Here is a 70,887-nt window from a genome sequence, read left to right as displayed (position 1 = left end):
ATCTTTTTCTTCTTGTGTTGAAGGAATTATTGTTGGACATAATACCTTTATTTCATTTATTTATTTTTATGTGGTGCTGAAGATTGAACCCAGGGCCTCACATTATAAACTCTTAATTTATAATGTCCAAATGTATTGGACATTAAAACATTATTTTTTAAAATATTAAAATCACCTTATTCCCAAGTGACTTGGGAAACATTTGCACTTTCCCGCACCCACACCCACTCCCACCAGTCTGAAGAGTGCATCTTGTTCTCTTTAACCTTGATTCATTCTTTAAAACACTTCTGAGGTCCTTTCTTTCTTATCTGTGGGCATTTTGCTTGAACTCCAGGCTTTGGTGGTGGAGAAACGTCAAACCGTATCCTAACATTTGTAGAGTCTGTGAAGTTCTGGTATAAGCACAAATTTTAAATAAGCCCCAATGATCTTTTAGGTTGTCATAAGTATAAACCATTTGAAAGTCCCCTCCAATCCTGTTCCTGTTTTCAATCTTTTCATTGTTTTTCCATGATTTTTCCCTTGTGAGAATCATAATGAGAAGATAATGTAGAACTGACTATATAAGGCAATTAACTTTTTCTAGGTAATTGCACAAGTGTCTGAAAATTCTTGATTTTGATAAATTGATAAAATTCAATCTCTTTTGGGGGGGGGACAGAGATAGAGGTACAAATGGAGAGAAAGAAAAAAACTGAATCAAGAATTAAGAGTTTAGGGGGCTGGGGTTGTGGCTCAGTTGTAGAGCACTTGCCTAGAACGTGTGAAGCCCTGGGTTCAATCTTCAGCAACACATAAAAATAAATAAATAAAATAAAGGTATTGTGTCCAACTAAAAAATAAATATTAAAAAAATTAAGTGGCTGTATAACCAATATGATTCTGCAACCTGTACACTTGGAAAAATGAGAAATTGTACCCTATTTGATTCAAATGAATGATATGTCAAGATCATTTATTGTTATGAGCAACTAATAAAAAAAGAATTAAGAGGTTAGTAAAATATAAGATTATATTTATCATTCAGTTGCTTCTTAATATGACTTTCAGTTTTGGGAACCAAATATGAAACTATGAACATTGACATGAGCCTGTGTATAGTCTTCACATTTCAAATTTAAAAAAAATAAAATACATAATCAATTTTTTCTTCTTCAGAAGTTCAGGCTGGAAGCAATTACTTCATGGTAGACTTCATAAATTGTGAATACACTATAACTCTTGGGGTTTTGTATATGGCACTTTGGTTCATCCTCTTCAATGAAAAGGGGATTTTATCCAAATAATACATGACTGCACCATCTCAATAAGCAAGCTTGCTTCTTTGCTCCTTTAATAAAATGTCATTTTTTTGTATCCCATAGTTTCGTGGAATCAAGGTATCAGCTCTGAATTACGGTCGGTTTTCTTGTGTTACAAATAAGCCAATACATCAGGATACAGTATTCTCAGGTTTAAACTGTTGGGTTGTCAGAAAATGGCCACATGTTATTTCACAGTATATTGTATATATTCCATGACCTCTTTGTGTGTGTGCATGTACAAACAATGCCTGTGAAAATGAACAATTTCCACATGCTAGGGAAATATGTGTTTTGAAACAAATTTTTCTCAGGTAATATGAAGTATGGTGTGTCAGAAAACCTGGAAAGTGTGGGTAACATATTCTTTAGAATAAATAGAAGTTTTCAGGTGGAACAGAATGCTAGGTAGAAATAGTGGGTACTGATCCAATTGTAATGTGCACATGAGAATGTTTCCCAATGAATTTGTACTGACAAAAACTTAGAAAAGAAAGAACGAGAACATGACAGTTGATGATGTGGTTGGAAAGAGTGCAGGGTTTTCTAAAGGTAGAGCCCAGAATCTTGGGGTGCATAAAAATGGAAAATGTCACTGTGCCTTCAGCACTTGAGCCTCTTCTCAGGTCCCTATGCCTCTGGACAGGAGGAGCAAACTGAAAACAGGCCACCTGTGAGCTTATCCTTGCTATCTGAGGTTACAACTACAGCCATGACTGTCCTGACCCCAATGCCTTCCCATTACCATGGTCCTCAATGCTCCTTTGACATCTTTGTTTCTCAGAGTGTAGATAATGGGGTTTAAAAGTGGAGTGACTATGGTGTAGAAAAGAGAGACAAACTTCCCCTGGTTCTTGGAGCCACTTCTGGCTGGTTGAAGGTACATGAATATGATGGTGCCATAGAAGATGATGACGACAACCAGGTGTGACGAGCAGGTGCCAAAGGCTTTTCTGCGTCCGGCGGCTGATTTAATTCTGAGCACTGCTTTAGTTATGAAGCCATAGGAGACTAGGATGAGGGACACAGGGACAATTAGAAAGATTACACTGGCCACAAAGAGTTCTGCCTCATTGAATGTCGTGTCCACACAGGCCAGCGTGATCAGCACAGGCACCTCACAGAAAATGTGGTCCAGCTTGCGATGACCACAAAGGGGCAGTTGCAGAGTGAGGGAGCACTGAATCAGGGAGGTCACGAGACCACTGAGCCACGCTGTACTGGCCAGGGTTGCGCAGAGCTTCGGATGCATGATGGCTGTGTAGTGCAGTGGCCGGCAGACAGCAGCATAGCGATCATAAGCCATGACCGCCAGGAGGATACACTAGGATGAACCCAACCCCATGGCCACATAGAGCTGGGCCATGCACCCAGCATGGCTCACGGTCTTGTCTCTCCTGTTCATGGTAACCAGCAGCTGTGGGGCCACGCTGGTGGTGAAGCAGATGTCCACACAGGAGAGGTTGCTGAGGAAAAAGTACATTGGGGTGTGCAGTCTGGGGTCCAGACAGGACACTAGTATGATGGCAGCATTCCCCAGAAGGTTTAAGATGTAAAAGTGCAAAATGATAACAAAAAGGAGCCTCTCCAGCCGGGGCTGATCCGAAAATCCCAGGAGAAGAAATCCCTTTTCCGAGCTGCTGTTGGTGTCCTCCATTTCCCTGCAGCTTTCCTTCACAAAATGACTAATGTCCTGGAGAAAGAAGGCAACGCGGTCAGCCTTGGTGACCCAGGTTTTTTGCAGCGTGACTATGTCCCTGATGTCTCCCCTGGACCTGTCATATAGACCTGTAGCCCTCTCCTCCAAATTCGCCCATCTGCAGGAAATGCTTTGCTCCTTTTTTTCCTTCAATAAGATCTGACCCAAGCAACAAATTTAATATTTGTTTTATCTATGTTCCATTTGCATATATTCATTTCCTTTGCTTATTTTTGTGTTCTGCCTATTTTACACAATACATTTGTGCCTTAAAGTTATAAATCTATGAAGAAAGTGACCCAGTGTTCTTTTTATACAAATGTTTTATTCTATGGGCATATGAAACTTGAGCAACATTCAAAAGCTAATAATAAAAATGATATTGTCAAATAGCAAATCAAATTAAAATGCAGAATGTGTAAAATTAAAATTGTGTATATTGTTGCAGATCTGTAACATCTATGTAAAACTATGTGAAAAACAAAATCAAAATTAACAAGAAACACGGATAAAATAGAAGACTAAGAAAAAATATATACACAACCACTTTTAGCCAACTGGCATCAGAAGCACAGTTTTCATTACATGTGTTTGTCCACATAGAAAATGCGGGTTCCAGTGAGAAAATGCTCTGTGTGTGGCTGGTGATGACCTTGCCCTACCCCCTGAGCTTCTCAAAGATGCATAGCAGATACGTCGGTTGTGTGTGTCTGTATCAGGGATGAAGATGATCAATGTGACCCATGTAGGCGTCTTACACTTTAACTCTGAGTACTTCACTGCACTCGGGGAATGTGTAGAGATAGGTAGGAATGTGTGTATCAGGGAGGTAGATAATAGAAAATGATGATATGGAGAGAGATCATCATAAAACTCCATGGGATACTACCTTATTTATGAAACTAAGTGAAGATTTCTCCGAAGTCAGAAGCTATGGAATTGAAGTCTTTTTTTTTTTTTTTTCTCATGGCCATGTGGAAACAAAATGATCCAAACTCCCTGTGTGGTCAAGAAATCATATAAAAACAGTCTTTATTTGAGCTGGGAACATTTAGGGGAGAATGAAAAAAAGTTCCTAAAAACATTTTGTCCATTCATTGCTAGTGTTGCTGATACAGAGAACCATTAGAATTCAACTGCCAAAGGATGCTATTTAAAGTTGATAGAACAAGTAGTGGAATAGGAGGCATATTTAGGGAGATGGTAATAAACACTAAGAAATATTGACCAAAATTGAATGATAAGAAGAGGAGCAGAGAGGAGCATTCCAGAAGCTGCTTCCTTCCTTCCTTATGCTGGGGAGCCAACAGGCCTTGTATCCACAGGAAGACCACAGGTGAGTTGGTCTTCACAAAATGACTTTATATAAGTGTAGCTATAAGGAAAATAATGCAAATACAAATGCCTTATTAAGTTTAAAAGCATTGATAGTAGACCACATAGTGAAAGACTTTTTAAAACAGGAAGAAAATATAACACAAAATGTGAGAGACCCCAAACTTACTGGACATTTCATTAAACATCAAAGGGCTTCACATACCTGCTAAAGGCATAAGGTGACCAACATTCCCTCTCTACTTGTGACACAACATGACCAATGTCTTCCACTGATCTAGGTCTTGTCTCTGCTACTCGGTTATCTGAGAAAATTTCTATGACCGGTGAATATGAAATAGTGCTCTGTTCCTCACCCTACTTTATTCTTCTTCTATACAATATTAACAATCCCCACAGTATTTTTTTTACATTTATTTGTTCATTATCTCTGAGAACAGAAAGTAAGATTCATAAAATGAGACATTTTACCTATTTTCCCAATAGTGTCTCTTGAAAGATGACCACTGTTCCAACCTCAGAGTAGAGGCTCAAAAATATTATTCCTTAAGTATATTTGGTCATTTTTGGGGGGAGGAAAGGATTGGGTCAAGGATAATCATTAAGGACTCCAAATATTTACTGCTAGAAAGAGAGTGAAAAGAGAACACGTCAATGTTACTTTTAAAATAAAATACTACTAATATTGAAAGTATTAGTAAGGCCTAAATAAGTGGTACCATATTCACCCATGATAACTAGTTTCATGCTGACAGATTTTTCTTTTAAATGTCTTAAGAGTAATTAGTTATAAATTTTAAGAAATATGTATGATACATTTTTTCTACATCCCTAAAAATTGATCAAAGGTAATTCCTTCAAATAACATTAAGTCATGGCTAAGAATAGGGAGTAAACAGTTGTCAGTCATCTTCTACACACACACACACACACACACACACACACACAGAATGTCTTTCCTTAGCTTGAGAGAAGATAGGGAGACAAAAAATATACACTTATTGCCACTCAGTATTTATGGAATGGCAAAATACTGAGATATTTCAAATACTAAAGATATGTGAGGTTCTATCAAACTTTTGAATACATGGGCGTGTATGTTTTATTTTGTGTCTATGCTTCTGTTTTTGTAAATACAGAATTATTTCACATCATGTTGGCATTTTCTTTCTTTTTTGCATTTTCTTCTATTAGTCCTTCAGATGCAAATATTTTCAACTTTGATTTTAAAAGAATTCCTCAAACTGAACATTCTGATTACTACCCATCCCATGCTGCCAAGCCCATGTCATTTTCTCAGAGTCAGGTTTTCATAAGCAAAGTTAACCGTTCTACTTCTTACTCTTCCCCAACCCTTCATTTTCCTGTTCCAGCCTTCAAAGCTGCTATACCCTTGAGCTTCTGTTCATCATCTGGGGCTCTGTGCAGAGTGCTGATTAGTGGTGATTATGGGGCAAGAGAGGTGGGAAGGATTCTGGGCAGCTGTGGTCTTTCTGTCCATGGGTCTTAACTACAGGTTTGTGAAAGATCATTTGGACTCTAGCCAGTTAGCTTCAGAATTAGCACTGTGGTCTAAGAAGGTCAATTAAATTCAGAAGAGGAACAAGCTTTCTGATGCCAACAGCATTCTCTGCCTGTACCATAGCCTTGGGTCACATTTCACTAACTTCTTCACTGGAGCTCTGGTCCCACAGTTATGGAGTCTGCAAGGAGTTTTAGAGACCATTGCACCACACTATGCCTACAGCAGAACACTGCACTGTGCACTTAGAGGTCTGAGAAGCACACATCCATTGTTTCTAACCCGATGACTACTGTCCTTAGCCAGGCCCTGAATTTAGCTGAACAGACACCATCTGAGCATGGTGAAAGACTGCTGTGAAGCCAAAACTTTGCTACACCAAAGAAATGTCTGGAAAAAAGTCCAAGTCGTCTTTATAGTGTAATGTGGACAGGCACAAACCCCTGTGGTTTGAAGGGTATTTCTTTTGAGGCATTTAGACAACATGTAACTAATAACTCTCATCCATGAGAACTAAACCATGTCAGTTACAATATCAGTGTTTGCCAAAGACTGCTCTGTATAATAAGGGGTCATCTTATCTGATCTACTTGACATGACCCTATACAGTAAGACCATCTAGTTGAGATTTGGGAAAGCTGACAGCAATTCTATCCTTCACTAACCTACATAACCATGAACATGGACTTTCTGGATTGGATATGGGTTAGGGTTAGCAAGAAATTTCAATGACACTGCAATTTTTATTTTGCAACCAATTTGCCAGTTAATATCCATAAACACATCTAAATTGATCTTACAGAAAATGTCAACATTTACATGCAGAATTTAAGATTCATACTTTAATCTATTAAAATTCACATTAGAATACCTGATGTGGATGATGCCAGCTTCTTCTTTCTGGTTAGAAAACATTTCTGTGATTACAATGATAAATTTCAGATGATATAGACAGGGAAAAAAGTAAAATGCTAAAAAATAGAGAAGATTTAATGGAGGGAGAAAAGGAACAGACGGCTCCCTTTTCCTCCTATGCAGGAGTTCAGATATATGACCTACTTATTTTGGATAGTTGTGTATTTGGAGATCAGGAAAGTAAAATTCATAGAAAAGCATGTGCTGTGCTCACCAACTCCGACATAATGAATGTTTCTGAGAGCAGGGCCTCCCTATAGGGGGGTTAAGAGCCTACTTTTAGGGTATGTTTTATTTACATTGGTAACTCCATAGGGACCACCATCCCAAATCGCCAATTAAACTTTGAGAGGCTCAATGGAGATTTTATGGTCCTGGGAAGACTGCTTCTGGGAATAGAGCCTTATAGACCAATTGACCAATGCTCACAACAGAAATCTAAGTACAAAAAACATGTACATTTAAATTTTTAAAAATGGGAATTTTATTTTTAATATTCAATAGAAATATTTTTATTCATCAACAAAAATTTTCAGATGGGAAGTTAAAACTGAATTGATTTATTCAATCAATGAAAACAATAAGATAAATATAAAGAAAAATGTCATATGGAAACAAAAATAATTTAGAAGAGAGGGAAATATTCATGGGAATTAAAATTCATATTAGCTCAGAAATTGGGTTATTTTATCTGGAACTATGAGATTATTTTTCCAACTAGGTGCAAATGACCAGAAATCTTTTTATTAAAAACCATTTTTTTTAGTTATAGTTGGACACAATATTTTTATTTTATTTTTATGTGGTGCTGAAGATGGAACCCAGTGCCTCATACATGCTAAGTGAACGCTCTACTTCTGAGCCACAACCTAAGCCCCAGAAATCTTTTTTAAATTTAAAGTCAATGTATCTCTCTCTCTCTTTTTTTTTTTTTTTTTTTTTGGTACTGGGGTTGAACTCAGGGGCACTCGTCCACTGAGCCACATCCCCAGCTCTATTTTGTATTGTATTTAGAGACGGGTCTCACTGAGTTGCTTAGTGCCTCACAGTTACTGAGGCTGAGGCTGGGTTTGAACTTGCAATTCTCCTGTCTCAGTCTCCCAAGCCCATAGGATTACAGGCATGCACCACTGCACCCAGCTACCTTGTTGTTGTTGTTTTTAAATATTTTCTTTTAGTTGTAGTTGGACACAATACCTTTATTTTATGTATTTATTTTTATGTGGTGCTGAGGATCGAGCCCAGTGCCTGCATGTGCTAGTTGAGCGCTCGACCACTGAGCCACAACCCCAGCCCCTAAAGTCAATGTATCTTTATGGAATTTCTGTGTACCTATCACTATTATTACTTATGTCATGATTATTAGTAATAGAAATAAACAAATGCCTAGAATCTTCCTTCAAAGGTGGGTGGGAGATCAAGGAATTATTGAGCAGGAGACACCATAGATTCAGATCTTCATTTTACACTTGCATAACTTGAATTTCAGAGAATTGAAGAGCCACAGCCAACTTACAGTGATCGTGTAAGGAGAGGAAAAAGTAAGCTTTCACTTTTATACAAGACAAGGATTTCAACACCAGTTTGTTTTTCCCATATCATAGCCGAGACTTGACTGCCTGCTGCACATTGGATCATTTTTCTCTCTCAAACTCCGCTTATTCTTTGGATGAATTGTTGCTCCAAATAATAGACATTTTTTACAATTTTCAGGTTAAGGGAGAAAAAGCGCCAATGGGAAAAAAAATACATCTTTACTATTGTCCACAAATGTGCATGTAGTTTCTGCCACTGGTGTCACTCGTGTGGAAGCATCCACGTGTGATCCTGTTACAGATCTATCCCAAGCACTCCATTCTTGTCGAGGTCCGCTTCTGCTCATTTTATTATTACCTGTCATTTGTAGCATATTGTAGGACATTTCCCCATGTGGGACAATTTGCTATAGTCTGGATCTTAAATGTTCCCCAAGGCACAGTGTTAAAGGCTCCCCTCAGCTGTCGCTGATGGAAGTGTGAACCTTTCAGAGGAGCAACAAGGTGGGCAGCCTCAAAGGAGATTACCTAGTGCTGGCTTCTTCCTTGCCCTTAGCTGGTAGCCACCCCACGGTGAGCTTCTTCCTCCACCATGTGTTCCTTAAATTTCTGCCTTCCTTGCATTGATTTTGATCAATTTCGTTTGTTGTGCTTTAGTAGCTTTTTAATGGTCTTTGTGTTTTCATATTGCCATGCATTTTGGATTGGTGAAATTGAAGTACTTTTTATAAAACATCTAATATTTGTTATCATAATTTCAAATGCTTTTTCTGAGCTCAGTTTTCTTTCTTAGGTACATTAATGACATGTTTTGATTTTTTTTTTTTTTTTTTGGTACCAGGGATTGAACTCAGGGACGCTTAACCACTGAGCCACATTCCCATCCTTTTATATTTTACTTTGAGCAGCATCTCACTGAGTTGCTTACAGCCTCACTAAATTGCTAAAGCTGGCTTTGAACTCTAGATCCTCCCACCTCAGTCTCCAGAGTTGCTGGGATTACAGGCATGTACCACCATGCCTGGCTGTTTTGATGACTTTTAAAATGTCATCCAGCTCTGTATTTTTCTTTTAAATTCCATTATTCCTGAGTTTTATTTTGAATATTTTCTATTACTATACTATTACCACTAACTTTTTTAGTAAATCTGCAATGGATGATTTATTATTAATCTTATACCACATTAATTTTACTTCATGTGATTATAAATTTTATTTCTGGAGTTTTATTTGGATTATCTTATCCTTCACGTCTCAACTTAATCTTCTGAACATACAGAGTTATAATAACTCTATTATTTATGTTTCTTATTGTTCTTCTGTTTAGGTAAGTTTTAATAAGTGAGTTTCTCTTCATCTTGTGCTGAGTTTTCTGTGTGTGTGTGTGTGTCTAGTTATCCTTGACTGGATGTAAGATCTCATCAATTTCACCCTTTTAATGTAGATTATTTTGCATTCTTATTAATATACTCAAGCATTGTTCACAGTCACACTTTAGCTGCTGGAGAGACCCAGGTCTTTAGGGTCTTTAGGATTTGTGGGCATGCCTGGGACAATGTTGGTACCGAAGTGAATCACTCCTGAACTGAACACAGAGGTCAGTCTGCTGCGCTGTGGTACCACGTGCTCTCTGGATCGCCAGGTGCTGCGCTCCAGCTTCTAGGTACAGGCACAGCTGCTCAGCCCTGCAGGGGTGCAGCACTGCTTCCCAGGATGCTTTCTGAGGCCTTTATTGGCCTGGGAAGACTTCCCACATGCATGTGCAGAGCAAAGCCCTGCTGAGAACCTGGAGTCCCAGGATGCTTTCTTTGCCAAGCTCATTTATTTTATATTATTTTTTTGGGGGAAGAGCCCAAGCAGACTTAGGCTTTATTCCTTTGGCAAACTGCAGAGAGCAGGAGCCAAACACTCTGCCAGGCATCAAAGGCCCTCCTGGGCTGGGAGAATCACAAGCTCCCGTTCCACTTTACCAACTGGTTTCTGCTTCTTCCTATTCCTGTCCCCTCTCATCATGACCTTTGCTGGAGCCGAAGGTTCCTGGGCAGGCTGTAAGCACAGGTGGACCTGCTGTTGGGATCCTGGAGGATGAGGCATCCAGCCCCACGCAGATGTCAGAGATGCAGTGCAAGATGCCCCAGGCGTTCTCCACACTCAGCTTGGTTTCCCTGGCAACCTCACTGGGCTTGAACTGCTGGGCGCCCAGGACGATGTGGTGCGAGGAGTCCCTCACATGGTACACGATGCGTAACCAGGCTCCAGGCACCTGAATCCAGCCAGCAATGCACAGCAGGCCCACAACGCCAACCTGTGGCTGCTGTCCTTCAGCTCAGCAGCAGTGATGGCCCGTGCTGAGAGTCTGGCTTCTGATGCCAACCAACACCATGACTGTGCCTGGAACCCTACAGCGAGTGTCTTGATGTTGATAAAGGACACTCCCATGGGCTCCAGTCAGGACACCACCTGCTCTCACAGACAAGAGGTCAATATTGACATTTAGTGTTGTGGGGCCCAGAATACTGTGACAGAGCCTTGACAGCATTGCCACCAGGTGTGAGAAGCCATTGTGGATCCTCAAGGGGGTCTTGCACACTGTCACTACTGCAGATGACTCTGGAAGCTGGCAGACCCAGGGGAACATATCTGCCACTGGTGCCATCCTGGCCACACTGAAGAGCGGCTCCCCTATTGACAGTGCACTCCCAGTCATTGTCATCCAGGGAGTTGAGTCCAAGCACTCCTTGGTAAGAGGAAACTCTGAGCCCCTGTCTGTGAGTGCGGTGTCCAGGGAGCCCTGGCCAGGTGAAGAGGGTGCTTCCCCAGTTGCCCTGCACCATGAGCCTCGAGGCAGCCCCCATCAACCAGCACTCGTCCAGCAGTGCCTGGGAAAAAACCGCAACTTCCTGTCACTGGGAGAAGAGACATCAGGGGAGAGGGGTCTGAGGAGTTCCCAGGGGACTCAGGATTAGCAAGGTGACGTACATGACAGGAAAGAATTTCAGCATGAGCCAGACTAAGGCATAGAAGGATTATTTAGGAAGTAGAAACACATCCAAGGGACAATGTAGGTTATCTTGAGAGTGAGAAGTTCTTCCTTGTGCTGGAGATCCAAAATTTATAGAGGGGCTGTATTAGGGACTGGGCGGAGGAGCTAGCGTGGAACTGCCCAATTTCATGCCAGTTTCTCCTGTTTCAACACTTCCCTCAACACTAGGAAGGGGCCAAGATTTGTTGCTCCAGAGTTCCAACTGTGCTTTCTGCATCTCTGTGGCTCAGCACACTTCCTCTGAGACTCTTTATCCTAAATGGCTACTGTTAGGGGAGCTGGCATGGTCACCCACCAGAGACCCAGCTCTGAGTTCTGTTGATTGACAGCAAATATCTGCAAGACTGCCCTTCTGCAAGGCACAGCAGCCAGTGTTCCTTGAATGGAAGCTTGTATGTATGTCTTTTGGCCAAGGAACAAGCTAGAGTTGACCTTGGGTGCAAGTGGTGGGGTTGCAACAGAGTTTGGTGTTTGGATACCTTGGGGGAGTGGATATGGGAACAGGGTATCTTTTTTTCTTTTCCTTTTCTTAGCAGTTTATGAGTTTCAGTTTCGGTCAAGATGGAGTCCCAGGACCCAAATGGAGTTACTAATGTCTAGGGACCTAACATTCTGGCCTTTTGTCTTATAATGATAAGGGGTATGTTTTATTCTGGCTCCTTTGAGCTGAATGGGGGTGAAGAAGGGTTCAGGCCAGGACTTCAGGGAGGGGGCTCTATTTGCTCATAAAGAGCTGGTTAACAGTCTGACTAGTGAGAGCTTTTACTTGTTCTTGTACAAAAATTTTCAGGCACTTTATTAGATAAGGTCCTATTAAGAGCACTGTGAAAGGATCTATAAGAACTACTAAGAGAATTATTAGTAAAGGCCTGATGAGGGGGGCTATTCAGGGCAGAAGTGCCCAAAGAGCCCCATACCATAGGAGGAGTGTTCTCTTTTAGCTATTTGTGTGGTCGGGTTTTTTTAGTTTACCTGCTGCATCTCTAACCACACTAGACTCATGGACATAAAAACAACCTTCTTCCTGGAGAAGGACCATAGGCCTTCCTCTTTTGCCAGCATGAGATCTAGAGCCCATTGATTTTGAAGGGCCACAGCCACTAGGGAGTCTAATTGACTGTTTTTTATTGTGAATAGCATTTCTTAATCTTGCTGCTCTTGTGTTAATCTGGTGGATGTCTTTAGCCCTATGAGAAAGGAAATAATTTGGGGGCTCTTCTAGTCTAGTATATGTGTTATTGGAATGGGTAGGGTTTGGTTGTGGGACTCTACCTGTGGCTGTATTTTGGTTATATTCTCCTGCCAGGTGTTTAAGATCAAATTGCCCCCAAATCAACCTTGTTCCTATCTGCTGTTAGGAGTCAGCTGAGTTCCCACAGGGGTTACTCTTGGGGAACTTGAGAGCAGTTTCTTAACTTTTTTAGTGTCATCAGCCAGGCAGGGTCTTCTTGATGAAGTGGTTTTCCTTGGAAGCATCAGGGGTGTGTCCTTTCTTTAATGACATTCCTCTTTGCAGCAGGTTCACTTATGGGCTTCCCATTCTCCAGTGGTGTCATTGATCTCCTTGGTTGGGACGTCATGTGGCCCAGAGTTGCAAAGGTCCTTAGAGAAGCTCTCTCATTCCCTGAATTCAGGCTGACTCAGAGGGCAAGAGCCAGATATTGTCCTTCTTGGCCCTTTTATTCTAACGTTAATCTTTAGGCCTTGGTGTCAAACATCCAGCAAGCCAGTCTCACCAGTCCTAAGGTAAAAATACTGGGATTTAACTTTAATGTCCATAATCTTACCTTTTATATGATTGGGGTTTCTATTAGTACTGGAAGTTAGCCTTATATCCTATCTGTCCTTGTAGGTGATGGCTTATTTATTTTATGATTGCTCTCTATATTGGTTTTGATATATAACCACAGGTAGACAAAAAAATATACAGAACAAACAAAGGCCAAGTGTGTTAAAAATAAAAACAACTTCTATAGTTGGATAAAATAAGATCTGCTCAGAAATTTTACCTTAGGCATGCAGCATCAAAATTATGAGCTCAAAAACATAGAATTTAATAAAACAAGAGTCCTACACAAAAAACAATGGTACAGTGGTTGATTATTTTGGTAAAGCAGCATGCAAGAATGAGAAAGAGAGAAAGAGAAGGTCCTGGAGTGAAGTTGAATGAACTTTCCCCCTGGTCTCAGGACTCCTAGGGAGCCTGCCCCGCCTGCCATTTGTATTCCAATGCTAGCTTTAGTGTGATCTGGGCCAGAGGATTGCTGCACAGGGCTTTTTAACCCATTTTCCCCAGCTGGTAATCAGGCTAGGTTTGGATGAAACAGAATTAGTGGAGATGAGGAAGGTGGCTGCCAAAGGACAATTGGGCCTTGGAGTGGGTGGTATTAGCATGTCAAAGGGGGGCGGTATTGGGGTCATTTTTGTATTATAGGTCGAGAGGTTAGCCTCTATTTGTGGGCCAAGTTGTGGGTAGGTGTATGAAAATCTGAAGATAAGGTGGATGTATGTGTGTAAGGAAGTGTTTGCATTAGGCTGTAGAAGCCCAGGCACTGGGACAGCGTGGCTAGCCATTTCTAGTGGCAAGAGGCATGGCCTGCAGTGGTTTCATTCTCTTTTAGGTTTGTTTGGATCAGGAGTTTATAAGTAAGGTTGAGAGTGTGGTACAGGTAGTCAGTATGAGGTTTAGAGGCCTTACAGTCTCCAGAGGCAGGGAGGAAGAGTGGTATCATTTGGAGAACGAAGAGGATGTAGGATACGTTGGACTCAGGGAGGATGGGGAAAGCTGTCTCCCTCCAACAGAGGAACTGAGAAATTGATGTGACTCCATTTTTGAAAAACCAGCCTGTACCTCAGAGCAGAGCCTGTCCAATGGTGGTGGTGGGGACCCTTGTCCTTGGAAAACCCATTTCTAGGCACATAAGTTACCTTGCTGAGTCATTTGTCCACACTAGATGTCCTTGACTCAGCAAATGAAAGTTCCTGAAAAGACAAAAAAAAAAAAAAAAAAAAAAATGTCTGAGGCCTGATTCGGACCATAGCAACAACCAATCAGAGTGAGACAGGGAAGACACCTGAAATACCAAGTGGCCCTCCCAGTAGTTTCCATGATTGATAACAGGATTAGGCAACCCTGCAGTGTGTAGCATACACACCCTTGCAACCCCTTGCAGCCTAAACCAATCAGTTCAAATGTATCCACCACTTGAACTGACCAATCACCCTTATCCGACTTGTTCCCGGCAGTGAATGTACTAACCAATGTTAAGAGTTGTTGTTTGAGTTTCCCAAGGTGTGTAATGATTTGCTGTGTGATGTTGTATCCCCAAAACCTATAAATCCTCACTGAACCAAGGGCCAGGACTCACTCCTCAGGACTGCTGTGTTGGAACCGGTTGTGAGTCCAGGCTCGAGCTTGCAATAAAGATTCTTGTGTGATTGCATGGATTCGGCTCCTGGAAGTCTATTGGGATCCCACAAATCTGGCATTACAAAACCAGAGGTGGAGTAGCATGCAGAGGCCCAGATAATTTGTGGTGGACAATAGTTTTGGGGTGATTGTCCAATTTTAAGAGACAGTGATGGCTATCCCTCCAGCCAGTCGGAGGGTCGCAGGAATTGTGGTTAGAAGAGCTAACAAACCTGGGGGCCTGATGGTCAGGAGAGTGACGAAAAGAAAGAAAAGAGTGAAACTGTAACTTCTTCAGGGTGGAAATCAGAAAGAGTGCCTTGGAGAAAGAGGGACAGGGAAGATCCACTGGAAAAGATGGGTTGGGTGGAAATATCACAAGGAAGGAGTCCGAGCTCTTGTTTGAGGGTGTCTAAAAACCGATGGCATCTGTTAAGGGTTGGGGAACAATTACCCGTCTGTTGTGAGTTCTGGACGGTCCTCTGCGGAGACAGGTGGTAGTTGAGGATTCCACAGCTTAGATTTAGGGGTCAAATTCTTTAGTGTAGGAATCAACATCAGTAGAACAGGAACTGAAGGATTCTCAGCCTGGGAGAGGGCAGAGCGCAGGAGGGAAATGTGAACATGCACAATGCCTTCAGCTCCAGCTGCCTCCCATTATGGCAGGAGAGGGTGAAGCTTCCGGGAGGGGCCCATGAGAGTGGGTAGGAGGAGGGGGAAAGAAGGAGAAGGAGAGGTGGGAGTAGGAGACACGGTGTTGAGGTTGAGAGAAGGGAAGGGGGATGAAGGTCAGGCCTGGCAGGAAGACAGGGCCCTATTTAGTAAAGGAGCATCCCAACGAGGTGGTGAAGGGGTGGCTGGGTGAGGAGAGGAGAAGCTAGGGTGGAGATTGAGAAAGGAAGAGTGATCTTGCACGTGCTGAGGCATTCTTCTGGGTGACCCAGAGGGGCTGTGCTCTTTACACTCTCACTACCCTGCTGAGTTGTGCCCCAGGGGATTCCTTTCTGCCCTGGTGAATGTGGGCTGTCTACCAGCACTTCTCAAGCTGCACGTGCTCAGGAATGTGCCCACTGCTGTGTGGAACATGCTCACCTGTCCAAGCCCAAAGAATGACTAAGAGACTCTGAAGAAAGCAAGGCTTTTCTTTAATGAATGTCTTGCAAGCTCAGGTGCCTGACGGTCAGGAACCCCAGGTTGGGCACAACTAGTGTTTTGCCCCCTAGAGTGCCAGACCCATCCCCTGGTTCCTCATTGGCTGAGTACTATGGGGTGCACAATATTCCTCAGTCACGGAGCTTTTACTGTCTCCCATTGGGTTATTTAAAAGAATGTACCTTTAGTTGTCCCCACCTCCCTTTGTTCTCTTGTGGTGGAAAAGTCCCTTGGATGAGTGCCTTTTGGCACATACACAGTTTATCTCTGTTGGTCAGGCGGTGGTGGGGGGCGTCCCTCTCACCTCCTATTGTCAAGGGCTATTTCACACTCCCTGTCAACTGCTTGGAACTTTCCATCCTGCCCTCCCCACAGCTGCCTTTCCTACATCCCATCATTTCGTTTAAAGCTAATACTGTATTCTGAAAACGGAGCACTGGACTTGGTTTCTCACTGCTACGCATGATGACGATCTCTCCAGTCTGGACGTGCATGGCAACGCTTCCCAGGATGAAGAGGCCACAGTCCTCCTGTGCTCAGGGAGACTCTGCAGTGGGTATTAGCCCCAGGGCTAACACTTACTTTGCTGCAAGTAATAAATCACACTTTACTCTGGAACCTCCTGGTTGATGGGACAAACCCAGGGTTGGTGGGACAAACCCAGGGTTGGTGGGACAAACCCAGTGTGTTCCATCACACCTGGACGTAACGACTTACCTGTGGCAAATAAAATGCAGCATGTGATGGGATGTCACTTCCAGTGTTCAGCAATAGAGAGAATGACTTCTCCCTCAGATGCTTTGCCATGTGCTCTCAGCTGCCAGCCCTGGGTGGAAGCCTGCTACTTGTTGTGAGCACACCCTGTGTACAGTCACAGGACAAGTTCTAGGGGCCTTGAGCAACCAGAGGGTGAGCTGGGTGAAAGGCCCTCACACCACACCATTGGAACCTACATCTTGTCTGCACTCTCACTCAGGCACACCGTGCCAGGTGTCCTGACCCACAGAAACCAGGACGCATGACAAAATTAGGGTTTGCTATTTGAAATTGTGAAACTTTGGGAACATGCATTAAACAGTGATTTAGCACATCTTTTGGTACCTAGAAGTGGGCAAAGTCCCAGCAACAGGCTCAGAATAAGAGTGTGTGTGTGGAGTCGGACAGTGGGCTCTGAGGAGGGGAGGTGGAAGTGTGAAGCCCTCTGGGGTTTCGGCTGCTGTTTTTCAGTATATGAGGAGCACCTCCTTATGCAACCTGAGAAAGGGAGCAGCACTCTCAAGCACTGATGTGAAAAATATGCCCAAGGACTGGGTCATCTGAGCTAAGGATGTTTCTGTATTTTGTTAGAATCAGTGCCTATTTTTTCTTGCTAGTTTATATTAAAATGCAGGAAGAAAGATTAAATTTAAAGAGTTTAATATAACGAAGCTAAGATTTGATAATTTTGACCACAGCAGCTTCCTCTAAAATGGGGCTAAAGCTATTAAAAATAGTTCTGAGCAAAGAACATACCCAGGGCATTGCTAGAAAACCCAGTCTTTTAAGATGCCTCAGGGGAGAAAAAAGACTGCAAATCTCATCGGAAAATACATTATTAGGTTGCCTGTCTAGCAAGTAAGTAAAACCCCAGGGTTCTTCCTTAGGGTTATCCTTTGCAATTAAACAGAATAAATAAATTTTTCAAAACACGGAAGGAAGGCTGTACAAAGGGCCAAGGCAGCGTGGGAGGGAGGAGGTGTGTCAGGGACACAGGCGGGGAGCGGGTATCCGCCCTGCGCGCACTCGGGAGCGCGGTGGGGCCAGTAGCTTCCGCCCCGCACCTGCCGGCCGGCCGCCTGGAGCGCAAACCCGGATCCCGAGGGCCTCTGGGGCCGAGCCCAGGAGAGGCTGTGCTGCCACTTTCTCACCTAGGCGCTCCTGGCACGAAGCTGGCAGCCCCCAGGCAGGCACCCAAGGAGATTTTCGAGGCCGCAGACAAATCATTAATTTGCTGCAGCACTACTTTTGTGTGTCTTGTGATAAAAGCGGTGCAGCCACCACAGGGGGGACTCTGATTGGTACCCTGCTGGGGACGCTTTCTCTGTAGAGCAGCCACAGCCTTTGTCTCCTCCGTCTGGAGATGTCTCTTCCTGAACCAGTGGCTTCCAGACTCGCAGAGGCACCTTCAGAAGTGATCTGTTCAGTACGTGCAGTGTCACCTGACTCCGCTGTCACGGTCACTTTGCGGCACACCCCCTTGACCGCAGAGCCTTCTGAGTCGTCCAGGAATCCCGGGGCGCTCCGCTTGCGTTGGGATTTCTCGTGGCGGGGACTAGGAGTGTTGTGGTAAGTAACCCAGGCCTGAGGACAAGGACGAACTAGGGGGCTGGGGCGGGGGGCTCAAGGTAGAGGCTCACCTAGGACGCCGGGCCTGGGTGCCATCCTCAGCACCACAAAAGAATAAATGAATGGAATAAAGGTATTGTGTCCAACTAAAGAAATTAATACTTAAAAAAATAAACTAAGGATACTCTGTGAAAATTAATGCTTTGGGAAGGGAGACTCCTCCTCCCCTTTCCCACCAGCTGGTTTTCAGGGGACCTAATTAGCACATTCACTCTCACCTCCCAGGGATGTGACTACTTTCCTTTGAAGTGTAAACGCCCTGTGGCAGCTCTCAGCCCAAGGCTAGTAGCCTTGCTTTTTGTGTACACACTTCCCACCTGAGAACTCTTACACACAATTATATATTGTTTTTTGAAATCTTGTGCACAACCATGTATCGTTTTAGAATGGAAAAGTTATGACAGTAGAGAGCCTATGCTGTGAAAAACTGGCAAGGGATGCAGAATCTGGAGTGCTGATCTCCTCTGGGTCCACCAGCATAAAATAAAGTTTGGTTTCTCCCACTCTTTGAGTGCCATTTGCCACTCCTCTCCTGATTCCTGCAACAGGACAGCCTTGTGAGACCCACAGACCAAACATGCACTTGACTGCTGGTGGGCTTTCTTCTCTTCACAGTCCACATTCTCCAAGCAAAAGGGAAGCTCTGGATCTAGAACTGAGCCTCTAAACCTCCGTTTGCAGGAGTGAGAGGTTCTGTAGGAGAACAACTCATTCTTCTGGCCCTTCTGCTTCTTAGACTGCAGACCACCTCTGGCTAAACAGCCGTGTAAACATCAGGGCAGCTGCTGGAGGACCCTGCAGCCCCACGGGACAGCGCATCAGCCTCTGGCACACCACCCCATCCACAATCATGACCCCACACTCTCCAGAATACCCAATTTCTTCTCTCCCTTCCTTTCCCTTCCCTTCTGGTCCCTTCCCTTTCCTTTCCTTCCCTTCCCATTCGTAGCAGGGATTGAACCCAGAGGTGCTTCCCCAGTCCTTTAAAAAACTGTTTTATTTAGAGACAGGTTCTCACTAAGTTGATTAGTTTCTAAGTTGCTGAGGTTGGCTTTGAACTTGCGATCCTCCTGCTTCAGCCTCCTGAGCTGATAGATTACAGGCCTGTGCCACTGTGCCCAGCTCCAGTTCTTTTAACAAGGTTGATGATCCTACAATGTCTGGAATAGAGCCCCAGTCCAGGAAAGGGGAGTGTGTAGCCCACAGCTTCTTGTTCAAGAGCTCCTTCCGCCCACTTTAGTACATGTAGAGAGCTGATCCTCAGACTGTCAAAAACTGGGCAGACAGAGACTTTAGAGCTACTGGCTATGTGAGTAGCTTGACATTAGATGTTGATTTCAGAAACCTAAATTTAGAAGAGTGGTAAAGGAAGTGAGTCTCCACTACCTCCTTTTTGATGGCCTAGAAATTTGCAATATCCTCTAAACTGCCCTTGCCAATAAAGGTGAACAGCAACATTGTTTTTGTTTGTTTGTTTTGTTTTGTTTTGGTGATTGCAATATCATATACCTCACTCTTGTTCTATCAAGTACATTCAAAACGAAGACAGAAAATACACATTCTAACCACTTCCACATAACAGATTTGTACAGCTAGCAAGCATGTGTAGGAAGCAGTGCAGGAAAATCTGCTTTCTGTGCCTTGGCTTGCAAAAGACTCTTCTAATAGTCCACGTTAAACTGAAGAGGAAAAATTAAATTTTCTAAAGAAACTGCTATGTGTATTTAGAACATTAATGGATAAAGATTTCTTGGATGGTAGCCTTAAAACACACACACACACACACACACACACACACACACAAATATTCAAACAAACAAACAAAATAAAACAAAACAAAAAACCAGAAGGCTATAACTACTAGAGAAGATAAGCTGAAAATTACTAATGACATTCCAGAAATAGATATTCTTCAAGTGCAGTCAGTTTCCACATGAAACTCTGGACTGGGTAAATGACTGCATATTATTCCTAAGAATCACCAAGTAAAATTCATGTGAATAATATTCCATATACAACATTTTCTATATTCATTCATCTATTAATGGTACCTAGGTTAATTCCATATCTTAGCTACTATGAATAGTGCCTCAATAAACACAGGCAAGAAGGTATCCCTTTGATGTACTGTTATCATTTCTTTTGGACATGTGCCTAGAAGCAGGCGTGCTTGATCATATATGGTAAATCTATTTTTAGTTTTTTTTTTTTCTGGTACAGAACTCAGGAGCACTTAACCTCTAAGCCACATCCCCATCCCTTTTAAAAATATTTTATTTAGAGACAGGGTCTTGCTGAGGTTCTTAGGACCTTGCTAAGTTGCTGAGGCTGGCTCTGTACTCCCAATCCTCCTGCTTCAGCCTCTTAAGCTGCTGGGATTACAGGTGTTCACCAGTGCAGGCATTTTTAGTTTTTTTTTTTTTGAGGACTCTCCATACTGTTGTCCTCAATAGTTGTAGTAGTTTACATACCACCAACCATGTATGAGAGTCCCTGTTTCTCCACAACTTACCCAACATTTACTATTATCTAGGCATAAAAAAGATTAAAGTCTGGAGTGCTGATTGCAACAACATAGGTGAAATTGGAGCACATTGTATTAAATGAAATAAGCCAGACACAATAAAACAAGAACCATGTGTTGGTTCTTGTATGTGAAAGCTGAAAGAAAGAAAGAAAGAGAACATGAATATGTAATAATGATTAATATCCATAATGATTAATAGAGGTTAGAAAGGTGGGTTGGGTAAAGAGAGACTTAATCAGTGTATGTTAGATGCATAATGTTGAAATAGCACAATGAATTGATTAGTATATATTAACTCATATGAGTAATAGTTCATGTAACATATTGTCAAATACAGATTCATCAAAAGTAAAATTTAAAAAATTCAGATGAAAGAAACTGCAGGCAATTATACTTTTAGCTGAATGCTTTTAAAAAATTTCTCAAACTATTTCTTTTCCTTTTTTCTGATTTATGATTCACAATCACTTAGGAATACTAGTTATACCTCAATTATGACATTGATAAAGTCATCAATCTTTATGTTAGACTTATTTTATTTATTCTCTATTTTTATATTTATTCAGGTTTTCACAGAATTGACACTTATAGAAGGACTCTAAAGAGATTGGTGGACATTTGAAATTTTCTTTGCATTGATAAGTATAAAGAAGGCTTACGAATTAACCATTTTTTTAAAAAAAGTTTGCATTAGGCAACCTTGATGAGCTTTTGTTAAAAAGTCTCTCTTTTCTCCAATGTATGTTTTGGCACCTTTGTCTAGTATGAAGTAACTATTTATGTGGGTTTGTCTCTGTGTCTTCTATTCTGTTCCAGGGCTTTTTGCCGGTTTCAGTGGCAATACCATGCTGGTTTTCTTACATATAGTTCTGTAATATAATTTAAGGTCTGGTATTGTGATGCCTCCTGCTTCACTTTTCTCTCTAAGGATTGTTTTGGCTATTCTGGGCTTCTTATTTTTCCAAATGAATTTCATGAGTGCATTTTCTATTTCTATGAAGAATATCATTGGAATTTTAATGAGAACTGCATTAAATCTGTATAGTACTTTTAGTAGTATGGCCATCTTTTCCACTATCTTATAGTAGATAATACTGGAAAAGTACTCCATACTGTAGGCTTTCCTCTTTGCTGTACATGATAGACATATGGACCACCACAGGAACAAAGGTCAAATGCACTCCTGGTCCTTAACTTATGGCCTGATGGCCACTAGAGGAAAACATAAGCTTTTTTTTTTTTTTTTTCTGCTTTCCCACCTTTACTCATATCTGTTAAAACCTTGATATGTACTTTACCCATCACCCTGAAATAATCTTAATCAGCTCAGAGATTGAAATCCATCACTAGGTGGAGGATGCTCCCTCCATAACTCCCTCAGCACAAGCAGTGTAGGTAATGAAGTCTGCTGAGGAGACATCATAGTGCAGAATTTTCAGACCTTAATTGTGACTTGCTATGATTTTAATCTTTTCATTTCTCAAGAATGTGTTCTTTTAAAAGCTACCTTAACTGATCGTCTCACAAGGCAGGGGAATGCATCCAGAAGGCAGCATCTATATGAAAAACTACCATTTGGTCAGGTTAATACACTGAACTTGGCTTTGTCAGAGTTAAAGTACCTTCACATGAAAAGAAAACATAACTTTACTGGGCACAGTGTTTACACCAGTAATTCCAGCGGCTTAAGAGGCTGAGGCAGGAGGATCATAAGTTTGAGGTCAGTCCTGGCAATTTAAAGAGATCCTGTCTCAAAATTAAAAACAAAACAAACAAAAACCAACCAACCAACCAACCATGGATGTAGCTCAGTGGTGGAGCATCCCAGGGTTCAATCTCTAGTAAAGTAAAATAAAATAAAATACAATAAAACAAGAAAGAAAAGAAGGGGGGGGGAGAAAACCCTTGAAATGTATGTAAAGTTAGTTAACATTCTTAAAATCTTAAAACCTGAGCCTCCGTTGCTAACAGACCTTTCACATGAATAAAACTAGGTCCTGAGAGCCAGGCTGAAGCTCCTTGGGCCAGGGCTGAATCTGCTCAGCCCCCTATTTCTGAAAACCCAAGCCTCCATCCTCTGACCCGGAGGAGCACTTGGAGGACTAAGGGGAGGGAGATTCAGCATGTCATTACTCATGTGCTCCTGGGTGCCAGCAGGCTGGGCAAAGCGGAGGCTGCGCTGTGCCTAGGAGCAGAGGGACAGGTGAACACAGGACAACTGCGTGCCCTCTGCCCAGGTGTGCCCCTTCAGATGTCTATGAGCACAGGCCTCTACTTTCCACCAAGCTCTCTCTACTGTTATCCACCTAAAGACTGGGCACAATCTGCCCTCTGCATCTCCTTGCTCAACACATCCTTTGGAGCCTTCCCGTCTCTCTGCAGGAACAAGAGACTTCTTGGCCCTGACTAGTGTGTACCAACAGGCCTTCTCAGAGCCCTAAGAAAGTCTTCCCTGTAGTTTGTTCCCCCAACTGGTTTCTGTTTCTGCCATCCCCAAGTCCAAGTTTCCGTGTCCAGCAATGTACATGTGTTTACAATACATGTGTCCAGGGATTAATCAATAGTCCCCATAACAATTTTTAAAAGTGGGTGGATTCCCAGATGCTTTGAGACTGTGAGTAAGACTGTGAGCTCTCAGAGCACAGGCAGGGGCAGCCTGCAGACAATACTCTTGGGGACTGGAAGTTTGAGGAAGGCACAAGCCTTCCTACCAAGTCATATTTCCTGACTGCCCCTGGTCTCCCCCCTGCCATTCTGTCCACATTTCTCCTCTCTATGTAGCTTGAATAACGCCCTGTGTCCTCCTACTTTTCCTGGTTTTGTAAGTGGCATCATTGTGTTATGTATAGCTAGCCATGAGCTGCTGCAGTCTGGCTGGGCACAAAATCACAAGCCACCACACACCTTGTAGATTCAAACAGCAATTCTTTATTCCCGAACTCGCACCGGCTCTCTACAAACATGTTCTGGGGAAATCCACGTTCTGCCACCAGGCTCTAATCAGCAGGATACGCCCTATTCCCGGCAGGGTACACCTTAAACCTGGAACCGCCCTAAACCCAAGGAGCGAGATACTCCCTAAAACCTGATCCGCCCTAATCCAGTAGGATCCTCCTTAAACCCGGATCCACCCTGGTCCTTGAGCAGGGTCACCTTTCTCAAACATACATGCAATGTCACTTCAAATGTCCATTTCCATGAGTCCTTCCTCTAAGCAACATGGGGTACGCTGGCAAGGAAATTTCGATGCGTCATTCCTACTTGGCAATGGCTCTCAGCAATGAGCAGTGGGGTGCATGGCAAAGTTATGGGTTTGCTTTATGTTACTCTTAATGTTTTCTAAAGTTTTTTTTTTTTTTTTTAGTTTTCAGTGGACACAGCATCTTTATTTATTTATTTATTTATTTTAAAGAGAGAGTGAGAGAGGAGAGAGAGAGAGAGAATTTTTAATATTTATTTTTTAGTTCTCGGCGGACACAACATTTTTGTTGGTATGTGGTGCTGAGGATCGAACCCGGGCCGCACGCATGCCAGGCGAGTGCGCTACCGCTTGAGCCACATCCCCAGCCCATTTTCTAAAGTTTAAGTACTTTCAAGGCAGATGAGTAAGTAATTTGTTAATTTTAAAGGACTTCGAAACCTGAATATAATGGGCGGTCAGGTCTGATGCATGGGAAGCAGCAGGTGTCTGTTTAGCTGTATGTGATTTCCACCTGTGCTGTGGGCCTTCCCCCAATGTGGTATCTCAGTTTATGGTCTTAGGAAATAGCTTTGCCCTATTGAAATCAAAGATAAGTTCCACATGTCTCACTGACTAAATCACAGTGAGGGGAAATGACTTCTCAGCAGGTCTACCTTTATGTCACTTGCTTTCAGAGGAACAGGTTTAATCAGGCACAATTGTTTTTATTTACTCCAAGGGGAGAATCATAAATACCCTACAAATACCAAAGAGGAATTAAAAGAATTTGCACATGGGAGGAGTACCTTGCACTCTATTTCTGTCATGGAAAATGAAAGCTATATTGTTGTACCTGGGCCTCAGCCATTTCCCCAAACCATTCCAGGATTTGTAATACAGTTTTAAGCATTTTCTGGAGGGGGACTTCCCCAGGAATGAAGAGCACTAGGTGGACAAGAATCTGACAGGATTCTTTTCTCCTTTGGCAGAAGGGATGTTCCCTGGAACCTTGTGGGGTGAGTCTAAGATGGCTATGGCGAGGCTTCTTCATGGAGCTGTTCAGTGAGTGTGGTTTTAGTGTGTAGTCAAGGTCATATGCACCCTGATGTGCAAGGTATTCTTCATGTATGCAAATTCTTTTCATATGCACCTGCTTGCAAGCCCAAACTTGTGGGACCTGTTGGCACTGTGCCAGTGGGCAGAAGTGGGGCGGAGGTATTGCCGTCTGCTCTGAATAAAGCATGACAACTATCCCACTAGGCCTTGCATCTTCTTTCAAATGCTGGAAGCCCAAGCCTTTTGTCCAGGGCCTGAACCTCAGCTAGACAAACCTCCAGGTCTGGGGAAGTTGCATGAGTTGTGTTGTCCTGTGGAGGTGTTTGGGCTTTGGAGTCAGGGAAGTTCATCTTGATACCAGCCCATCTGCCCAGTAGATGTGGAGCTTTGGACAATTCCTTGACTGAGAACAGTTATGAAATGCTCTTCTTCAAAGAGGCATATGACCCTGAATGTAAAATCATGAGCTGTTATTCATCCTTCCCAGCATCCAACCTTGACAATGTGCTTTTATAGCTGCTTTCGCCCAGAGGGAGGATCTTTATTTCAAACCTTGGATGTGGGCTGGCCTTATTTATCGGGGTCAATAAAATTCCATGAAAGTAACAGGACACCAGCTTTGGGTCTAGGCTCAAAAGACTCTGAACGCATCTTCCTTTCCTTCAGAACCCTGCCAGCTCCATGAGAACAAAGTCCATGTTAGCCTGTTGGAGATGGAGACATCTTGGGGAGAAGTACCAAGGAGCCCAGGCAACAGCCAGCTCCCTTCAGAAGCAGTGCTGCCTGGACAGACAGCAGAATATTTGCCTGAAGAATCTTGATGAGGCTAGAAAAATGTCCCACCTGAGCCTGGCTTAAATACTAACCAGCTCAATAATGAGCATGTGTGTGTGTGTATGTGTATGTGTGTTTAGTGGTAGCTAATACATATAACCACCGAAGATCAGATGCCAGGATTCAGCAGTGTGTTAATTACAAGTAACCTAGAAAACATCCTCTATGTACTGATGGCCTTTTCCACTTATTTAAGGTTGGTTTTCTTGTTAGCTTATTGTGAGTTATACAGAAATGCATGTAGACATGTGTATGTACCATTGAGGCTGAAACTCAGTGTCCACAGCTTGGGAGGAAACAGACAACCACACCCTGAGGATTAGGGCCAAGTCCAAGTTGCAAAATTAGTATTCTTTAGTAGTCCTCCATATCTAAACTGTGAGGTCAAGGCAGTGGCAGGTCTGAAGACGTGAGGTTCCATCATTCTGGGACCCCATTTCTATGCTGTTCCATCTTTGGGAGGGATGGAGTTGTCAGGGTTCTGAGGGGAAGTGCTGCGCCTCTCCCCTGACTCAGGCAATGGCAAGGCCCTACTGAGGTGGATGGCGCAAGGCATCCATCCTCTGGAGGAGCACAGTATGTTTCTGGGAATGGGCTGGTTTGTTTTTGTATTCCTTTAATAAGTATAGTTGTGATTTCCTATATGACCATTAAGTATGAAGGAAAAAACATGACTTTCCCAATTAATGCAACTACTTCTAAAGAATAGATCTGTTTGCTCTAAATGCAATGATTCAGCTGTGGAGCGTAAATTGTTAATGTCTAATGAAAAACTCCCTGTATTCCTGTCAAGGAAGTTTTTGAGAAATTAAATTAAAATCTAGAGAAGAAAAATTAATGTTAAGAAGACAGATTAGTGCTTAGTACTGGGCAACTTGTTCTTGTTCCTGTGAACAATGGTTTGTGCTCTTACTCTTGTTTGATTAAAATTAATAACAAGTCAACCACTTGCTGTAACCATGGCAACAGTTCAGTCAGTAAGTCAAGAAAGAATAGTCAAGGTATAGGCCAATAGTTTGGGACATTTCTAACTATTATTAAAAGTTAACTAAGCAGAAACAGCTCAAAGCAAAACTCAAACTGAAAGTACAAATGCTTGCTTATGCATAAGCCAAGATACATTCTTCTATTCTAATTGTAGCTACGTAATATTTTGTTTCTTTGAATAATGATTCCTGTTTTGTAACCACAAAGTACTGTGAGCCTGCCAAAATGAAAAGTATATATGATCAACTTCACAAGTAAAGATTGGGATCAACACCCTCACTTTGGTGTCTGTGTTGTTTCTCCACCCCCCTTTTGCTGACTCCTCACCAGGTCTCCTGAGACCCCCTGTTGGAGCTGGACTCGGAAAGGGAAGATGCATTTAGGGTCTTTTGAGTCCAGACCCAAAGCTGGTTCATGGCATTTTACTGAGCCAGGTAAATAAGGCCAGCCCAGATGGACCACCAGACATCAGCTGGGAAGCAGAGGTGAGAACAGAGACCTCAGGCTTTGAGTTTCCTGCCGTCTCCTGGGGCATGGACTCTCTATATCTTGGGCCTCATAGGAGAGGCTGGCATGAAGGGGATGATCCTCACTTGTGGCAGATGGTGGGACATGGTTTAGATCCTTTTATCCACACATACCAGGGGAATCAAAAGCAAAACTCCGTCATAGGGAGGTGGAGCTTCAGAGCACATGGGATGTAACTGATTTGATCTGAGAGCAACTAGAAGACTAAAAGAGAGTAAAATTTGAAAAAGTAGTATCAAAATTAGTGGTATCCTATACTTCTAGGTGAAATATAGGGATATTGTTCATTATATGGATCACATATAAAACAATAATACTTTTACCCATTGCATCAATTTCACTTGGGTTTTGTTGCTTTGTTGTGGTTTTGTGCTACTGATTAAACCCTGGGCATTATGCTTGCTAGGAGAATACTCTAAGCTATACTCCTGGCCATTCACATGTTCTTTAAAGTATTGTTAAATGTGGCTTTTGGGAAATTTAGAATTACATAAATGATACTCATTTCCATTGAATGCTATTAGGACAAAGCATGTTCTGAGATGGCCTTGCCTTTGGGGCCTAGTCAGTAGACAATTACAACAGGGTAAAGCAGCACCTGTGAAAACAAAGCAGGGCATCTAGACCCCAGTGAGTGCAGGAGCTGCTAAAAGTGCCTGCTAGGACAGCAGAGTCTGCAGGACATCCTGGTCCTCACACACCTGTGTATTGGTGAGTAATTCATCAAGAGCAGAGGAATGCAACCCAATAATGTAGCAGGGTCCTGTGGCTTCTAATAAATAACCCAGTAACTGTAGGAAAACAGCAGGTGGGCCAGCCCTGGGAATAAACATGTGGAAACAAAGGGGGCCCATTAAGAGACTCGTGGAGATCCATGGGGCTAACTTCTGACAGGGTCAGCTGGATCAGTGTACAGGTAGGACTTATGGCCAGAGATGCCTCAATATACATCCAAGGGACATTTCTTCAGTCATGGAGGCACACTAAGGTACAGTTTGCCTGGTCTTTGACCCCAGCACCTACATTAACATAGGACTGATTTGTAGATGAATTTCCCAGATTGGGATGGGCACCATGACAGCTCCAGGAGGAACCAACTAGGGCGTGGACGTCATGGAGGTGGAGGAAGGAGGGGAAGGACGTCATGGAGGTGAAAGGACCACCTAGGGCGTGGACGTCATGGAGGTGAAGGACGTCATGGAGGTGAAGAAGGGTTACACATCTTAGTGGCCTAAGACCGCAGAGGATGGCCCGCATTTCTCCTGGAAAGCATCGTAGGGTAAGAAATGTGGAAGTGGCGTCACGTTTCCCGGTCGTTCTCTCCTCCTCGCTGGGCCTTACTTGATTCCACTTGTAACAAAAGTCTTTTGCTTGGCGGCCTCGTGTCTGACAGTCACATCTTCTTCTCTTGGACACAGAAGCTGGCTGTGGAGCCCCAGCTCTCCTCTCTGCTTGGACACGCGAACCCTCACCAAGCCTGATAGCTGCCAGAGTCCCCTGTCGCGGACTCGGGGACAGCCGGCCTGGGAGTCTGGCCTCTCTCCTGGGGGGGCGGGGAGTGAGCGCGAGACGTCTTGCTGCCCCCTGCTCGCGGCCTGAGCGCTGGGCGCCGCGATCACCCTCCAGGCCCGACAGACTCCGTCTTCGTTTTCGCAGCTCAGGGTCTCCTCAGCAGAGCAGCAGACAGGAAAAGCATGAATCGTGACATTTTAGACACACTTGTGGGCACACTGTGTGCTTCGGCATGGTATCAACGTTGTATGTACTTCGAAGTCACCTTCGTGACCAGGTAAAATGCGAAGTCTGACCGGGTCTCTTCCCAGAACAGCGAGAAGCGCCCCCTGGTAAGGGCTGGGCCAAGAACCTATCACTCTGGCCCACGTCAGCCAGCGATTGGGTCACAGTAGCTGTCACTCAAGGCTGGGGCGGTGCCCGGAGGCGGTCCTTGGGGGGCGCTGGGGTGGAATTGTCCAATCAGGAGCGCAGGCGGGGCGGAAGGCGGGCCTGTCCTCTCCCACTCCGCTCCTCCCTCTCCCGGACTCGCCTCGGCTGCCCGGCGCCGGAGGACTGCGCAGCCTGAGTGCCCTGGGAGCCCTTTGAGGGACTCCTCTAGGGGAGGACAACCTGTCACCCTGGAGGCTAAAGTGGTGAGCGTGCGGCTGGCGGGGTCCGGTCAGCGCCTGCCATGGGGACCTGGCGTGCGGTGAGCTGCGGGGCGTGCGGCCGAGTCCCGGCTGGCGGGTGGCCTTGGGCCCGCTAGGCGGCAGTGGCGCCTGGTGTCGGGTCCCCTCCCTGCTGGAGACTCCAGGAGCCTCTCAGGGAAACCCCCGCAGCTCCCCGCCCCAGCGGGCGCTGAGCGCGAGAGGGCGTCAGGTGGAGGCTGGAATCTGCCGCCGCCGCAGGGGTCAGCAGTGTCCTGGGCCCTCTTTGCTCCCCAAGAGTCACCTGTGCATCCTCCAAACACATATCATTTCACATGTACAGGAAGCAGGATCACAAACCCACTTTCCCGTCCCCCATCCTCTCTTCTCCTAGGGCTATCTTTAAAAATCCAGTTTCTCCCTGCATTTCAAGATTCCAATTTCCCTTTTAGTTGACAGCATTGTGAACTGTTTGTTCCCCACGGTGCATCCAAGGGGACACAGTATTGTAATTGTCATTTTTTTTTCACTGATTGATGACAGTTTTCAAAAGATTTGTTTTCTGTTGGTGAATGTTTTCCATAAGAGGAAAGCAGAGAACAATAACCTGGAATTGCACTATAAAAAGTCTTGTGCCTTTTTCCTTTATACTCCCCAGGCACCTGATGTCATCGTCTTTGAGACTTGAGGATGTGTTGGATGTCTCCTGAATTCAAAAAATGAAATCCACAGGCACAAAGGGTGAGAGCCAAGTAAAGGGATTTATTAGATATGAGAGTGTAGGGCTCCCACTGGGGGAGGGGTCCCAGGAGAGTTGCTGCAGCCTAGGAGTTTATGTAAGATCAGAGGGAAGTTGAGTGGCCTCAAAGACCCTAGGTTGGAGATTTTAAAGGAGAGGGTCTTTGAATCCAGTCACCCCAGTGCACTAGCTCTAGAGATGTCAGGAAGTCACACTAGTATACCTGCCTTGAGGCCAGGCTCAGTGGGCATGAGCTTCACTCTTAAGTCTCTCCTAATATGAAAGCTTTTTCTCCTGCCTGGTAGGGAACACATCTAACAGCTGGGAAGCCAGTGCTGGCTGGGACATGAGGATGCTTCAGTGACATTAGGGACACACACCACAGTACACATCTCCCAAAACCACATCACATACCTCCCCAAACCACATCACAGCACACACCACAGCACTGACCTCCCAGAACCACACCATCGTAAGAAATGCCACAAGACCTTCAGTTGTTCTAGATCCTTTCAGACACATGACAGAAGTCATTAGTGAGGGAAAGACGAGAAGTGCATTAAAAGTGGGAATGCCTTCATTTCCCTGCGACATTCAGAGGTTCAGGATGATGCACCCAGAAGATGTGTGTATTAGCTTGACCTTAAGGTGTGAAAACTCATTGATTTTCTGGGTTAAATCTTTCATCTTGTAGTGTAAGTATCTATTCATAGTTTGTTTTCTATTGTTTTGTTGAGAATTTTTGTATCTTGGCAAAGAGATTTATGTACACTGATATGTAGTATAGCATTATGTATACGTGGAGTATATATATGTGCATATACCTGTGTGTGTGTATGCTATATAGGTTACAGTACAGTTTTGTAAGTAAATAGTGTGTATTACATAAAACTATTTTATATGATAAAAATATAAAATATCATATAAAAATTTATATGATAGTGTAATTAAGCACTATGTAATTAGTATAGTACATAGTATTTTACAGCATCATATTATAGTATTAAATTCTTATTGATATGTAGTATAAGGTGTTTCCATTTCCTTCTAACCAGCCCTGTTTGAAACCACATATTTTGAGGGAACCAAGAGCACCTCACTTTGATGTTACTGCAAAGCTTTGCCTTTTGCCCACTGTTCTCTCTACATCCAATGACAAATCCCTCTCTGGGCCCGGATGGCTTCCTGTGCCCTCCTCTGCTTAACTCTGTGTGTATATAATACATTTTCATTTTTCTTATGTGTCCAGTGGGGGTGTTACGTGTTTGTCAAAGTCACCCTGGGTGCTAATTCATTTGCAGCTAGTGGTATGAATGGGAGGCTGTTAGAAACCTTTGCAGCATAAGCAGAATGGAGCGAATATGAATGAAAATAGCTGCTCAGCTTTTACTAATTGCTCTTGGTGACTGGTTCCATGGTACAGAGAAACCCACCTGCATAGCACCTGCACTTTTTGATGGGTTTGGCTTTGGTCAGCTCACAGTTACTGATTTGTACCTGGTGTTGCCATTTCTCCCCTCACATGAGTACTCACATCCCCTACACATAATGGTTCACTGGTTTTACCCGCTGAATGCCTTCCTCCCTCAAGGCAGTGAAAAGAACAGCTACCCAACAAGTGCTTCAGTCCTGATTAACAAGAGACAGGCTAAAGCTCTGTGGATTCTGCATTTAATTTGGGAACCATCACTAATTGCTTGGGATACTCCTGGGAGAGGCCCAGGGATGGTCCTTTGTGAAGTTTGAGAAAGAAGGGGATACTCACCTTGAGAAGAACTAAGTATGTCACCTAGTTTCTCGCAGTTGTTACCGTGGAGCAGGCAAGAGTAGGGCCTTGCTTGTCTCTCGTGTGATGATCCCCTTACAGCAGTAGTGTGCACCCTTCTGTTGAGGGGTACATCCATGATGCCTGATGGTCTAAGTGCTGATAGGTAATGTATGAGGCATTAACCCCTCGTGAAATCTGGGAGGAGTATCTCAACCATTCATGCAGCAGAAAACCCCTCACCAGTGTGTGAGTTGTCCTTAGCACTAATGCTTGTCAGCATGCCAAAGTCTCATGGAAGAAGGCTTGCTGGCCTTAGAAAAATCACTTACTGCAAGTGGGTATTAACCTACACAGAAATAAGTCTCATTAATTGAAGGCTGAAGTGGTGTCTTCCGGTGTGGGTTGCTGGGCTTCTGAACTCTTCACCTTAGCCACACACATGAGCACTAGCAGTGATCAGATGGAGACAGTACTGGGGAAGCCTGCAAGTTTGCATCAGTGGAAACCCAAAACGTCATAAATCCCTGTGGATAGGGAAGGGAAAAGTGTCATGTTCAGTGATAAGATCTAGGAACCCAGCACCTGATGGCTTGGCTCCCGAAGACCCAGCAGTTGTACTGCCACGGCCACTACTGCCTGTGCCTCTGTCTCAACAAGTGTCCTGGTACCTCTGTGTAGGTGGCTCTCCAGACATCTTGGACCAATGCTGTTCTCCCTGTAGTTCTCAAGAGAAAATAAAGAGGGGATGGGTATATAACTCCACAATGGATCCCTTTTTTCACGTGGGAGAGGCCCTATGTTCAATCCCCAGTACTTCAAAACAGTAAAACAACAATAAAAGAGCAAGTGTAACTGAGCATGGTGGTGCATGTCTGTAATCCCAGTGGCTTGTGAGGCTGAGGCAAGAAGATCGTGGGTTCAAAGCCAGCCTCCACAACTCACTGAGGACCTAAGCAACTCAATAAGACCCTGTCTCAAAATAAAAAAATCAAAAGGGCTGGGGATATAGCTTGGTTATTAAGTGCCCCTGGGTTCAATCCCTGGTACTAAAGAGCTCCAGCAACTGGGTGTGATGGATCATTCAGGGTCAGTGTGGCCAAAGTTTCTTAGGACTGGGAGAATGTGGGCTCTAGGGCTTGGGAGTGCTGGCCCAGGGGTGTGACAGGCTCCACTTTGTGTCTGAGTGTCAACCTTGCTGCTTGCTCATGGGGACATTGCCCCTTCCTGTTTCCTCTCTCCCACTTCATGGCTGCAGGGAGAGCAGGTGAGCCTCCATCTGTCCTGAGCCGAACTGCCTGCCCTTTTCCTTACTGCCCACCCTACTGCCCAGCTGCAGACCTGGAAATGGGCAACTACTCTCTTGAGGATGAGGACCATCCCTGAGTACACCCTCTGACAGTTCCTGGAAAACAGCAGCTAGGGGGCAGCCTCGGGCAGCGTCAGCCTGAGGCCTCCTTCCTTCACCAGCAAGGCAAGAGAACTTCTCCCCCGCAAGGATCAGCACTGGGACGAGGACCGAGCTTTCAGTGTTAAGTTCACAACTCCATCCATTTCATGAGCTTTAATCCACCAGTGACTTTGATTTGACTTGGTGTGATTGTGGCCATCACAGGTTCTTCTACTCTATTTGAATGTCAGTTGTTACCATGTCTGACACTCTAGTCACACTATACACATACACGTCCACACACCACACTCTACAGGAAGGCTAAGAAAGGGTTGCAGTGGCCAGGTTCCAAGAGGCCTTATGAAGAGCAGAGAGCAGATGCAAATACAGGATGACCTATTCAGGTGGTCAGAGAATGGCTTATCAACCCAGGAGCTGCCAAGGGGCAGCTGCCAAGCACGTGGCTTTACTGGACAGCTTCAGGGTCATCTGCGAGTGTCAGCTTATGGTGGGCCATGCCTCAGAGGAGGAACCAGGACAGGGGAGGGCTATGTGGAAATCCCCTCTGTTGGTTTGTCACTTTTCTGGTATTTAAATTAGTTTAAGATAAAGTTGATGAAACTTAGGTCGAGGTTTATGTCTGCCCATGGCCGGTGTGGTGACTGGAGGGGACTCATGGGCTCTGAAAAGTGCCTTTGTTCCTGGATGGACCATCGTGTGCATCTGGTAGTCAGTAAGCATGAGCCTTGTTCCCGCACATCCCATGCTCATTGCATTCCATAATAAAAAAAGACTGAAAACTATTAATAAGGAGACTCTCTTTCTCAGGAGTCCTGTTGTTGCTTGTCATTAATTGCTAAATTAAAATACAAAATAGCCTCCAGTAAACGTTCCCACTGTGAGAAGCACGCTCACCTGCAAGCCCAGAGGGTGGGCTAAGAGACACAGGAGCAGCAAGAAGCGAAGTTTCGCTTTAATGATGGTCTTGCAAGATGGGGGGGGTCTGCGGGTCCTGACCATGGAGCCCAGGCAGTCGATGCCCCTCATAGCAGCTTGTGGAGGAGACGGCCAGGTGAAGGCCAAGGACATGCCACCAGGGGGAGGTGCCTGGGCTTGTCCCTTCTAATACCTTCCCAAGAGTCCAGGAACACTAGAGCTGCAGGGCCATTGTCCTGTGAGTCAGGCTGTTGTCCAGGAGGCTGTCCTCCCTCAGAGCAGGGCTCCGGCAAAGTCCGCAGAGGGAAAAGGTACTCCCACTCCCAGGGACCCAACCCTCAGGTGCCCCACACCTGTGCTCAGTTACTGTGCCCAGCAGGGTGTGGACCACAGACTCCAGGAGCCACTGTCAATGCCCAGGGTGCAGCCCGGTGGACAGACGCAGCCTGGGGCAGAAGTCCTCAGAGAGCAGACTCCTGCGAGCCTACCATGGGCCTCTCTGCAGAGGGGAATGTGTTATGTCCATAAACTATGTCACAGCCACAGAAATCAGATGACAGGAGCAGTTTGTGTGGCTGTGCTGGGGGCTGGGACTCCCCCGAGGGAGGGCAGCATGGATGTCCTTCTCTAGTCCTCAGATATGGTTTTTCTTTTTTACATAGGAGATATCTCTTCGTGTTAATTTTTTATTAGTGTATTATAGTCTTACATGATAGTGGGGTTTGTTTTGACATTAGTATATGTCTGTGAAATAGGATCTGCTCATGTCAGTCCCTAGTACTTCTTCTTTCCCTCCATTCTCTCCTCTCCCTGCTTCCCTTCCTCTCTTCTCCTGGTCTTCCTTCTATTTATTTATTTTTATACTGGTGCTTTGCAGATCTATACAAATGTGGAATTCACATTTCTCATATATGAACACAGCATTACTTTTCATCCCACCATTCCTCCCTTTCCCTCCCTCCCTCCCCACCAACCCCCTTCCACTGTTCCCCTGATCTCTCCTCTGTTTCATGGGGTTCCCCTGCCCCCCCCCTTTCCCTTTAACTTGGTCTAGCTTCTGCACATGGGAGAAAACATTTGACCCTTGACTTTCTGGGTCTGACTTATTTCACTTAGTGTGATATTCTCCAATTCCATCCATTTACCAGAAGATGCCATAATTTTATTCTTTATGGCTGAATAAAACCCCATTGTGTCACAGGTCACATTTTCTTTCTCCAGTCAACTGTTGACAGGCCCCTGGGCTGTGGACATCAGTCTTCTTTCAGTTAAAAGGTGAAACTATATCATCAATCAAAAGTATTCTATGGCTCTGAAAGTTGTGGATTATTTGTTTCTGAATGAGGAAAACCAGGTCACTGATAGCATATTGGGATGCAGGTGCTTTGGACACTTTGTAAAGAAAGACAAAGATGTAAAGAAATACACCAAGAGGTAAAGGATAAATAGGAAGCTGTAGTGTCCCTAAGCCAGAAAGAACAAATGGAGCTGACCCTGGGCCAGCAGTGGAGATGCCTTGCCCTCCTAGGTCCAGGCTGTTCTGAGCCAAGGCCCTCTGCACCAGCACCCAGGGGCTCAGGCCCTCTGCTCTTCTTCTGGCTCCGCACTGGCTCATCAACAGGAACACAGTCCCCACACCCCATCTGCAGGTGTGCTGAGAGCCCCTCTCCACGACCTCCCTGAAGCCCCACTCTGACTCAGGAGGCTCTATGGGGCACCAGTGAACACTGGCATCTGAATTTAAACTCTCAATCTCAGCAGCAATTCCACCCTGGACTAGGAACTTTGTATGGGCCACCAGGAGGAATGGGAGCCATGAGCATCCAGGAAAGCACTGCTCATAGGCCAGCGCCATCTGTGGACTCAACATTTCAGGCTGACCTGAATGTCCTTCAGCTGCATAGCTGAGGACCTGAGCCCCATTCCTGTCCTCTCCTCCCTCTCCAGGCTTCTTCCGCCCAGGATGGTGGCCCAGCAGCAGCTCAGTCCAAGCTGGTGAAGCAAACTCCTCTGTCCACTCTGGTCCTGTGTCCACAAGGAGCCAACTCCCTGAGGAATTCATGAGCAGCCCCACCAATGTGCTTGTTGACAGGTACTCTGTGTCCTCCTGGCCTCCTGGGGCCCTGCTGCAGGAAGAGGCCCCTCTAATGCCAAGGTAAGATGGGAAATAGTTTCTTATTTTCAAATGAACTTATATGGAAATTTGACGTCACACATGAGAGATGACATGGAGGTTTCCTTGGGGGGTGGACTGCCTCTCTCATCATGTGACACTGGGCCAAGGGGCACACCAATGGCAGCACCATCCTATAGGATGCTATTCTACAACCAATTTTTCTAGTGAATATTTTAATTTTCATCCGTAGATTCAAAGAGTTATTCGATTACCCATTGGACTGATTTGAATGGACCCCTCCAGTGTGATATGTCACTCTACAGAGCACAATAGGACGTCACCAGATTTTGCCCATTGACCTGGGGAGGAAAAATAAGAGAGGTAGAAGGTAGAAGCAGTGAGTCAAGAATGTAAGAGAAGAGCTAGAATAAAGAGATGCAAAACAAAGAGAGCAGTTGAAGTTAGGGAAATGGAGTTCACTGATGGAGATTCGCCACAGTGTGCTCTCGCTGTCCCAGAGGTGGCAGGTGGGCCAGAGCAGAGAAGCTGTGGCCCAGGGCATCTGGTCGTTTTTTTTCCCTATAAGTTGGTCCAGCTTTATTGAAATCTGTCACAGAAGACACAATTCAAATAAGAGTCACAGTCTTGGGTTGTAAGGCCTGTAAGGCTCTGTACCACTGAGCCACATCCCCACACAAGAATACAAAATGTATTAGTTCAAACTACAGTGTAAAAACAGATTCTAAAAATGAATAACGTGTCCTGATTAAATGTCTGCAAATGGTTTCTTCCTCTGCACTTAACAACTATTATGGCTCTTTAAAAAATTCAAGCAAACAGTTTGGAATTTAATGAGAAAGCCCACATTTATTACAATGTGGAAGGTGTCCACATTCAGCTCCAACCTTCACAAACTACTGGAAAATACTTTGAAAAAATAATTCACCTGTGTTTTTTTCATATCAGGGAAAATTAAACTCACATATAATATCAGAAATCACCTCTTGCCTTATAAGTGCAAAATAGACTCCCCTGGCTTGAACCATAGTAAGCACAATTTGGGAAAAATAAAGGTAGCTGAGATAGACACTTTCCTTAAGAAGCCTTCCTCTGTTTTTGTGAAGCATTCTCTCAATCATGAAGCTGTTTTCAAAAGAATCCATTCTATTCCCAAGATTATAATTAAAACAGAAAGAACAAATCTGATGGTCCTTACAGCAAACTTCATCATGTCAAGGCAATTCCTTAACTCCTGATATTTCCTTCCATTTCCTACTAATAGTGTCTTCCCCCACCCACTAGGATATGTGAAGTTCTCTGTATTAGAAACCCTTGCTTTTAGTTTTTTATTTTTTTGTTGGCTTTATTTAAAACATCTTTTGAAAAATGTGCATAACTCTTCAAATCCTGCATTCAGTTTCCTGATATGTAAGGAATGGAAGCAGACATGTCCCTGGGACCATCTGAGGTTTATATAACTTCTGTCCAACTATTTAGGAAGGTCCATTGATTCTTTACAGATTAGAATTTAAAATAAGAAACAAATTCAGTTGTCAAACACCTGTTGATAATTGAAAACAAATCTATACCACATAGCAAAATTCCATTTATTAAACATTATCTCATGCAAACTTAAATTTTAAAAAATAATCATTCCATGCTCCAAAGTAGATCATGAACCTATTTAAGACAAACATGGTAAAACAAATTTTCCCATATTTATTTAAAAGGTGTGGCATTTTTTTAATATTTATTTTTTAGGTGTAGATGGACACAACACAATGTCTTTATGTGGTGCAGAGGATCGAACCCAAGTCCTACCCGTGCTAGGCGAGCGCTCTACCACTGAGCCACAATCCCAGCCCCAAGTGTGGCAGTTTTGACTGACAGGATAATCAACATTATAGCTCAAACCTGTTGCTAAGGAACACTTTGTGTGTTTGTGTAGGGGGGTGTTTCTAGGATTGAACCAGGGCCTTGCACACGTGAAGCAGGCATTGTACCTCTGAGTCATGTCCCCAGCCCCAGAGAACACAATTTTAGACCTAGTAACAGAAAATCATCTGGTAACTTGACACATGACCAATCCTAAGACTAGAATGAAAGCATTCTTTTGTTTTCTGCCCTTTAGTGATTTTCAGAGGAAACCAGGTAAAGGCTTCCAGCTCAGTAGAGAAGACATTGTTCAGACAGGGAGGATGTTCTTTGGCAGACTCACAGGCAGTGCGGGGAGTCTGGCACCAATGGGGCTCTCACGACTCACTGTTTTGTGCCGGTTCCCCATAGCCGCTTCTCCCAGCATCATTGTGTTCACAGGACCATTTGGAGCCTGCTCCTGATCGCCCACGTCCACGCTGCCTGCCCTCCTTCCAGCCCGCATCCCAATCTGTGCGAAGATCCGTCATCCAGACGTGTTACATTTACATACTGCATGGCATTTTTTTGCCTCTGCTCTTGAATAATATTCCACAAAACAGAATCCACATACTGTTTTTTCTTCACTTTATACAGACCCTTAATGATCTTCTTTATGTCACCACTTTTGCTAAAGAGTTCATAAATTTGTTTTTCAGTTGTGTAAAAGGAAAGATTTTCAACATATGATGTACAACTTTTCTTCAGTAATTTTCCTGTTCTTCACTGTCACCCCAGAAGGGCTGGTCCCTGCACTGGTCAGCTCCACATGGCAGTTGCTGCTCAGCAGCTTCAGGAGGCCACCTCATAGTGCAGAGGGCAGGAATCTGATCTTCAAGTTCTTCATCCATGTATATTATTTGAGCACTGACACTGTCTCAAAAACCAAGTTACAAATGGTGGACGTGAGTGAGAAGATAGGCCTGCAGTATGTGGCCAATCTTGCTTCACCACTTGAAAAGGAAGGAGTTGAACCCTATGGACTTGGTCTAGTATTTTCCTCCTGTGAAGAAGTTTTCTTCCCATTGGAGTGTATGTTTCCTTCAACTCCTGAAGTTGGGAGGTCCAAGGACCTCCTGTCTTTCTCTACTGCTCATTGTACGTGAGAGGCCATGACTATTATTTTATCACAGGCAAGTTTGGTGGCCAATCGACCAACACTAGTCCTTAAAACATTCTCTGCCTGTTTAATGTAAGGTCTTACGTTGGGGTTAGAAGTTCTCATTGATCACCTCTGTGGCCAGACAGGACTCTTCTCTGACGGTATGTCAGGATGGAAGAGCACTTTGGAGTATGGCAGAGGGCTGGTTTCTCCGTGCTGTCTGTAGAGTGACGGGTTATTACAATGCTTTGTTCCTGAGCCAAAATGGTTTTTGCATCAGTTACTCATTTCCCCTCAAAACTCTCACTCTGTGGTAAGAATTTGGTTAGAATGAGCTATTTAGTATCATGAGAAACAGGGCTTCAGGAAGTTTACTAGTCCAACCGATACCTTTAATTGGAGCTTCATTAGGTCTATGACATGGAGCTGCCATTCTCTATGATGAAAGCAGAGTTGCTCATGTCTGAAACTTCCGGTCATGATCCAAATCATTCTCTTCACATTAAGGTGGGAGAAACAGAGTTAAGAGAATAGGGCCAGGGCCGAGGAGCCCTAGAAACCAGCACATGGTGGAGTCTGAAAGTCAATTCCGACTTCTAGTTTAGCCTGGATGTTGTTGCAGGAAAACAGGGTACTTAGAGATGCTTAGCAATGAGAAACAAAGTCCTCTTCCACCCACTTGTCCTCTTTGGAAGCACAAAACAAATAAAAAATGACACCCAAGCTGCACAGCCAGGTTCTGCTTCTCTTATCCAAGGTGCAAGAGCTCCTGATTTTCTGAAACATGTCAACTCCCAGCTGACTTTTCTGCATATATTTAAATAAGTGGACACTTACAGATACATCTTGTTCTCTGTAACACAAATAATTTCCTTCACAGATGATGAAATATAAAATTGTGTCAAAATATGGAAGTTGGAAAATGGAAAGATGAAGGACTTATATAGAATGAGTCCAGGGAAGTTGAACACCAAGAAACAGAGAAAAGTTTCCCCGCTGTGCCCGAAGAGCCATGGTCAGGACAAGGTGGAGTATGAGCATGGCTGAGTGTGATGCACTAAGCTCCAGAACAGAAATAGAAAAGAGTGAGCAGTGTGCATTACCCTCCAAGGGGGAGCCAGGGGTGACTTTTAGAAGAGCTCATCACTTCATATGAGGATCTCAAATAGAAAACACATAGGCCCTCATAAAATGTAAATGTGGAAGAAAAGATATGATTTAAGGTTGTCCAGTTTGTTTTATTAAATCATATCTTTAGGATCTCAGCAATGAGGGACAGGAAATGTGGGCAGCATCCACATTCACAAACATCACATTATCACTCTTTTATAGTCATTGAATCCATTGTTCCAGGATGATTTGAGGGAAACGCTATAGTAGGAAAAATAGAGGTAAATCTCCAGGTGCTGGTGTCTTCCAAAATTTTGGCATGTACTTTTGTGTCTACAAGTTGTTTTGACAGAATTCAGCTGAAAAGTTATTGTATACAGTCAAAACTAATTTTTCCAACAAACACTGATGTCTTTATGGAACTGTTTCTATAAGTGACAAAAAAAATCACTTGTAGAAATCAGTTGACATTGAAATAATATTTGTAATAAAATGAAAACCGCATTTGACAAGTTGATTCTTTGGAAAGCCAGGGGAGCAGCAGCCCTTTTGCCAGGACAGAGCGTGGACAGGACCAAGCTCCTGTGAGTCCAGGAGAACGCACAATTGTGAAAAGCAGGTGGGTGGGGGGGCTACTGCAACCTCCACTGTTTTCCCACTCCACCCCCAACGGGTCGAATACCAGGAATTCCACACAATTGCTGGCATGTGGGTGACCTTTAAGTTTCCAGGCAGAGAATACTCAAATTCAAAGGTGATGAGGAGGTCCTCTATTCTTATTTTCAAAGCTCTAACAGCAAATGCAATATCTTTAGAAAGCGGTTACCTTTCTTGAGGCCAAACACTTCCCCAGAGCCCTCTGCAGGGCTCCTGTGACGTCCTTGTTCCTCAGGCTGTAGATGAGCGGGTTGAGCATGGGCGTGAGGATGGTGTAGAAGGCAGAGACTGCCTTGTCCTGCTCAGGGGTGTGGTAAGAGTGGGGCAGCACATAGGTGTACATGGCGGCCCCGTAGAAGAGGCTGACCACCACCATGTGAGAGGAGCAGGTGGCTACGGCCTTCCGCCTGCCCTCTGCCTCACTCATCCTGTAAACAGCAATGAGAATCCTGGTGTAAGAGGCTGAGATGACAGAGAAGGGGATGAGAAGCATCAGGATGCAGCACACATACATGGCTGTCTCATAGGCTGAGGTGTCCCTGCAGGAGAGCTTCAGAAGGGCGGGGACCTCGCAGAAAAAGTGGTTGATTGCCCGAGAGGCACAGAAGGGGAACTGCATGGTGACTGGGGTGAGCAGGAAACCGTCTGCAGACCCTCCCAGCCAGGCGGCCACCACGATCAGCAGGCAGACCTTGCGGCTCATCAGCACAGGGTAGCGCAGAGGGTGGCAGATGGCCACATAGCGGTCGTAGGACATGAGTCCTAGGAGGAAGAACTCTGCCCCTGCCAAGGTCAGGTAGAGGAAGTGCTGGGCAGTGCACCCTGCAAAGGAGATGGCCCTCTGGCTGGTGGCCTGGTCCAGCAGCATCTTGGGCACGATGGTGGAGATGTACAGGATGTCCATGAGGGAGAGCTGGCTGAGCAGGAAGTACATGGGGGTGTGCAGCCGGGGGTCCGCGCGGATGAGCAGGATCATGGTGGTGTTGCTGGCGATGGAGATCACGAAGACCAGGAGAATGAGGGAAAAGAGCAGCCAGGGGAAGTGGCTGCCACTGAACAACCCCAGGAGGACGAAGTCAGCGTACAGGGAGCTGTTGCCCCACTCCATAGCGCTGCAGGCTGCACAGAGGGTGGGACTCAAGCTGGAGAAGTACAGGTGGGCTTAGAGCATCATGGAGTGGCCACGCCCAGATCCAGGCTCAGGTTTCTGACCTCACGAATCTTGGAACAGGCTGGGCAGGTGTTTTGTCCCATTACAGCATCATCCACTCAGGAGCAGGATGCCCGCCCAGAGGCCTGGCCTTGCTAAGTTAGAGGTTCTGAGGCAGCAAGCCCATCTGCTTTTGTTTAAGGACATTCGTCCTCTGTCTCTCAAGCACTTCCTACCTGGAGAGGAGCCGTCCTGCTGGACAGGGCAGAGTGGACGTGAAAATAGTGGCCAGCCCAGCCCTACCCTGCGCCAGGCTTTGGTCCTCACACTGCAGGGTCAAAGCCCCACAAGTCAGGAGCACGTGTGCTGTCCATGGGGAGACGACCATGTGGGATCCACCTGGTTTGCAGGTTCTTGAAGGTTTGCACACTGTAAAACTCGATGCTTGACGTGTTTATCAGGTGCTCAGTGTTGGAAGGCAAAGACTCTGCTAAAGTGTGAACACAGAGCTCTCACTGTGAGGGACAATCCAGAGGTCAGCAGAGAAAGGCTGTCAATGGGGGAAGTAATGTTGAGGATCAGGGTTGTTATCTTCCCCTTTCAGCAGAAAACTATGGGTTATTAGCACATAACTTACTCACCTGTGAAGTGAATAAAGGCAGTGATTATGATACAACATTTTAATAGAAAAATAGAAGGATGAACTGATTTAAATAGTATCAGGAGTTATTATCTCCCAAGTTACTTTGCTCTTAAATTTGAAGTCAGATCATGCACACATAGCCATTTCAGTTAAATAATATCTTACCACAAATATGAACATTATGGGTCACTTGGACAGTTTATGTTGACATTACAGAGACCTACATTGCGCAGCCTGGTGTCCAGGAGTCCCAGGAAGCTGTTGAGCTCCTGAAACATTAAAACTGAGGATGTACTGTAACTACACAGTAATTGCAGAGGTCTGGTGACCCATAAATAGTAAGTTACATTCCCCCCACACCTCATGAAATACTAAAGGACTCTCTACCCACTCCACAGAGAAAAAAGGTGAGACCTAAAGAGGGTCAGAAACTCCCCAGGGCACAGGCTCTGCTGGTCCAGGGAAGTCTAACTGCTCTAGGCTGTTTTTTGCTGAGCCAGAGTGGACAGAGAGTGTCGTGAATTAAACATGCATTAAACCAGTTAAGTCATTAGTACCTCACCCTGGGCATGCCAAACTTTTAGGTTCTGAGTGGACCTAAAAGACTGTGAAGACCTGGTCCCTTCTTGCAAGGAGCACAGAGAAGGGACAGGAATTGCCCTTGCAGTGTGTGTGGCCGGATGTCCTTCAAGAATGGCTTTGATCAGAATCTCCAGGGTTTTGGCTTCTCTCTGGCTGGTGCACAAGAGAGAAGAAGAGGGCAGAACAGGGAGAGGACAGGGCAGGGTAGCAATGCAAGCGGGAGCCCAGGGCTGCACACAAGAGGTCCAGTCAGGACCCCTGGGCAGTTGGCCACAGCCACCATGGATGGATGTCAAACATGAAGAGTGAATCCTCAGCCCACCTCGACCCAGGAGCCTGGCTCCCTGTGCTCTGTCCATCTTCCCCTGTCCTGAGACATAGCTGGTTCCCAGCAGAGCTCCTCTCCAGCTGTTTTCCTGATGTATGCCCTTTCTAATTTTGCCTTCTTTCTCTCCACTGTCTTAAGCCTCTGGGGAAATTAAGGAAAAGCACTCAGCAGCATTCCAAGTGATGGAGGGAGACAGCGAGTTGTGCTGACCTTCAGCATTTTAATGAGAGCAAGCCCCGTGGAGAGCTGTGATCATTAGTGCACTACAGATCCAGGGAATGGCAGGTGGTCAGTGGAGACCAGGCACAGAGACTGCCATTGGTCCATGGTGAATGTCAAAGCCCAAGAGCACTAATGGGCACAGGTGCCTTCCTGTCAGGGTGCTGTCCCCAGCCCTGACCACGAACTTTCCTGGAGCTGAACTTGCTAATGAGGCCTTGGAGACTTCCCAGCCTTGCTCACAAAGGAAGGGAGATTGGAGGCTCATAATTCCTTAGATTTTAAGAGCATCTTTGTTCTTCTCTGTCAGTGTTGTCTGTGTCCTGTGTTTAAACCATTATAAAGGAGTATAATAGCACTGAGGAGAATATGGGAAACGAGAAAAGGGAAAGGAATCCCCTGGGATAATCCATGCCCTTGTATAAAAATCGTTATGTCTATGTATAACTCATGCTATATTCTACTCTATTCCAGTCCATTATTTTATTATTTATGGTGGTGCTATGAATTGAACATGCAAGCACTCTACCACTGCACCACACCCCTGTGCCTAACTTAAACTTAGCATTCTTCCAATCTGATATGTAGTTAAGCCCCTTTTCTTTGTAGATGTGGGGTGTCTTCTCAGATTACTGTGATGGTTGATTGATGTGACATGCTCTTTCGAGGGCTCCTTGTTTGATTAACAAGCACATTGCTTCTCAGTTTGCTTATGAAACACTGTATCGTGAGGTTGCTTCTCTGGGTAGGTGGTAGAAGGTGGGTTATTGGGCTTTAGAATCCTGTCACCAAAGTGCTAGATGGGCTGCTGACCAGTGATGCCAGCCAACCACAGAGCACACTCGGGGCTCCCTGCTTGCCTAGCTTTTAGCAAGAGCATCTAGATAGTCATTTATATGATTTTTGTTTATGACTAAGAAACCTGGGAATGTTTTCATTGGTATATTTTTCTATATATATATATTGGGATTTAATTGCTCATGACATTTGCCCTTTTAGGGATTTCTCAAAATTGGCCTGCTCTCTTTATAGAATAAAGGCATTCTTCTAAGTGTGATATTTGTTGCAACTTCTTTACCCAAACCATTGCTTTTATTTTGACTTTATTTGATTTTAGGCAAAGAGCACCAGCAGTGGCAGCCCCTTCTGGCGTCTGTCCCCAGCTCTCCTCTGCAATACAGCAGATCCAATAGCAGGGAGCTGGGTGTCTATCTTTTCCCTTTTGTATGCAGTCATTTTCCTGTGAAAAAACTGCTCTCTCTGAAGAACTGACACATCCTTGGTGACCAGCTAACTCAGAAGGCGTGTGACAGTTCAGGAAGGCTGGCCTAGACAGGATGTGAGGACAGCTGTCCCCTGGGAAGCAGGGTGAAGAGTGACCCTCCCATAGCCCATAATCCTCGGCATGATGTTTCCCCAAACAGTGTTTCTATTCGAAGTCCACTTGTACTTGTTCCATAAAAGACATAAAACAATGCCATCAGGGAATCTTTAGAATGGAGGAGGAATTTCAACAAAGCCAAGGAACCATCCTTCCTTCTGAAGTCAGAGCAAAGGCATGGCCACTTTTGCAGTGAAGTCTTAAGAAACCCTGAGCTGAGGTCTTCCCTGTCTTCTATCCTGGACATCTGCTTTCCCATGGAGTTTGGCCTGGGAATATCATGAACCTCAAACAGAGTGGGGGTCAGAAAAATTCAGCCCCATCATTCATAAGCTTCCTGATGTCTGGCAAGCCTCTCACACCCCAGCACCCTCACTCAGAGTACCAGATAGAAGTGAGGGGCCACACTTCCCTGGAGTTGATGCAGAGGGCTGTGTAACTAAACCACCTTTAGAGACATGAATGGCCTGAAGAAGTGGAAGAGAGAAGACAATCAGACAAACTCCTCTCCCTGTAAACATTTTAAAATCATACAGTTGAGCACTTGGTTCCAAAGATGAAAACTCTCTTGAGTCTTTACATTGACATAAATCTGCCAAGGATTTTCCTGAGCAGAAAATCATCAACATTCTGACGCACACAGTATGTAAGTGAGACCCTCATGTCAGCTGACACAAGAAATGAGGTCAGAAGGTAGAATTTATGAGTCACACTGATTCATCAACATCTATAATTAGGATGCTGAAACATGGCAACCTCAGTATTACCCAGGGTTTCCCTGGTTTTAATAAACTTTCCACTAAGTCCAGAGTCTCATAATTAAAGCAGCCTGTGATTGATGGATATGGAGTTCTCAAAGTTACTTACCTTATACTGTAGCTTCCTCAAGTCTGATAACCCGAATCTGAAGATCAAGTACCTGCTGTTCAGAGAAGAATCTTAAACTAGTAAATGTGATTGTTTAGCTTTTCTTTGCATGAAGCACCAGGGAGCATGAGAGGCAGAACACAGACCTTCCAACCTGAAGACGTTCCGTGCTGTGAAGAGAAGCAGAGCAGAGAGGAACAGGAGGCAGGAGACGCTGCAGGCGGGAGCAGCCACAGACTCAGAGTGAAAAGGTGCAGTGGCCTGGCCTGGAGTGATGTCCTGTTGGCACAAGGGTAAGCAGTCTCATAGACTTTTAAACTAGACAAGGACAGGCAAACAAATCAATGACCTGGAGACAGAACAGCCTGAGTCTTAAGTGCCCAACAGCAGGCTTGTAGAAGTTGTGACAGTGCTACATTATGTAGGCTGCAAAACACAAAGAGATGGAGGGGCTTAAATAGGAGAGCTTGCATCATGGTGTGGACCAGTGGTCCCATCTGGAAGGAGTATGATATCAGAATGTTCATCCCTATGGGTATCTTTGTCCCTAGACTACAATTACACAGTGCACATAAATGTGACAAGTCTCTTCACCCTACTTTTCTTTTAATTAAGGAAAATATAACCTTTCAATTTATATGGAATTACAATAATTAAATTGTCCCCATATAATTTGAGTTGTGGGTCCCTGAAATTCAAACTAAATTGCTTCTTTTCCTTGACTTTTTTGTGGCATTGCTTTGGAAGTTTCTTTCCTTTTTCACATCCCCAATCTATATGCATTCTTCTCTTCAAGGAAAATCCAAACTTGTGAAGGCAGTACTGTCTTGTCAGAGATACTGCATTTCGGGGCTGGGGATATGGCTCAGTTGGTACAGTGCTTGCCTTGCAAGGCCCCGGTTTAATTCTCAGCACCACATACACACACAAAAAAAGATACTGCATTTCAGGCCATCACTTAAGCATTCGCTTGGCATGTGATCTTCATGTCTTATACATTAGGAAGCTATCAGCATTGCAAAGCACTTACTTGGGATGGTATCTGCAACATCCATGTTATAAGGCATGATTTGCTGCAGCTTTGCAGGCAGGATTGTATGACGGGGAAAAAACGCAGGCTTTGGAATCTGCTGCCTGGGTGTGAGTCTCAGCTCTGCACTTCCGTGAACTTGAGAAAATATCTAACTTCTCTGTGCTTCAGTTTAGCAGATAATAAAATTTGAACTTCTCTGAATTGTTATGAGGATGATCTGAGAATATACATCCAGCTCCATGGTTTTTGGCCCATACGTGTAAATGTCAAATAGTACTGGTGATAGTCACAGTGCATGAATGTTTTTGTGTTTGGTTGTTAATCACAGTGTTATTGGTGAGAGAACGTGGACAGGTGGAATAGGAATTTGTGATGGGTGTACTTGTCCTGGATCCTCATCACAGATGCAGATAGCTTCTTCAGAAGAGGCTAGGGGGTTGCATATGTGTGACAATGGCACTGAGAAATATCAGGACAGTGGGAGGTCACTCTGTAGGGAGCAGGGCCAGTCAAGCTAATCTAACACAGCACTTTGGAAGATGGAAATAAGGTACTTGGCTCACTCTGAGTGAAGCCAAATTGCTGCATAACACTGTCACACAGAGCAAGGGCTAAGAGCACAGAGCTGGGCTCAGTGGCATGACAGGGGCTTAAAGAAGCTGCATGTGCTCAAGGCACTGACCCTCAGGCCCACAGATGCCTGACAGGTGACTGGAAGCAGGACGAGGCTGGGCATCTCGGCCTCCAAGTCGAGTCTATCTCCTCCATCACCTTAGCTTGTTTTGCAGAACTGCTAATCATTAAGGAGCACTCATCAGAAGCTTGTAATGCCTGGTTCATTAGACCTACACTCTCCTGACTTTTCTCATTCTGTTTCAAGACTGAGGCAAGACCTGCAAGGTCATCCCACCGGCAGCTGTGAGAGCATCAGGCCCCTGGGGTGGTGCCTGGCGGTTCTCAGCCTTGTCCTACTCCTGAGCAGCAAGTGGAAATTGTCTTTCCCTTCTCTGGAGCGCTTCTCAGAACAGGAACTGGGATAATTATCCACCAGGCCAGATTCTTCCTCCATTTCTACCTATAGCACCTGTAGGTGCTGAGGTTGCTGTCTTCCAGCATGTCCCTCCCAGCACAGCCTATTAAATGGAGTTCTTTCTGGGTTTCCCATGACCTTTTCTGCTTGATTACTGGGGCGAGTGTCTGGACCTTGTTGTTGGATCCCCGACAGGCTGCTGGCCTAGAATCCCAGTAGTGAGGATTGCTTTGAACATGTGTTTGTCAATGACCTCATCTACTACGAAGAGGAAATGGTGTGCCTCAGAGCACTGTGAGGGTTAGGGCAGGATGCTGGCCACCATCATTCCTTTTTTTTTTTTTTGGTGGTTCTGGGGATTGAACCCAGGGCCTTGTGCATGCAAGGCAAGCACTCCGCCAACTGAGCTATGTCCCCAGCCCCCATCATTCCTTTTTGTCCAGCTCTCTGTGCCGCTGGGCACCACTCCACTGGGGTCCTACGTTTAGGGAAACATTTCTGTAATTCTCTAATCAGTCTCTTGAACATGTACTTTCATTTTCATTTTATGCCTCAAGAGCTCTTCATTCTCTAATTGGCCCTTTTCATATAATTTTACTCTTTATAGTGACCTTAAATATCTAAGGACATAAATTATGGTTTTAGGTTTGGACTGTCTCCTCTGTTCCCCTCCTTCTTCTCCTCAGCTGTCTCCTCTGTGTACTTTGCTCTTCCTTTTTATTTATTTATTCTTCCAACTGTACCCGTCTATGCAGGACACTGCACTATGTGCCCACATCAGAGTGTGGACGTTTCCACCTCCTGTCATTACTTTGTGTCTGGTGACTTGAGTTCCTTGAAGTCACTCACGGGTTCACAGCAGGCTGTTTTGCTGCGTCTCCCGCTGTGCAGGGAGCCCAGTTCTCTCCTGCTGCCCTGGGGCCAGCCTTCTGGCTGAGCATCTTGCCTCAGGTTAAGCATCTCCACCACCATCTAGATTATAGGTGGAAGCAGGATCTCAGGGTCCTGCTGCAGGAGGCGGAGCTGAGCCCACAGCAGTCACAGAGACCAGCTCTGGGCAGTGGCAGTGGCCCAGCAAGGATCTGTGGGTGGAAACCCAGCACGTTGCTGCCTTCTGGGCCTCCGACCCCGCCTTGGGGTCTCAGGGCAGCACACTCCTTCCCCTTCCCCTCCATGAGCTCCAGGGTTGCCTCTGCGATTTCATTTCTCCTTTTCTGAGCCTCAGGGTCCGGCTCAGAGACCTCTACATGATGGGCTCCTGAACTCCTGGCTCTTTGTAAGGACTCCTCTGATGTCTAGCCTGTGGGCTGTCCCCTCCACTGGCCACTCCTTTCAGCAGCATCAGGAGCTGGTGGTCCCTCAGGCCCTGTATCCCGCCCTCAGGGCAGCGCCGCCCCCTAGGAGGCAGGAGGCCCGGTTTCTGCTGGAGCAGCCCACGAAGCCCTCTGCTCACTGCAGAGCTGTATTGTCCAGGAGGTAGCGCAGAGGTGGGCAGCGTGACTGCGGGGGTTGCACCCTGAGCCAGAGGCGGGCTCAGCAAGATGCACGTGGGGCGGAGTGCTGGTGGCATGTTGGGAGATGGACTTCCTGACTTCTTGAGGCCCCTCGCCTGGTAACGCCAGCCCGTATGTATTTTCTTTTCCAAAGCTTTGATCCTGCGGTGAAAACGCAGGGTATGCGTGGGCAGCCCGGGCAGCCTGCCCTCCCTTTAGGAGACCTGGTGTTGGGCTGCATCTCATGCCTGGAGCCCTGGGCTTCTCCCACTTCTCGGGGAGCAGCCCTCCAGCCTCCCGTGTGGGAGAGAGGCCCAGAGCTTGACTCCACCTGCGGGCCCCAGGGGCAGGGCCTGCGGCCTCCCTTCCAGAGCCGGCCTTGCCTCTCCATCGCAGGCCCCGCTGTGGAGTCATGAAGCCCCTCTGGAGTCCTGACAGGCCTGACCATTCGCAGTGACCCCTTCGGCTTGCATAGGTTTCCTTACCCCGCTACAGCAAGGCTTCTAACCTGAGTGTGTCTTCAGTTTTCCTGACGGCCCATGTGTCCCTGTTCTCTGTGCTGTGGATTCACACCTTATTTTATTTTTTTTTGTTTATACATGACAGTGGAATGCATTACAATTCTTACCACACGTATAGAGCACAATTTTTCATATCTCTGGTTGTATACATAGTATATTCACACCAATTCGTGTCTTCATACCTATACTTTGGATAATAATGATCATCACGTTCCACCATGATTAATAACCCCCTGCTGCCTCCCTTCCCCTCCACCCGTCTTCCCTATCTAGAACTCCTCTGTTCCTCCCATGCTCCCCCTCCCAACCCCACTATGAATCAGCCTCCTTGTATCAAGGAAAACATTTGGCATTTGGTTTTTGGGGATTGGCTAACTTCACTTAGCATTATCTTCTCTAGCTCCATCCATTTACCTGCAAATGCCATGATTTTATTCTCTTTTATTGCTGAGTAATATTCCATTGTGTATATATGCTACATTTTTTTTTTAAAATTCATTCATCCACTAAAGGGCATCTAGGTTGGCTCCACAGTTTAGTTTTGTGAATTGTGCTGCTATAAACATTGATGTGGCTGTGTCCCTGTAGTATGCTGTTTTAAAGTCCTTTGGGTATAGACCAAGGAGAGGGATAGCTGGGTCAAATGGTGGCTCCATTCCCAGTTTTCCAAGAAATTTCCATACTGCTTTCCATATTGGCTGCATTAGTTTGTAGTCCCACCAGCAATGTATGAGTGTGCCTTTTTCCCCACAGCCTCTCCAACACTTATTGTTGTTTGTATTCATAATAGCTGCCATTCTGACTGGAGTGAGATGAAATCTTAGAGTAGTTTTGATTTGCATTTCTCTAATTGCTAGCAATGATGAACATTTTTTCATATATTTGTTGATAGATTGTATATCATCTTCTGAGAAGTCTCTGTTCAGGTCCTTGGTCAATTTATTGATTGGATTATTTAGTTTTTTGGTGGTTAACTTTTTGAGTTTTTTATATATCCTAGAGATTAGTGCTCTATCTGATGTATGAGGAGTAAAAAATTTGCTCCCAAGATGTAGACTCTCTGTTTACCTCGCAGATTGTTTCTTATCCTGAGAAGAAACTTTTTAGTTTGAGTCCATCCCATTTACTAATTCTTGATTTTAATTCTTGCATCAAAGGAGCTTATTAAGGAAGTTGGGGCCTGATCCCACATGATGGAGATTAGGGCCTACTTTTTCTTCTATTAGACACAGGGTCTCTGGTTTTATTCCTAAGTCCTTGATCCATTTTGAATTGAGTTTTGTGCATGATTGAAAGATAGGGTTTTAATTTTTCTGCACATGGATTTCCAGTTTTCCCAGCACCATTTGTTGAAGATGCTATTTTTTCTCCAATGCATGTTCTTGGTACCTTTGTCTAATATAAAATAATTATAATTTTGTGGGTTTGTCTCTGTGTCCTCTATTTTGTACCATTGGTCTACCAGTCTGTTTTGGTGCCAATATCATGCTGTTTTTGTTATATTACTCTATAGTATAGTTTAAGGTCTGGTATAGTGAAGCCACCTGCTTCACTCTTCCTGCTAAGGATTGCTTTAGCTATTCTGGGTCTCTTATTTTTCCAGATGAATTTCATGATTGCCTTTTCTATTTCTATGAGAAATGTCATTGGGATTTTGAATGGAATTGCATTAAATCTGTATATTGCTTTTGGAAGTATGGCCATTTTGATAATAATAATTCTGTCTATTCAAGAGCAAGGTAGATCTTTCTATCTTCTAAGGTCTTCTTTGACTTCTTTCTTTAGGGTTCTGTAATTTTCATTATGAGGTTCTTTCACCTCTTTTGTTGATTCCCAAATATTTTATTTTTTGAGGCTATTGTAAACGGGGTAGGGTAGTTTTCCTCTTCTGAGGATTTATCACTGTTATACAGAAATGCCTTTGATTTATGGGTGTTGATTTTACTTCCTGTTACTTTGCTGAATTCATTTACTAGTTCTAGAAGTTTTCTGGTGAAATTTTAGGGACTTCTAGGTATAGAATCATATCAGCAGGAAATAATGCCAGTTTGAGTTCTTCTTTTCTTATAATCATCCCTTTAATTTCTTTCATCTGTCTAATTGCTCTGGCCAGTGTTTCAAGAACTATGTTAAATAGAAGTGGTGAGAGAGGGTTTCCCTGTCTTGTTCCAGTTTTTAGAGGGGATGCCTTCAATTTTTCTCCATTTAGTATGATGTTGGCCTGGGACTTATTTTTATCATTCATTTCTAATTTCATTCCAATATGATCTTATAGAATGCAAAGTAGTAACTCTACTTTTTTATATTTGCTAAGAGTTGTCTTGTGACATTGTATATGGTCTATTTTAGAGAAGGATCCATGTACTGCTGAGAAGAAAGTGTATTCACTCTTTGAAAGATGAAATATTCTATATATGTCAGTTGGTCTAAGTTATTGATTGTATTATTGAGTTTTATAGTTTCTTTGTTCAAAGCTTTTGTTTGGAAGATCTATCCAGTGATGAAAGAGCTAAGTTAAAGTCACCCAAAATTATTGTATTGTGGTCTATTTGACTCTTGAACTTGAGAAGAGTTTGTTTGATGAATGTGGATGCTCCATTGTTTGGGGCATATATATTTATAATTATTAAGTCTTGTTGGTGTATGGTTCCCTTGAGCAGTCTGTAGTGTCCTTCTTTATCCTTTTTGATTAACTTTAGTTTGAAGTCTACTTTGATATGATAGAAACCCCTGCTTGCTTCCACAGTCCATGTGAGTGGTATGATTTTTCCCAATCCTTCACCTTCAGTCTGTGGATGTTTTTTCCTATGAGATGAGTCTCTTGGAGGCTGCATATTGTTGGGTCTTTTTTTTTATATATATAATCTGCTAGTCTAGATCTTTTGATTGGTGAGTTTAGGCCATTAACATTCAGGGTTATTATTGAGACATGATTTGTATTCCCAGCCATTCTTGTTTATTTTTGGTATTTGACTTGGTTTCTCCTCTGATTAGATTTTCCTTTAGTGTAATCTCTCCCTCTTATGATTTTCATCATTGTTTCTCATTTCCTGTTCTTGGAATATTTTGCTGAGGATGTTCTATAGTGCAGGCTTTCTAGTTGTAAATTCTTTTAACTTTTGTTTATCATGGAAGGTTTTTATTTTACCATCAAATCTAAAGCTTAGTTTTGCTGGTTATAAGATTCTTGGTTGGCATCCCTTTTTTTCAGGGCTTGGTATATATTGTTCCATGATCTCCTGGCTTTGAGAGTCTGGGTTACAAAATCTTCTGAGATACAAATTGGTCTCCCCCTATATGTGATTTGATTTCTCTCTCTTGCAGCTTTAAGATTCTATCCTTCTTGTGTATGCTAGGCATTTTCATTATAATGTGCCTTGGTGTAGATCTGTTGTAATTTTGTACATTTAGTGTCCTGTAAGCCTCTTGTATTTGGTTTCCCAATTTGTTCTTTATGCTTGGGAAATTTTCTGATATTATCTCATTGAAGAGATTGTGCATTCCTTTGGTATGAAACTCTGTGCCTTCCTCTATCCCAATAACTCTTAGATTTGTCTTTTGATGTCGTCTCATAATTCTTGTGTGTTCTGTTCATGGTCTCTAACTTTCTTCACTGTGTGATCAACTTCACGTTCCAGATTATATACTTGGTCTTCATTATCTGACGTCCTTTTTTTTCCCAAGTGATCTAGTCTGTTGGTTATGCTTTCTATTGAGTTTTTAATTTATTATATCCTTCATTTCAAAGATTTGTTTTTTTTCAGACTCTCTCTCTCTCTCTTGAAGTAATGCTTTGCTACCTGTATTTACTCTCTCTTTTTTGGAGTGATCAATTTTTGCCTATATTTGTTCATTTAGGTCATTGTTTAATTCACAGATCATTTTAATTATGAACCTTCTGAACTCCTCCTCTGACATTTCATCAAATTCACTGTCCCATGGGTTCTGTTATTATAGTGTCCTGGTTTGTTTGGGGTACTTTCTTCCCTTGTTTTTTTTTTTTCATGTTGTCTATGTGTCTTCCTTTCTTGCAGCATGGGTCTGAGATATTACAGTTTTTTCCCTATATTCTTGTAATACCTATGCAGATTGTCTGTACCTCACCTTGATGTTGGGCTTCTAGACCCTGCTGGTGTCCCTCAGTGTATGCTACTGCCTCTAAGGTTGGTGGAGGCAATAGCAGAGATAATAGTTGCGGTGCCCCAGATGGAAGCAATATCTTACAGAGATGGGGCTGAAAGGGGGGCCTCACACTCTTTGGGATGCCTGCTCTGAGATACAGCTGCTTGAAGGCCCTGTCTGTTTTCAAAAAGGTAGGGGGGATATTGTGTGGGGAGGGCTATGGCAATGACTACAGTGCCCCAAGATAGAAGTCGGTTAGGCTTAGGCTGGAAGGGGGTGGGCACGAGCTTGGACCTACCCTGAACCTGGGTCCTGAGCAAGTCAAGTCGGTGTGGACAGATCTGGGCTGGGTCTGACTCCTGTGGTAGTCTGCTGGTTCGAAGAGGTGATCCTATGCTAGAAGCTGGGCTCTGGCCAGTGCCTGCTGGTGGAGGGGAGGCCCCAGGCCTACTGTGAGCCTGATCCCCATACAGGGACAGTATGGGTGGATCTGGGCTGCAGGGCTTGACCTCCTGTGGTAGTCTGCTGGTTGGAAGGGGTGGTCCTGTGCCAGAGGCTACTCTCTGGTGGGCTTAAAACCCACTGGTGGAGGAGTGGACCAGGGCCTACTGTAAGCCTGGGTCCTGTGCAGGCTGGTATCGATAAGTCCCTTTATCACCTTTCCTTGGTGTCTGGGAAGGCAGAAGTCACCACTACGCCCTGGTCTGGGTCTCCACCTGGGAGTCTCCCAATGGCGGACCCATGGACTTGGGCAGAAGTGAAAATGTGGGACTCAGGGCAGAAGCCAGACCTGGGTTTCTAGTGTTGTGTGGCTGGTGGCTGCCCCTGGGCAGGGTGAATTTGGTGTGAAGGTGTCCTGAGCTGTGGCCTGACCTCCCTGCATACCTAGGACTCTCTGTCCTAACATGTAGCTGCAGCTCAGCCAACCCCAGGGGCCATGTTCCACCCATATCAAATCAGACGGTGGCAGCTGGACCCACAGCACTGCCTGGGCCTCACTTCCCTTTCCTGTGGGCACTGCAAACACCTTGGCTGCCAAGGCCACCACCAGGTTCAGGGTAGGTCCAAGCTCGTGCCCTACCCCCTTCCAGCCTAAGCCTAACCGACTTCTATCTTGGGGCACTGCACTGAGCCATTCTTGGTCCGACTGCTGCCCAACCTAGGACTGTACATAAAGGGGTTGTGGTCTGTAAAATGAGGTGCGCTGCAGGTTTGCTTTCTAGCAGAACCACCTTTATTTCCCTGGACAGCACACTGGGCGCTCAGCGCGAAGGCTGGCTCTTCCGTGGAGAGCTACTTGCGGTGGTCCTTCTCCCCCAGGAGCCACAGTTTGGCCTTGTACAGAGTGATGTCCTTGTAGACCCTGAAGTGGTTCAGCCTGTGGTCCTGGCGCTCTGGGCTGACCTAGATGGAGGCAGGGGCAGCAGAAGATGGTCAGGAAGGGGAAGACCTGGACCCAATTGGGCCTCCCTGACCATGGGTGGCCCCAGGGCTCTCCTGCTCAACGCTGCTTGTGAAACTGTGACACCAGCGCTTAGAGCGTCTCGAGAGCAAGGGGCGTCACCTCCGCAAAGCTGGGGCTCTGCCCTGCCGGCTGCCTACATGGAGGGCAGCCTGCGGGTCACCCGGGAAGTCCTAGGTTCCGGGGACCTTGCATCAAACGCCCCAGTTCATTGTGTTTTCTCTCATTTCCTGGTACCTGGTCTCATCCCAGCTTCCTTCAGGGAAAATGGAAGCTGAGAAGTGGCCCCACCCCACCCCTGGGCCCCAGGAAGCCAGACTGAAGCACATCTGTGGCTGGTACCCCTGGCTGCGTGGACACAGGGAAGGCCGATTCCTGGCTTCATTCCTGTGAACTGTCCAGTCCTGCAGGACTAACGGAGCAGGGCAGCTGCTTGCCCCATCGTGGCCCAACTGTGCTGCGTTTCACTTCCCTTTCTACACCATTTCCTCTTCCTTCTGAGGCAGGGGGGCACCACAGCCAGGCTGCCCAGAGCCAGCGGGCCTCTGTGCTGGGGTGCCAGGGACAGCTGGAGCCGGTGCTGTGCCTGTCCCCGGTCAACATCCGCACACACTAGGTGTTCAGCAGGTGCTTGAATGGAAAGGGAGTGTGGTGGGGGGTCACAGCATGTGTTATGTGTATGTGGGGGAGGGGCACCTCAGCACAGCCACCTTAGAGAAACTGCCCTGAGAGTCACTCAGGGACGTGCTCATCCCATCCCAGTCTGCAAGTGTGTGTGTGTGTGTGAATGGGTGTGTGTGTGTGTTTATGTGAGTGTGTGTATGTGTGTGAGTGAATCAGTGTGTGTGTGAATGTGTGTATGTGTGTGTGTGTATGTGTGTGTATGTGAATGTGTGTGTATGTGAATGTGTGTGTATGTGTGTGTGGGAATGTGTGTATGTATGTGTGAGTGTGTTTGTGTGAGTGTGTGTGAGTATATGTGAGTGTGTGTGAGAGTGTGAGAGGGTGAGTGTGAGTGTGTATGTGTGTGAGTGTGTATGTTTCAGTGTGTATGTTTGAGTGTGTATGAGTGTGTGTTGGTGTGTGTGTTTGGACACACATCCCACATGAGGATATATTTTCAGCAAGTGTTACCCAGAGACACAAGGCAAAGAGATGCCCACTGAGCCTTGCTTCCCAGGGGTCCCTGGGCTGAGGTTGGGGAGCTCTGAACAGGGCGGGGTCCTACCAGGGACAGGGTCCCCACAATGGGGCCCATTTAGCACATCAATCACGTCCTCTGCCCCAAGCACAACGCTCTGAAAGCCCAGCTTCTTTACCTTTGATGTTCCCACAACACCTGATCTAATCTGGGGGGCTTACTTCCTTCCTTGCTCCCTGTGCCACCTGAGGGCACTGTCCCCACATGTGTGATGGATAGACTGAGTGCCGGCAGGCCCCTTGGGACTCAGACACAGCATTCTATCCTGGAGGCCTGGAAGGGTCTGAGCAGGGCAGGCCTGGCTGGACCCCACATTCGTCCTTCCTGTGGTGTGTGCTGACTGTAGGAGATGCCCTGAGGTTCAGGGAGCAACCTTCCCATGGTATGTGATGCCCCCAGCTCTCTGGTGCTTTGCTAAGACACCCAATGTCCCCTCGGCTGACCTGTCTTCATAAGGCTCCCTTCCCTCCCTCCTCCTTCTCACTGGTCAAGGACTCTACGGACCAAACTCCACTCAGGCCGTCCTCCTCTTAAACCAGGCCTGACTTAGGGCATTCTGTGGTCACCTCTGCATCGTCCAGTTTCAACAAAATTCTGGCTGAGCAGTGTAGCGAGAGCCACCACCCTGTGTGTTGACTGTGCTGGGTGTCCGTGGGCTCCTTGGCGTCTGCCCCCCAGAGCAGGTCTTGTCCCTGCCCTGCCTTCAGCAAGAATCCAGCCAAGGTCAGCTTGGCCAGGACCCCTCACCCAGATGTTCCCCCCAGTGATTCCGCCCCCCCACCTCCATCCTTAGCTTGTCCAGCTGCCCACCCTACTGGAGCCTCTGCCCTAGCCACAGCCCCCCTTGGATCAAGCCTTCCGTGTGGTCTTTAGAAATCACTGATCCCTGATTCTTTATTCATGTTCAATCAAGGTCTTGAGCAGTTTCCTCTGAAGTCCCCTCTTTCACTGATAGATAGACTTCATGGCTGTCACTTGCCTCTGTGTGGCCTTGCTTCTCCAGCTCTGAGCCACACACCTCCTGCTTTTGGGGTGAGCTCTTCTCTGTGAGTGGTGGCCTCCTGGGGATGTCTTCCTGCCTGGCGTAGCACCTGACTGTCCCGGGCTGAGCTCAGGGACTCCTTTCTGCTCTTCCCCATCTGTATCACAGGAGCCTGGCCACGTTTACTGAGCAGGTGTTGTGTGCTGGGCACTGTCCCAGGTACTGCTCCTCTTAGCAACCCTGTGAGGCAGATTCTGTGGTGTCCCCATTTATGACCAGGAACAGCACTGCACAGTGTTTAGTAACTCACCCCAGGTCTCAGGACTAGCAATAAGGACAGATTTCAAGCCCCTGCCAGTTGGCTGTCACTCTGCTCTCAGCCACTGCCCGCACCACTGTATTCCTACTGCTGCCCGGAGCAGGGGCCTCGCTTACCAAGGGCTCTGCCTCCCAGCCGATCTCCTGACTTTCTGTCTGTGTCTCTGGGTACTTCTTCTGGGGTCTCTGAGCAGCATGGTGAACGAGATTCAGAAACCTGACTGGAGAGGAGGCTCAAGTTAGAAGCTGCCCATGTCCTTTTCCTGGCCAAACCACTCCAGGGCCACAGAATTCTGTGTGCAGAGCCAGGGCCTGAGACAGGGGCATCTGGTTCTCAGCCATGTGTCAGCAAATGTTTCCAGTTCAAACTGTGCTAGGCACTGTTCTGGACCTTGGAGCAGGGCTGTGACAGACATGGCCCCCCTGGGAGTCCAGGGCAGGCAGGAACAGAGGTCAACTCCTCTATTCTCAGAACATGTGGGTGCTGCCCTCTTGCACCTCTCTATCATGCGGGGTCCTTCCACAACCTCCCGCATGACACCCTGGACCACCTGTGCCCACCTGCCCCAATAGTCCCACATCCCCTGCCTGATGTAGGCATCTGTTCTCCATGCTGTCGCCCATGATCCCACTCCACACACTGGTGGAGGGACTTATAGGCTGCCCTCTTGCATCTGCCTCATTGTGCTGAGACCCCTGGGCCCATCCCACTGCCTGTCACCAGTTAAAGTGGAAACATGAACAGGACTGTGTTTACTGAGCATGGCAGGTTCAGCTCTAAGCACCTGTGGTATTTTGCTTGGTCCTTCCAACAACTCTAAGAAGTGGGCTGAGAGGTCAACAACCTGGCCGAAGCCCGCAGTTAAGGAACGGCAGCACCAGGACGTGAATCCAGTTTCTAGGCCTTCAGAACCCCTGTGAGTAACGTCTGAACATTTGTGAATGAATGACTCCTCTTTTCAGGCCATGGGGACTATTGTGGATGACAGTAATGAGTTGGCAGGTATTTACTCATCAGTCTCTCTGAGCTTGGTCAGTAGAGTAGTCTTGAGACCACAGCAGAGGATCCTGAGGTTTCCCTGCAGTGACTCTGCCTGCGAGTTCTCTGAGCCCCCTGCCTTTCTCTGCCCCACCTCACACAGTCTCCGACCCCAGGACTTACCATCATCAGGTTCCTCCAAGTTATCATGCCACGACATGGGCTTCCTGGTGATTGCGTGAACTGCAGAAGAGCAGGGACACAGTGCAGGTCAGAGCACAACCCCTGCCCTCCTGCCACTCACCCTAGACCACACTCCCATTCTGCACCCATGGAGTGCCTGGGCCTGGGGGATTCTGGCTGGGTGCTGGGAACAAGGTCCTACAGCCCTCGAGGACTTAGAGTCTGGCCTGGCACTGTCCAGGGCAGTGGCAACAAGCCACAGGCTACTAGGATTTATGTTTGTTTATTCATTCACTCATTTATTTATTACAGTGAGCTAACCCTAACCTTAACCCTAATCCAGCCCTCTTTACTTTTGAGACCAGTCTCTGTTGAGGTCATCCTTAAACTTGCAATCTCCCTGCCCCAGCCTCCCTGTTGCCAGAATACAGGTGTGTGTCACTGTGCCCAGCAGAAAAAGCCTTCTGAGCATGCGCCCCTAAGATATGAAATGTATATGTCATCTGTATGTAAAATTATCTGCATATTAGAAAAGCATAATATTTTTCTTTGTAGTACGAGTAAACAGAAATGCAAGCTACAGTATTTTATCACATCACCACAATGGCCACATTAATCCTGTGCCCAAGGAAAAGAACTGGAGGAAATTGCTTTTCCCAGAATGGATATGGGCTGAGGGATTATTTAGCTTGTTGGGATGGACCAAACTATACTTTTCTCCTGAAATCAGTGGTGGGGACTCCAGAAGACAACTAGAAGAATTCTAAGCAGAATGAAGTACGGAGTGTCCTGAAGAGAGCCAGGCTGCAGGGGTGCTGGTTACAGAGGCCCAGAGTGGGGGGCTCAGGGAGGAGGAGCAGGTGGGCAGTTACAATGGGGGATGTGGCATGAGTGTTCAGAGGTGGAGGAGAGAGGATCCTGGTCTGGAGCCTAGCAGCCACGGGGAGCAGGAACTTGGGTGGGGTGGAGGAGGGCAGTTGGGGATGAAGCTAGGGAGGAATCAGAGCTAATTCCAAAGGGTCTGATGCACTGGCTGTGTTAAGGTAGCTCAGAAGTAGCAGAGGCCACACAAGTGTTCTGCAGAGGGATGGATGTAACCAAACTGGCTTCTTAGGGTAGCTCTAGCTAGCAGTCCCTAAGACATGGGTTGGGGTGGCTGGTTTGGAGGGAAGGAGCATAGCTGGGAGCCCAGCAGAGCAGCAGGCAGGAATGAGGATGGCCCTGCTGGGGCTGGGGAGTGAGGCTGGAGAGGGGCAGGTCCAGTCGATGTTCAGAGGGTGGAATTAAGTGAGAGGTAGGGATGCCCCCAGTGTACCATGAGTCTTTCCCCAAGTTAGGAACAGATAAGGGTCAGGGGAAATATGAAGCAGCAGCCATTCTGCTTCTGTGACTGCAAGGTGTGTGGACTGAGTGATGGAGGCCGGGGCTGACTCGTGCTTCTCACCTGGGAGGAAAAGGCCTAGCTGCCTTGTGCTGACACAGGGTTTCCTGGAGAAGCAAAGGGTGGGCAAGGGATTCAGGGCCCCTAGCTTTCCAGAGGACCAGTTTGAAGTTCCTAATGGTGAGTCCAAGGAAGTTAGCCAGGAGATGGTCAGATGGCGGATCTGGAGCTCATCTGAGGCCCAGTGTCCTCTAGGGGCTGCTGATGCTGCAGGATGAGATGGATCTCACAGGAGTGTGCAGGGTGAGAGGAGTGGAGGGGAGGGTGCTTTAATCCTGGAGGACAGGGAGCACTGTCCAGAGCCTAATCTCCTGAACTTTCCAGAGAAAGGATTATGATGATAATAAAATCCTAAAATCCCTTTAGTATATGAAAATAAATCAAAATATAAACAAAAATAAAATCTAAAACCCCTGCAAAATGCAGTTACTTCAAAAGGAAAATTATTAGAAGCAACTCCTAGCTGCTGCAGTGGTGCACACCTGTAACTCCAGAGGTTTGTGAGGCTGAGGAAGGAGGATCATAAATTCTGAAGACAGCCTCAGTAACTTGTCCAGGCTGTGTCTCAAAATGGAAAATAAAAAGGACTAGGGATGTGGCTGAGAGCCCCTGAATTCAATCCATGGTAAACACACTCATGCACACACATAGACACTCACAACCACACACAATAACAACAACAACAACACATACACACACACACAAAACCACACACAAAGAAAACCAAACCCAAAAGAACCAAACAGTACTGCTTATATGCAGTACATTTGATCTCATCTTGTGGTGGATGCATTTCAATGCATCTGATGTGTCTCAGGAGGCCGGGCGGCCATGGAATCCACCCTTCCTAGAGACCAGAGACCAGGGCAGGCCTCTCCCTGCTGCCTGTGCGCCCACAACCCACTCCGCAGTGCCCTGCCTCTGTCCCCCAGTCCTCACCCTTTCGCAGGGGATTCACGTGGTACTCTGTGCAGAGCTTCTGTGTGCACAGCTCTCGCAGGTACTGTTCCCGTAGGAACTGGTTCTGATGAACCTCGTCCTGGATCACCCTCTCCCTAAGGTGTCCAGCCATGGCCTGGCCACGCTGGTGCTGTGGGGCTCTCTAAGTGCCCTCTGGATAAGGCAGTGCCAGATCTTCTGCTGTTTCCAGGCAACATTGTCCCAAGCTGTCTCCTGGCAACAGAGTCCTGGTTGGAATGCTCCAGTCTTCAGTCCTGGACCTCCCCTGGGTAGCTCAGTCCCCCGACTCCACCCACTGCCCCTTGCTCCCTCCTCCCAGGGCCCTAGGCAGGCACTGGACTCACCTGCCCCATCTTCTCAGATCAGAACCTGGGTACTAGAGCTGCCCTTGGACATCATCAGGGAAGGGCTCCAGGTCCAGTGGCAGGCCCAGGTATTGGACAGAAGGCTTGACCTCACCTTGGCCAGTCATTTCCTAAAAAACATTTGGGGGGAGGAGTCAGGAAGCTCTCCCACTTTGAAGCAGATGCCCAGAATCAAGACCTATGGCTAGCTCACACACACATACACACACACACACACACACACACACACACACACATACGCTCACACAAACAAACTCACACCCTCCCCCCCAGAAGTTTCCATTTGAGAACACGTTTTGTCCAGTGTGGTTATAGACAGAACCACCCTTTCCCTATTGAAGTTCCTGGGACTTTAGTGTTTTTAACTGTGGTAAGGTACACATGGTGGGAAATTTCCTGAGCAAACACTTGAGTGGTACCGAGTGTGTTCACACCCTGTGCAGCCCATCTCCAGAGCTGCTTCACACCCTGAGCTGGGCTCCCAGTCCCCTCCTCCAGCCCTGGCCACCACTTCTCCATTCTGTGTCTGGATTCACCCCCCTGGACGCCTTATGCAACAATTCACTTTAAAAGAGCCCAAAGTGCCTCACCCAGAGAGGGAGGCCCCCTGCCCTGTGAGCACCTCACCTGACTCTACAGCCTGTGCTCTCCCCACTGGGGACCTTCTCCTTGGTCCATTCATGCATTTGTGAGACGGAGTGTACAGGAGGGCTTAGGGCAGGGACCACACTTTGGACACGCTGGCTGTTTGGAGGCTTCCACAGGGTCTTGGGTGACTCCTGACCTCATGCCTGCTGCTCCTGCAGGCTCCTACAGCTGGCTGCTCAGCAGGAGAGAGAAGGAAGGACTCTGGAAAAATGACCCTGCTGAAGCTCTTTCTGCCATGGTGCTAAGACAGAGTGAGGGAGAGCCCAGACAGTGGTAGGACAGCCAGGATCTGGTTGGGGAGCCAGGGGTCTGGCAACTGACCTCAGAAATGCTCCAGGCTGATTGTGGGGCTGTCATCCTCCTGTGTCCCCTGGGTCCACCTGCTCAGGCTGCTGGGAAGACAGTCCCAGGGACTGTGACCTGCACCCACAGTGGGGAAACCATCTCCCCTGGGTGAGTGTGTCAACCCTGCTGCCTGGTTGGGGAGGCTGGATTGTGGGTGGGACTGGATTATGGAGACTTAGAAGGGAGAGCTGGGAGGAGGAGAGGGGGTATAGATGGGGGAGTGATGGGAAAGGGAAGCCAGATGAACAGCAGGGAGGCGAGTGGGTGGTCTGGGAGCAAGAGAGGAAGAGCTGGGCACAGAGCCCCTCAAGGCAGGGTGTTGGGAAGGGACCATGTAAGGCAGAGGAGGGAAAGTGGTGGGGCAGAGGCCAGAAGGGGAGGGCTTGAGCTGGAGAGCAGGCTGAGGGCTGGCAGCCTGGTGGGTCAGGGAAGGGAGGCGGGTGATGGGGCTGGAGGGTGGGGGCACAGGAGGGGGGCATGGGCATTGAGCTTTATCCACAGGAGGAAGCTTCTTAGTCATGTCTTTGGACAGTCCTAGCTACTCACTGGCCAACCAGTGACTGACCCTTGCCAGAGGGCCTCCCACAGTTCTCTCCTCAGATTCCATGATGGAAGGCCCTTTGTGACAGGTACAGCCCCACCCTGTAAGGCACTGACAGTCCCCACCATCCAGGGACTGGTCCCATGTCTAGGTTCAAGAGGGGTTACAGGACACAGCAGAGAAAGAGATGCTACAATCGGAGTCCATGTCCTTAGGGGGACGTGCAGTCTGCCCTCCTCAGGCAGTGACTGATCAGAGGTCTAGGGGACACCTCTGTTCCTGGGTCCTAGGTGCCCTTCCTGAGGACACACTTTGGTGGTGCCGAGTGTGTTCACACATTGTGCAAGGAAGTGGGATAGGAAAGTCGAATTGGTGGGTATCCCAGTGGATTGACTCACTGTGTTTCCAGAGCCCTTTCCTATCATCTAACTCCCTGCCTGAACAGTGGTAGTGAGAGGGGAGAAGAGGTGTCCATTCTGCAATGAGGAGGATGCTAGAGACGAGGGAGGGGGCTGCCTTGAGCAGCCAGTGGGGTCAGAGCAGGTGGGACCAGTAAAACTTCTAGAAACTTCTGTGTGTCTTCAGTACTCAACATAGGTGGGATGGTGTGTATTGAGGATCTTAAGTCCAGCAGTAGAGAAATAATCTCTAAGAGGAGGGTTTCTATCGTAGCTATGAATCAGCTCAGTGCCCATGTGTGGAGCAGGCCTTAGACATTTACCTGGAGAAGCAGCTCCTCAAACCCACCCCGGTCCCCACTCCCAGCAGGAATCTGCACCTGGGAGGCTGTCCAGGTGAATGCCACCAGGGAAGTCCCTCCTCCTTTTTGTGCAGTTTTCCTAAGCAGTGAGTGATCAGGGTGCAGACTGTTTTCACTGGCCGTGTGTCCACCCAGCACTCGAGGAAGAAAGCACCATGGGGCAGGTCGTGTGCTGCAGTGTTTCTTGGGTCTTCATTTCTCTTGGAGAAGATAGAAAGTGGAATGGAAAACTGCTCCATTCAAAGGCCCCAAATCAAGCCTAGGAGACACTCGTGCAGAAGTTAGAAGCTTTTCCTGGAGGACGTGCCCATCAGGTTCATTTTACCTGGGCTTAAAAAATTTCTAATTCAAGGAGAAATCGCTGCTTGGTACAAGGTCAAAAGACTGATCCCACCATTCACAAGCTGCCCAGCTGCTCCAGCTGCACCAGAGCTGGGCTTCAGGGTGGTCCTGGGGTTCAGGATGGACTTAACACACTCAGAGGGACTGTGTGGGCAGTGCCTTTATGCAGAGGAGATGTGTGACAGTCACTAGGGCCCAGTGAGTAACAGGTGACGCCTGGGCTCGGATCCTTGCTAGAGCCACAAGGCCCTGGCAGGTCCTGTGGCCCCTCCCCTCCTCTCCCAACTGCTGTGTTCCATGTTGACTGTCGACTGCTGACACAGAGTAGGTTTGGGGCCAAAAATAACCATGTGCAGAGATGCCTGGAGAGGAGGGCAGGTCCTTCAGAGGCGCTCTGCCTGTCCACTCAGGGAGAAAGGACTGAGGGAGACCCTTTGGGGTTGGGGATCCAAAGCGAGGTGTGGGTGGCTCCAGGGCAGTGGATAGTGGGTTTGCTTTTCCATCCCACCCGAGTCTGGTCCTTCACAGCTGGTGTAGAATGTTGGGCCTCATCTCCTGAGTCTGACAGCAGCCCAGTTAGGTGGCCTGGGGAAATTTGGCCTCCTGTTCTTCTCCTGGGGGTGTGGACACCCACAGATGACGGCTGACTTGCAGAATCACAGCACTGCTGAGTGAGGGACCAGAGGGGTGGAAGTCCTTAGATCCTGAGGACAGGTCTTCTGAGTAGCCGAGGCCTCCAGATCATGTCCTGACCCCTGGCACTAGGACTTCCCTCAGTCCTTTTCTCAAATCCTCCTGCCCAAGCTTCATGGCAGGATGGAGTTGATGCTGTGCAGGAGTAAGGGCAGGTGGGTTCCTGATCATAAATCCTTCCTTTTCCTCTGACTTCAAGCACCAAACATGACACAGTTTCCTACCAAGTGCATGCTCAGAGGGTCTTTGGAAGGGGAGCCTGTGGCCTTGCATTCCCACCATCTTTACACTGCCCATGGTCACTCAGTGTGTTTGGGAGCCCAGGTGACCACTCTTACATACTGGGGTGCCCTTGTGCCCCAAGTGGCTCAGAGCTCAGGATATTGTAAACCAACTGTCACAGGAGTGTCCTACAGAGAAGTAACTCCCCTTCATTGATGCACCCCGCATGGCATCCTTGGGAGTTGACTGGAGAGGTGGCCGTTGGGCTGGCGCTTGGTTGTCTAAGGAGCTGAGTCTGTGGCTCTGTGGTCTTGGTGTCTGCTTGGCTCAGCCTCAGGACCAGCCTGGTGAGAAGGGGCGAGGCCCCAGGAGTGCTGGGCGGGCACCTGCCTGCCTCTTCCTTCCCCACCATGGCTTATGGGGGCCATGGAGAGTCTTACCTCCTCTTGGATAGGCCCCTCCACGCCCACCTTGACTTTGCTGACAATGAGGAATCATGGATTCTGGTTCGGTTTGCAGTGCTGTGTGGAGTTGCGACTAAGTCGGTTCCCTCCCTGTGTCCTGTCCAGCCATCACGGAGGGAGTGAGTCACGAGTAGAGATGCTCTTTGAACATGGAGGCTCTCTGCATCACCTTTGAGGGTGTGGGCCACCAGGTGCAGACCCCATCTGACAGCCCAAGGGACACTGCAGTGCTCACTCGTCTCAGTGGTCACGTCTGTAGTGTGCAGGAACAGGGCTCACACCTAATGTGCAGAATACAGGAAGCATGTCCCCAGTTCTTGCTGGGATTTGAAGATTGGTGGTGTGCTGGAGAGACCTAAGTATGCAGGGCCTCCAGCAGCTGGACGTTCCTCCTAGGTAGTGTCTCCAGCCTCAGAGTTTGTGATCTGGCCAGAAGCACATGGCCCCAAACACCTTTTACACTTGTGCCTTGGAAATGTCTGCAGACCACGTGCACAAGCTGCGTCGGGTGCCGTGACCTCTGACTGTCAGATGATGGGTGGTGTTTGGGTCATCTCTAGGCTGGACAGTCCAGGCAGAGCTGGCAGTGCTGGAGTCCCCTGGCACATCGACTTAGGCCTGAGTGGCCTCTCCAGGTTGTGGTTCATAGCATCCACACTGGTCCTCGGGCTCTGGCACCCGTCTGGCTCTTCCACTCAGCCACTTGTCTGCACCACTCATCTCTGCCATGGCCTGTCCACTTGTGGAAAAAGGCACAGTGGACAAAAACGCCCACAGCATACTACTGGGAGGGTGGTGGCCCCCATCGGTGCAGGAAGAGAATGTGTTCTGATTTTTATTGTGGAAGTTGCCACTGAGGATTATCCAGGGGACCCCCCCCCCACACACCCTGATGCACTCCCCCAGCAGCTGATCTGGGGCAGGGGTGCCTGGCCAGGCTTGTTACTTGGCAGTGTGCTTCTTTAGTAGCCCCCAACTCCTGTTCCCACAGCTGGCTGGCCCCATGCTGGTGCTCCAAACAGCAGGCAGCAGCTCCCCAGGTGCCACATGGAGTGAGTCTTCAGAGCCTTTTCTTCTGGGATACAAGTTCCTGATTGTCCTGAGGGCACTGCAGTCAGGGAGAGGAAAATCTCTGAGGTCCATAGCACCCTGGGAGCTATTTGTGCCGGTCTTTGGTACTCCTAAACTCTCCAGGCAGCCATGATGGGAAAGAGCAGCTATTATAAAATACCGGAGTCTGGCCACTTTGTAAAGAAAAATGTTAATTTAGGTCACAGTCTTTTTTTGCTTTTTTTTAACTCTCAAAGCCCAAGATCAGGTGATCTCCTCTGTTTGCCCTGAAGCATCACCTGACAGCATCACCACATGACAGGGAATCAAAAAGGGAGCAGCCACATGTACCGGGATGCATGCTGTGGGGTGTCTCACTGTATGCCAAGCCTCTCATGTGGCAGCCCACTGGCTCTGGAAGCCCATCATCTGCCCACTTGCAGGGAGGTGCTCTGTGCCATGAGGAGCCTGCAGTGGGCCCCAGTCTCACAAAGCCCTGCGCCTTGGCACTGCCATGCTGGGGACCAAACCTCCATCCCATGGACATGCTCAGCTGCTGCAGGGTAGAGCAACTGCCCTGGGGCTGAGCCAAGAGAGGGCTCAGGCCCGTGACCAGCTGTCTGCTTCCCTGACCCCAAATGCAAAGCCTTCGGGACCCCAGCCCTTCTGAAGGACGAGAGTAGGTTCGAACTTGTGATCATCCCTCCACAGCAAGTTCACACTGTCAGGTGTCCCCTGACCAGCTGAGCACCATGGTGACCACCGTCTGCCTGGCTGTCCAGCTATCACAATGCAGGGCATCCCAAGCCAGATGCCCCAGGACAGTTCTGCCAAGAACAGCCTAGCTTCTCTGGTCCAGCCCTCACCAGCAGTTGCTGGAGGGGACCTGGCTGCTGTTTTGGTGGATGATGAATTCAGTCTGCCAATCCTCTGGCAGTGTCCTTGGAGCACCTGTGCCATCTGCCTGAGCACTGCTCAGATGACCCCGGTACCCAGCACTGACCACCTACCCTGCCCTCTGCTCCCTCATCAGAGGCCCATCTCCACACTGCCCATCTCTCCTGAGACCTGGGGTGTCAGTGTTGTAGGGGACAGATGAGGCAAGACACAAAAGATAGCAGGAAACAAGTTTTATTTGGCTGAAACCAGGTTCAAAGGGGACAGCTTTTGCTATAATCAATCAATCCCCTGAATACCACGTTCAGGTAGTTTAGAATGTTATACCCAGCATGTAAGGGGAGGGGCTCAGAAATTCACAGTCTGCAGAAGTTCACATAAAAGCAGCTTTTCTTTCTCTGTTCTAGGCAAGTTAACCCTTCAAGGACAACACCTGAGAAGGAGAGAGCTGCTTCTTTCCTTTCTTTCCTCCCCCTGCCAGCTGTTACCATGAAGCCCAGTTGGTAACTTCTCTTATCTTAGAAATGTAGACCCCTATCTCTGTGAAGCCCCAGCTCAAGGCCAGAGGCCTTGTTAAAGGACCTGTCTTTTAATTTTCCCATTTTGCATTTTGTAAACATACATCTATAAAGTACTAAGCTGGATAAATGTGTGTGAAAAACTAGTAAAGGGGTGTTCAGCACCTGGAGTGCTGATTTCTTCCAGAGCCAATGGCCAATTAAAATAGAGCAACAGGAAAATACAAAGTTTACCTACATTTAACTTTTTGTAGAGACTCTTTTGCTGATGGTCCTAAAATAAATTATGATGAAGATTTCTGGAGAAGCTTAGTTAAGATTTTCTGTGGAGGAGGGGGTGCCACTACTACAGGGGGTAAAGTCCCATGTCCTCTGGTGGCCCCTCAATAGCTGCCACCTGGGACCCACCTTGGGACCCTCCCAGATGTCACACAGGCCTCCTTCCCTCTGTCACCAAATGTCTACTCCACTTACCCAATGGCACCATTGTCCCTCCTCACTATCTAGGCAGCACCCACAGGGCAGGCCTGTAGGGGTTCTGTGTTTGGGATTGGGGTTCCTGATGACTTGCTTGGTGCCTGGGAAAGTCTCTGTGCAAAGGCATAGGATGCCCGGTTGCTATGGCAATGCCCTCCATTATCAGCTTCCACCTTAATCTTAGGCACATAACTCCCGGGAATAAAGGAACTTACTTGCTTGAGAACCACAATGTTTCACCAAGCTCTAGTGCTCCTGGAGCTGCCCGCCTAACAGTGACTTCACACAATGGACTTTCTTGAGAACTGTACAAAGCTCCTAACGCTGCATATTGTAACTGTGAAGTATAACTGCAGAATAAGCAACCTTACTGATACTCTAAACAGTAATGTGGTTATGGTACTAACAAGCTATGTAACCTCTTGATATAAATAAGTGTGGCCGCTTGGACAAAGGCCACTCTACCACCTTCCCTGCCTGTGCACCCTGTCTGTGTCTCTGTCTACTTAATATTATTATCATTTTCACAGGCCTCCTGTCCTCATCAATCCCATGGATTTTCCACCACGAGGCTCCATCTTCTTTTGAAAAATCTCTGATTCAAGGTGAATAATATGTGCCCTGCATCCATCAAGAGCTTTCAGAAAAATTTGTCTTTTAAGGCCCGTTTCCTGTAGGGCTTTCTGTGAGAATCGTGATCCTCCTGGTCAAATGAATCAGTGAGAGTCCCTCTGGCTTATCCCTGGGAGTGTCTGCAGACCATCTGTAGCTTTTCCTTTCAAAATAAGTGACAGAACCCACGAGGACCCAGGCGTCCACAGACACTGTGCATTATCACGTAATGGAACATCGTCTGCATTGCTCTTATTTGGTGATTGCTTTACACACTGCATAGAGGATGTATTCTAAAATACAGTTTGTGGCCTTATAAGTATAAAATATGTGCAGGTGTGTGTGTGTGTGTGTGTGTGTGTGTGTGTGTGTGTACTTGGTGGTAGACCAGAGGGCTCTGCTTCAGCTGATGGTTCAATAAGAGATACTTGGTTGATGTGTAACTTATTTAAAACAGTTTAATTTCTAGACTTGCTGAAAGGTGTGTTTTAAATGCATATATACTTAACCAGAGATCTTCATTTTGAGAAAGACAAAATTAAACAGAAAAATAAAGATACATTGAACTGTATTTAAATCATTATATAAAGTAAAATATTAAATTACATACATATAAATTGTTTATGCAAGGAGGTCAAAGCATGGGATCATCATATGATCATGACCCAGTACATCTGTTATTTCATACGTAAAGATAAAAGCAGCAGCAAAATGTTTAATGTGAAACATAAAAGCTTAACAGAAATGGGAGAAATTACGTTTTTTATTTACATTTT

At 46.3% G+C, this 70,887-nt stretch overlaps 3 protein-coding genes and 1 long non-coding RNA gene across 6 annotated transcripts; 1 reads left to right on the top strand and 3 right to left on the bottom strand.

The window, feature by feature from the left end:
* Positions 1-1,992: 1,992 nt before the first annotated feature.
* On the bottom strand, positions 1,993-3,041 carry LOC113176321 (olfactory receptor 2G6). The gene is given in 1 exon segment (XM_026380785.2): positions 1,993-3,041. A coding segment is annotated over 1 exon segment (969 nt). The 5' UTR covers positions 2,962-3,041.
* A 26,411-nt stretch (positions 3,042-29,452) lies between these two features.
* LOC113176331 (uncharacterized) lies at positions 29,453-39,629 on the top strand. The gene is made up of 4 exons (XR_003300055.2): positions 29,453-29,559; positions 30,212-30,294; positions 36,331-36,538; positions 38,816-39,629. It is a non-coding gene; the product is annotated as an uncharacterized LOC113176331 (long non-coding RNA).
* A 1,807-nt stretch (positions 39,630-41,436) lies between these two features.
* On the bottom strand, positions 41,437-42,390 carry LOC113176330 (olfactory receptor 2T27). Its single transcript, XM_026380796.2, has one exon. The coding sequence runs from the start codon at positions 42,388-42,390 to the stop codon at positions 41,437-41,439; it is 954 nt and encodes a 317-aa protein (XP_026236581.1).
* A 13,554-nt stretch (positions 42,391-55,944) lies between these two features.
* Positions 55,945-62,289, bottom strand: Cfap144 (cilia and flagella associated protein 144). 3 transcript variants are annotated; one of them, XM_077798008.1, is made up of 4 exons: positions 62,157-62,289; positions 59,773-59,836; positions 58,732-58,831; positions 55,945-56,055 (listed from the first exon to the last, which is right to left on the bottom strand). In XM_077798008.1, the coding sequence occupies exons 1-4, from the start codon at positions 62,287-62,289 to the stop codon at positions 55,945-55,947; spliced, it is 408 nt and encodes a 135-aa protein (XP_077654134.1). The 3 variants fall into 3 exon arrangements, with proteins under 3 accessions (XP_077654134.1, XP_026236569.2, XP_077654137.1); XM_026380784.2 differs by having other exon boundaries at positions 58,732-58,835; positions 59,777-59,836; XM_077798011.1 differs by lacking the exon at positions 59,773-59,836 and having other exon boundaries at positions 58,732-58,835.
* Positions 62,290-70,887: the final 8,598 nt, after the last annotated feature.

The sequence above is a fragment of the Urocitellus parryii genome, chromosome 1 (genome assembly GCF_045843805.1).
Source record: "Urocitellus parryii isolate mUroPar1 chromosome 1, mUroPar1.hap1, whole genome shotgun sequence".
In the NCBI taxonomy this organism is placed as follows: Eukaryota; Metazoa; Chordata; class Mammalia; order Rodentia; family Sciuridae; genus Urocitellus; species Urocitellus parryii.
Note: the sequence above shows the minus strand (reverse complement) of the source record. Positions and strands in the feature narration are given on the sequence as shown.

What these genes read in the sequence shown, in the direction of transcription:
- LOC113176330 (XM_026380796.2), bottom strand. Translation starts at nt 42,390, where the DNA reads ATGGAGTGGGGCAACAGCTCCCTGTACGCTGACTTCGTCCTCCTGGGG.
- Cfap144 (XM_077798008.1), bottom strand. Translation starts at nt 62,289, where the DNA reads ATGGCTGGACACCTTAGGGAGAGGGTGATCCAGGACGAGGTTCATCAG. An exon ending in GAGGAACCTGATGATGGTAA is followed by an intron (nt 58,832 to 59,772) that starts GTCCTGGGGTCG and finishes CTCTCCAGTCAG; the next exon opens with GTTTCTGAATCTCGTTCACC. An exon ending in GCTGGGAGGCAGAGCCCTTG is followed by an intron (nt 56,056 to 58,731) that starts GTAAGCGAGGCC and finishes GCCTCCATCTAG; the next exon opens with GTCAGCCCAGAGCGCCAGGA.